Source organism: Phascolarctos cinereus, unplaced genomic scaffold (assembly GCF_003287225.1).
Source record: "Phascolarctos cinereus isolate Bilbo 61053 unplaced genomic scaffold, phaCin_HiC Scaffold_726;HRSCAF=1367, whole genome shotgun sequence".
NCBI classification, from domain to species: Eukaryota; Metazoa; Chordata; class Mammalia; order Diprotodontia; family Phascolarctidae; genus Phascolarctos; species Phascolarctos cinereus.
This window is the reverse complement of record NW_027556098.1, coordinates 364688002-364760090: the sequence shown is the minus strand read 5'-3', so window position 1 is coordinate 364760090 and position 72089 is coordinate 364688002. Positions and strand designations below refer to the sequence as shown.

General features: G+C 41.8%; 1 long non-coding RNA gene across 1 annotated transcript; it reads left to right on the top strand.

Annotated features, from left to right (window-relative positions):
* The first annotated feature begins 22241 nt into the window (after window positions 1-22241).
* On the top strand, window positions 22242-27823 carry LOC144454183 (uncharacterized). Its single transcript, XR_013482485.1, has 2 exons — window positions 22242-22704; window positions 26941-27823. It is a non-coding gene; the product is annotated as an uncharacterized LOC144454183 (long non-coding RNA).
* The last annotated feature ends 44266 nt before the right edge of the window (window positions 27824-72089 follow it).

The following is a 72089-nucleotide window of genomic DNA, read 5'->3' as shown; positions in this document are numbered from 1 at the left end:
TACAATGTTCTCCTGGTTCATGTCACTCTGCATCAATTCATGTCTTTCCAAGTATTTCTGAAACCTGCCTGCTCATCATTTCTTATAGTATTCCATTACATTCATATACCACAACTTGTTCAGCCATTCCCCAATTGATGGACATCCCCTCAATTTCCAATTCTTTGCCACCACAAAAAGAACTGCTATAAATATTTTTGTACATGTGGGTCCTTTTCCCATTTTTATGATCTCTTTGGGATACAGACCTAGAATTAGTATTGCTGGGTCAAAGGGTATGCACAATTTTACAGCCTTTTGGGTATAGTTCCAAATTGCTCTCCAAAATGGTTGGATCATTTCACAACTCCACCAACAATGTATTAGTGGGTCCAATTTTCCCACATCTTCTCCAACATTTATCATTTTCCTGTTTTGTTATGTAAGCCAATCTGATAGGTGTGATGTGGTACCTCAGAGTTGTTTTGATTTGCATTTCTCTAATCAATAAAGATTTAGAACATTTTTTCATATGACTATAGATAGCTTTACTTTCTTCCTTTGAGAACTGCCTGTTCATATCCTTTGACCATTTATCAATTGAGGAATGGCTTGTATTCTTATAAATTTGACTCAGTTCTCTATATATTCTAGAAATGAGGCCTTTATCAGAGACCCCTGGTTGTAAAAATTATTTCCCAGTTTTCTGCTTCCCTCCTAATCTTGGATGCATTGGCTTTATTTGCGTAAAATCTTTTCAATTCAATGTGATCAAAATTGTCCATTTTGCATTTCATAATGTTCGCTATCTCTTATTTGGTCATAAATTCTTCCCTTCTCCATAAGTCTGAAAGGTAAACTATTCTTTGCTCTTCTAGTTTGCTTATAGTATCAGTCTTTATATCTAAATTGTGTATCCGTTTTGACTTTATCTTGGTATAGACTGTAAGATTGGTCTATTCCCAGTTTCTGCCATACATTTTTCCAGTTCTCCCAGCAGTTTTTGCTAAATAGTGATTTCTTATCCCAGAAGCTGGCGTCTTTGGATTTATCAAACAGTAGATTACTATAGTCATTGACTCTTGTGTCTTGCATACCTAACCTATTCCAGTGATCCACCACTCTGTTCTTAGCCAGTATCAAATAGTTTTGATGATTGCTGCTTTATAATACAATTTAAGATCAGGTACAGCTAGGCCAGTTTCTTTTGTTATTTTTTTTTTGTTAATTCCCTTGATATTCTAGACTTTTTGTTCTTCCAGATGAATTTTGTTACTGTTTTGCCTAGCTCTATAAAATAATTTTTTGGTAGTTTGATTGGTATGGCACTGAATAAGTAAATTAATTTAGGTAGAATTGTCATTTTTATTATATTAGCTCAGGCTACCTATGAGCTACTGATATTTTGCCAGTTATTTAGATCTGACTTTATCTGTGTGAAAAGTGTTTTGTAACTGTGTTCATATAGTTCCTGGTTTTGTTTTGGCAGGTAGACTTCCAAATATTTTATGGTGTCTGCAGTAATTTTAAATTAAATTTCTCTTTCTATCTCTTACTGCTGGCCTTTGTTAGTAATATATAGAAATGCCAATGATTTATTTGGGTTTATTTTACATCCTGCAACTTTGCTAACTGTGTTTATTTCAAGTAGTTTTTTACTTGATTCTCTAGGATTCTCTAAATATACCATCATATCATCTGCAAAGAGTGATAGCTTTGTTTCTTCTTTGCCTATTCTAATTCTTTCTATTTCTTTTTCTTCTCTAATTGCTACAGCTAACATTTCTAGCACAATATTGAATAATAATGGTGATAATGGACATCCTTATTTCACCCCTCCATCTTATTGAAAATGCTTCTGGCTTTTCCCCATTGCATATAATGCTTACTGATGGTTTTTGATAGATGCTATCTATCATTTTAAGGAAGACTTTATTTATTCCGATGCTCTCTAGTGTTTTTAATAGGAATGGGTGTTGTATTTTGTCAAATGCTTTTTCTGCTCTGTTGAGATAATCATATGATTTCTGTTAGTTTTACTGTTGATATGGTCAACTCTGCTGATAGTTTTCCTAATATTGAACCAGCCCTGCATTCCTGGTATAAATCTTACCTGGTCATAATGTATTATCCTTAAGATAAGTTGTTGTAATCTCTTTTCTAATATTTTATTTAAAAATTTTGCATCTATATTCATTAGGGAAATTGGTCTGTGATTTTCTTTCTCAGTTTTGGCTCTTCCTGGTTTAGGTGTCAACACCATATTTGTATCATAAAAAGAATTTGGTAGGACTCCTTCTTCCCCTATTTTCCCAAGTAGTTTATATAGTATTGAATTAATTGTTCTTTAAATGTTTTAATGGAATTCACTTATAAATCTATCTGGCCCTGGAGAGTTTTTCTTAGGGAGTTCATTGATGGCTTGTTCAATTTCTTTGTCTGAAATAAGGTTAAGTATTTTATTTCCTCTTCCATTAATCTGGGCAATTTATATTTTTGTAAATATTCATCCATTTCACTAAGATTGTCAAGTTTATTGGCTTACAGTTGGACAAAATAGCTTCTAATTATTGTTTTGATTTCCTCTTCATTGGTGATGAATTCACCCTTTTCATTTTTGATGTTGGTAATTTGGTTTCCTCTTTATTTTTTTTAATCAAATTAACCAAAAGTTTATCTATTTTGTTGTGGTTTTTTTTTTCATAAACCAGCTCTTAGTTTTCTTAATTTCAATTTTACTAATCTCTCCTTTGGTTTTCAGAATTTTTAATTTGGTATTTAATTGGGGATTTTCAATTTCTTCTTTTTCTAGCTTTTTTAGTTGTATGCCCAATTCATGGAGCTCTTCTTTCTCTATTTTATTCATATGAGCATTTAGAGATATAAAGCTTCCCCTAAGGACCACTTTTGCTGCATCCCATAAGTTTTGGTATGTTGTCTCGTTATTGTCATTCTGTTGGATGAAGTTATTAATTGCTTCTATAGTTTGTTGTTTGACCCACTCATTCTATAGGATTAGATTATTTAGTTACCAATTAATTTTTAGTCTATCTTTCCATGGCCCTTTATTACACGTAATTTTCATTGCATCATGATCTAAAAAGGATGCATTTAATATTTCTGCCTTTCTGCATTAGATTGTGAGGTTCTTATGCCCTACTACGTGGTCAATTTTTGTGTAGGTGCCATGTTCCACCAAGAAAAAGGTATATTCCTTTCTGTCCCCATTCAGTTTTCTCCAGAAGTCAACCATATTTAACTTTTTAAAGATTCTATTGCTCTCTTTAACTTCTTTCTTGTTTATTTTGTGGTTAGATTTATCTAGTTCTGAAAAGGGGAGACTGAGGTCTCCCACTAGTATAGTTTTGCTGTCTATTTCTTCCTGTATCTCCTTTAAGTTCTCCTTTAAGAATTTGGCTGCTATACCACTTGGTGCATATATGTTTAGTAATGATATTATTTCATTATCTGTGGTACCTTTTACCTGGATGTAGTTTCCTTCCTTATCTCTTTCAATTAGATCTATTTTTGCTTTTGCTTTGTCTGAGATCAGGATTGCTACCCATGCTTTTTTTACTTCAGCTGAAGCATAATAGATTCTGCTCCAGCCTTTTACCTTTACTCTGTGTGTATCCCTCTGCTTCAAATGTGTTTTTTGTAAACAATATATTGTAGGATTATGGTTCTTAATCCACTCTGCTATCTATTTCCATTTTATAGGAGAGTTCATCCCATTCCCATTCACATTCACAGTTATGATTACTATCTGTGTCTTCCTCTCCATCCTATTTCCCCCTCCCCTGCCCCTGTTTATGCTTTTCTTTAACCTTTCTCCCTTTCCCTCCTCACTAGAGTTTTGTTTTCTACCACGCCTCCCTCAGTCTACCCTCCTTTCTATTAGCCTCCTCCCTTTTCTTACCCTTTACCCTTTCTACTTCCTATAGGGTAAGTTAGATTTCTATACCTAAATGATTATGTTATTCCCTCTTTGAACCAAATCTGATGAGAATAAGGTTCAAACTATGTTCATCCCCCTCCCTTCTTTCCCTCTACTGTATTTGGTTTTTGTATCATTTCATATGATGTAATTTATTCTTGCCTGCCGCCTCCTTTCTTCTTCTCCCAGTACAATCCCTTTTCACCACTTAGATTTTTTACCCATTCTAATTTTTAAGGAGTTGTTTTCTTCTATTAGATTTTGTACCTCCTTTTCCCTTTGCCCATTTTACTTTTTAAGGAGTTCTTTTCTTCAGTGAGTTTTTGGGCCTCTTTTTTCCATTTGGCCAGTTCTACTTTTTAAGGGCCTGTTTTCTATAGTTAATTTTTGTCCTTCCTTCTCCAGGCTACTGACTCTTTTACATACCTGTCATTTCTTTTCCTAATTTTTTTTCTACCTCTCTTTATTGACTTTTAAAATCTTTCTGAGCTCTTCCAAGAAGGTTTTTTTGGGCTTGAGACCAGTTCATATTCCCCTTTGAGGTTTCAGATGTGGATATATTAATAATGTTGTCGTCTTCTGAATTTGTGCCTTGATCTTCCCTTTCCCCAAAATAAGAAGATATGGTCATTTTTTTTGTTCATAGTATTTGCCTGTTTTCTGACTTTTTAAAAAAAATGTTGAGTTCTTCTGCTGGAGTGAAGGGGACACTTACCCCAGCTTCTTTTCCTGCTCACCAGGGCCTTGCACTTGAATATTTGGCTTCTGGTTGTCCAGGCCTTGCACAGGGATGTTTCGATGCTGATAGATTTCTGTCAGCCTGGAGTTTTGCCTTCTGGAGTTGTGCTTCCCAGAGTTGTGTTGAGGCACCAGGTGATTTCACTGCTGGAGAACACTGTCACCTGTGGTGATTTTCCAAGTTGGTGTCTTCCAGTTCCCCTTCCTGTATTAAGGCTTGTGGGGGCGGGGGGGGGGGTGTCTTGGTGTTGGCACTTGCCTGTTCCACCAACCTGGGTCTCAGGATCTCCCTGGTATGCTGAGGTGGGGCTTGCTGCTGGCTTGCTGGGATGCTTCCAGTCCTGTACTGCTTCCCCTCCCCCAGAGTGAGAGGGGCCTTTCCCATTAATCTCCCAAAGCTTCCTGGGGTACAAGACTGCTGTGCCCTGCCTTTTTGCTGGCTCGGAGTTTTTCCTGGGTTGATATTTTCTGGGCTTTCAGAGGTCAGTGAGGGAAGGTGAGAGTGACTTACTTTTTACTCTGCCACCTTGACTCCTGGAAGCAGAAAACCTTTGTTTTTCTTTTCCTGAGCACAGGTAACCTAATAGCAATCCTGAAAGATGGACTTTTCTTGGGAGTTTGGGAGCTCCTGGGTTCCCGGGTTGGTGCCTGACTGGTAACAGGATTAGTTTTCTGCAGTCATATTCTTCTTCAGGGAGAAGATGACCAAGGAGAAGGAACCCAAGCCAGGCACTGGCTTTCCAAAAGGGAAGACTCGTAAGGGACTTGCTTAGAAAGTGGAGAGCTGAAGGGAACGTGAAATGTATATTCAGCAGTCCCACAACATCTTTCATATTCTGTTGTTTTAAGTGTAATTGGGATTGTCTGGGCAAGCCCAGATCACCTAAAATGGAGTTTTGTCTGGATATGCCCAGGTCTCCTAGGATGGAGGCACTCTTCATTCCTTATCATGTAGGTAATAGCAGCCTCCTTTGACTGATTTCTCAGCCACAGGTAGTGTCTTTGGAACTGGTCACACCAAGATGGTCACTCTCTTTCTGGTTCTGGCTCTTTCTTGTGGCATTCAGAGGGTGAAGATCCAAATTCACCCACAGTAAGGGTGTCATGAACTCAGCCAGAGAGAGAGGAAGGACTTCTCCCCTCTGCTCTCTCTCTTTTACCCTGGCCCTGAGGAATAGGCCTGGGAGTGTTTGCTTCTCTTTTGTTTTGTTTGTTCTTCCCAGTTTCTAGGTGACTATGATAGCAATTTTGGAGCCAGGATTCCAGGTGGGATGGTACCTGCATTCAGCCAGCCCAGCAGAGAAGCCCGGGCACCTGGGACTTGACACTGGTTTTGGATTTTGAACTGGGCATGGGTTCTATAGGAACTGAGCAAAACTCACTTCCCCTCCAAAGAGACTGAGGTGGTAGTGGGTGGGTGGTAAATTATGCCTCCCACAGTTTGGGAACATAAGTATGTATAGTTGTTATATGTTTTGAAGCAAATATTCCTTTGTAAAGCCAATCTGTTAGTGGCTAAGTGAAACTGGGGTACAGGGAGCCTTTCCTACAACCAGGGGGATACCATCTGTGGGAGCTAGAGCCATTTACAGAAAGTCTAGATACCCCAAAACTCTCTAAGATTACCAGAGAACTCCAGGGGTGAACAGGGAAATTTGACATGCCTGGCCTTTAGGCAGTGGGGGCCAAGGTAGCAAATATTAATTACATTTGGTGATCTGGGCATACCCAGACAAATCCAGTTACATAAGTATCAATTTCCCAAGGAAAGGAATTATGGGTTACTATTTCATGTGTTAAGTCTTTGTCAATGAACACTTTCATGTCTTTTGTGCTTTAAGCATTTTTTATGTAGTGAAGGAAGCAAATACCTGTCTTATACCTGATCTATCTTATATATTGACTACCTTTCTAGGTCTATTTGGGGAGACACACAGCATGAGCCCAAACTAAGATTTAGATGACTTCCCTGGGGCTCCACAATAGGGGTACAGAAAAAGCCAGATACAGTGATAAAGAGCCTGATGATGCCGGTGCTGAGTCTGATCTAGGGGAGGCCAGAGCTGAGGCCTCTTCCTGGGAGCAAAATCAGTCTATTGTTGTTATACAATTGTATAACATACAATTAATGCGTAATAATGTGCAATTGTTTGTTAGACAGTTCTCTTTAGTATATATATTCTCTTGGTATATTGAAGTGTTTGTGTTTTTTGAGGATTATTAAGTTTGTGTCAGGATGCCAATGTCAAGACCACCCCTGCCTTTCCACTATTAGGGAACACCCTGTTTTCCAGAGCTAAGGTCCAGGAAGCAACCTGTGCCTTGACCTTGGCATAACAACCATCCTTTGCACTCATCCTGTGGATGAACACTGCTGCAACTAAATCGAAGAACTGACGATCCCTGAGGTCAGGCAAGCTCCAACAGTCCCAGACATGAAGCCCTGCTATGAATGGACTTCTTGTCACCGGGCAGCCTTGCCTCACTGTTGCTGTTATGCCGCACCACGGTTGCTACACTACACTGTTTGATTCTTTGTCTAGCCACAAACATATAAATCGAAGTTTAGCCCCACTGCCTCGGGTCTCCTCCTAGAGGAGATCCTGATACACATGTCTAATTTCCCTCCTCCAACAAAATACAAAATACAAAAAGCTTTTTGCTTATGACCTGTGTGAGCTCTTTGGTATTTTTGGAGTTCATAGTGGTTGAAAAACCCCTATGACTCTTTGATCATTTGTTACCAGAGTTGACATTTATAATAAAAAATATCTTTAAGAAAAGACCACTATGGAAACAATTGTGTCTTATGAACTAATATACATTGCAGAAGATGAAGAGGTGGAGAAATTCTAAAAAGAACTAATAAGACCATTCAGATTCAATCAATATACACTTAAGACAAGAGGCAGTGTCACATGGTATATAGATCTGGCCTCAGAATCAAGAAGATCGGAGTTCAAGTCCTGCCTTTTGACACTGATTGTCATGAGTAATCATGGGTGAGTCATTTAAAGTTCTCAGTGCTATCTGCCTTTTTTGGCTTTGGGTTTCAGGTAACCAAACAGTAATACTGAGAGAGAAACTTTTCAATCCTGGTGGCTATCTTGGGAGTTTGGGAATTCCTGGGTCCCTTAGTGCTGACTGGCAGATCTAAACTATAAATCAGAGCAGGGACTGACCTACTTAAATAGAAGGAATTTCCTCAAGGAGGCTGCTGTTCCCTATACCAATGAAATAAAAGGATCTAGTTTAAAAAAAAGGAGGGGGAGGGTTAAAAAAAAACCTTTTACTACTCTTCCCAAAAATGGGAGGAGGTAAGCACAGTGAAAACATTTGAAAAAATATGACCTAGTAATAAAGAAGATAGACTGAAGATTTGTAGTCTACAACAAGACATACTTTTTTCCAAAAGAGATAAGAAGGCACTAGAGATGATGAGGACTGAATAACATCCCAGAAATGGCACTGAATATATTTTAACAGATAAGAAATAATCCATTATTGATGTTGGCCTCATTCCTGAATGAGTAGTCTATGTATAATCAGACCACCAACTTGTTAGAGCAAAGATCAAAATTAATATAAAGCCAGAAGAAAGAATAAAAATGAGGAGAAGAGATGGTAAGCAATAAAAATATATACAACAGTTAACTTCTACCTGATTTAAATGTGATACTGATGCCCAGAAATGGGCTATGGATGGAATAAAGGACAATGATGTTGATTACAATAATATCATACAGAAAAGTTTGCCAATGTCAATCAACTGCTATGATGAAAAGACCAAAAGAAGCTAGAGAGTGCCTTTGTCAGCAAACACTTGACTTGCCAAATAAAGAGATGTGGCAGCTAAGGGCAACTCAGATTTAGGATTGAAGCCTATTTGTAAAATTTTATGGAAAAAGAGAGTGGAAGATTATGAGTAGTACCACTTCATACGACAAAAAGAAGCGGTGGAGGGCAAAACCAGTTGAACAGAACTTATCAATAGGCCCAACTAAACAAAGTCAGCCGAAGGGTACTTAAAGATAAAATTGGAGGCGTTACCAACTGGCAGTACAACAATCAGAGGAAAGATGGAAAATATATTTGTACTGAGGTGAGTGGGGCAGTTTGATGTGGCTCAATTAAGAGAATCCTCGTCCAATTGGATGTGTTTGTCTAATTACCATAATGAAATTACAGCATGTAATACTTGGTTTGGAAAAATCCAAAGAGCACCTCCCCAAAGAGTGTGGACGTGTCCCTTGCTGCTTTCCAATTAGACACAGGGAGTTCAAGGTTGGTGGGCTGATGCCTATGTGGATGAACATCTCTCTGTTTCTGTATCTGTCTTTGTCTATCTGTCTGTCTGTATCTCTCTCGTTTTCACTCTCTTGGACTTTGAGAAGACAGTATTCAACAGAGTACACACATATTCTAGGTTGGAGAGAGGATAACCTATGCTCATGGGTACTTTCTTTCTCCCCAGGGATAGCTGATGGTGATTTGTGACAGAAGTAAATGGCAAAGGTAGAGACATGCTTGCATGTGGCTTGAGAGTTCTTGAGAAAGGACAATTGCATCTCCACAGATTGTAGCAACCAAGCCACTGATAGTTTTTTTTTGCAGAAGTGCCAGGAACGATGAGCTTACTTAGCTCAACAAGGTAAGCTCATGAACATTGGTTATGAACCCCAACTCATGTTAAAGATGGAATCTTTAAATTCCCTAATGGAATTCAAAGGAAGGCAGCATAAAACTGGAATCTACTCTTCTAACCAAAGAAGGGAGATTTACTAGACAAGTGCCTCATGAATAATCTCAAAAAGAGAGTTATCAAGTTTGAGAACTAAGGAATTATTGGACCTTCTAGAATGAGAAGGGGATTGACTGATATACCTTGTCAGAAAAAGTAAACAAACATACACCTAATTCCTTCTTAGTGTCTGTGGATTATGAAGACAGTTCAGGTGTGATGGGAAGGACATTGCTTGTTCAGCAATTCCCCAAACTATTTTTACTCTCTAGGGGGAGCCTAAGCCATAGCATGGTTGTCTAAGTTTAGGGAAATGATGCAGGATTCCTTAGGAAAGCTGGATTTAGCTGAACGTTAGAGGGTTTCTGTGACCACAGCTCCCAGTTCATCTCCCATCTGAATGGACCTAACAGGCTTTTCGAGTCCTTTAGTTGGCTTCTGCAAATATTTTAAGGCTCCTCTAAGTTCTTACCATCCTCTACTTGTTTTTAATGGAGTGAAATAAAGTACTTGCACCCAGTATACATTTGTTATCTTGAGTATTTCTACGGGAACTGGGGACACTCTTTTCCCTTAGGGAAACCTAGGCAGGAACTATATCATGAGCATATTAGTAGATTTCTTTTAACAACTCCAGGTAGGGACAAAAAGTCAAGAAGAAAGGAAGGAAAAGCAAGTATCATCTCATTTGATCCTTACAAGAAAACCCTGGGAAGTAGGTGCTAGTATTGTCCTCGTTTTACAGTTGAAGAACTTGAGGCAAGTGACTTGTTCTTTTCTTTTAAAAAATTTTTTAAAATAACATTTTATTCCCCCCCCAATTACATGTAAAAGCAATTTTAACATTTTTTTTAAAGTTTTGAGTTCCATATTCTATCCTTCCTTCCCTACTCTCCTTCCTCCCTAAGACAGTACACAATCTGATATTAGTTATACATGCGCAATCATATAAAACATATTTCCATATTAGTCATTTTGTGGAAGAAAACTCAAACAAACAAACCAAAAAAAAAGTTAAGTGATTTGTTGAGAGTCCCATAGCTAGTAAGTGTATAAGGCTAGATTTGAGCTCAGGTCTTCCTCACTCCAAGCCCAGGGCTCTATCTACTTTACTTTCTCTCTATCCTTAGAGATAATGACCCTTTTGGAGTCAGACACTCAGTATTGATATGAGCCCAGAGTCTTGCTAGAGCTCTTATTAGAACATCAGTAACTACTGACCCATGTGCCTATTTTCAAATCAATATGATATAATCTATATATGCACTGAGGGCATTCTTGATGCAAGCAGTAAAAGAAAACAGGCAAGGTTTCAGAAAAAACATTCCACAATCCAATACATTTTTACATCAAAAGATTTAGAGAACACAAGATTTCAGCGTGCTTATTGTTTGTTGACTATGAAAACATTTGATTCTGTAGAGTAAAATACTTCCTTAAAGACTCTTCCAACAAACTCGATCCCATGCACACATCAAAGTTATGCAAGGTTCCTTGAGACACATAATAGCAAAGATAACCTTTTTCATAATTCTTACTATCATTAATATGAGACTGTTTCACTATCTACTATTCATTACTACCCCTATGCTCCTTCTTTTCCTGTTTTCCTCCTTATCCCTTTATTGATCAATTTCTAGTCATAGAGGAGAAAATCATCCCTAAACAATACCTTTTGTTCTCTTGTGGTCCTCCTCAACCTTATACCACCAATATCTCAATCTGACTTCTCCCACCCCTTTCACTGTGACCTCTAGAATTTCCATTCCAGAATGAATAAGCTTCCCTTCATCCTTGACCTCTTTTTCTCATACTTCTTTCATCTATTAGCCTCCATTAAGCTCTGGCTCCTCCTTGGAGTAACCCTTACTATCTTCTCCAACACTGGCTGTACTTTCTCACACATGATGAAAAAAAATCAAAGTACCTTTACATGAGCAGAATAAATGCCTCTAGAATTTGAAGAGAAGCAGTTAACTGGAAAAAATTCTGTGTAGCAAATACCATTGATATCAAAGACACACCAGGCAGTGAGCCATAACCTAACAGAGTTACAATATGATTCAGCAATTTTCAAAAGAACTGAAAACTATCAACAATCACATAACATAGCACTTCAAATTACTTTTAATTAAAAAAATTAATGTCTCCATCAAATTGGCAAAGGTGATGAAGGATGAAAATGGTAAATGTTGGAGAGTCTGTGGGAGGACAAGTATACTAATACACTGTTGGTTAAGCTGCAAGTTGGTCAAAGCATTCTGGAAGAAACATTTGGAATCATATTTAAAAATTAACTGTACTGGTTGACCCAGTGATATCACTTCTAGGCATACATTCCTATGCAACATAAGAAATGATGAATATGAGGAACTCAAGGAAACTTGGAAATATTTTTATTAACTGATGCAAAGGGAAGTAAGCATCAGAGACAGGACCAAAAGAACAATTTACATGATGAATGCAATCACATAAAGAAAAACAACATTGAAAGACATCTGAACTCTTGTCAATGCAGTGATCTATTGGAGGACCAGAGGTAAAGTATGCCTACCACCCCTCAGCAGAGTAGTAGTGGATTATTGGTGCAGAGTCAGGCATGTGTTTTAAGACCTGGGCGATATGTTGATTTATTGTGCTTGTGTAATGGGGCCTTGGAGCATAAACAAATCACCTAACATGGCAGCACCTTTCTTCTCTGTATTCCCCTACCACATGGGTGGGAGTAGCCTTATTTGATTGGCTATGCAGCTAGAATAGGCTTTGTCTTTAAAATTCTACAGACTGGGGCTCTCTTTATTTTTTTTTCCCTTTTTAAAAAATAAATTTATTTATTTATTTTTAGTTTTCAACATTCACCTCCACAAGATTTTGAGTTACAAATTTTCTCCCCATATCTCCCCTCCCCCCACCCTAAAATGGCATGTAAATTGATATAGGCTCAACTTATACATTCATATTAAACATGTTTTCACGTTAGTCATGATGTAAAGAAGAATTAGAACCAATGGGAGAAACCACAAGAAAGAACACAAAAAAAAAAGAAAGAAAGAGAATGCAAATAATATGCTTCAATCTGCACTCAGACTCCATGAGTCTTTTGGGGTTGTCTTAGATCCTCTCATTGCTGAGAAGAGCTAAGTCTATCAAAGTCAATCATCACATAATGTGGCAGTTACTGTGTACAATGTTCTCCTGGTTCATGGAAGCCTTTCCAGGTTTTTCTGAAGTCAGCTTGCTCATCGTTTCTTATGGAACAATACGTATTCCTTTACATTCATATACCACAACTTGTTCAGCCATTCCCCAACTGATGGGCATCCCCTCAATTTCCAATTCTTGGCCACCACAAAAAGAGCTACTATAAATATTTTTGTATATGTGGGTCCTTTTCCCATTTTTATGATCTCTTTGGGATACAGCCCTAGAAGTGCTATTGCTGGGTCAAAGAGTATGTGCAGTTTTATAGCCCTTTGGGCATGGTTCCAAATTGCTCTTTACAGTGGTTGGATCAGTTCACAACTCTACCAACAATGCATTAGTGTTCCAATTTTCCCACATCTTCTCCAACATTTATCATTTTCCTGTTTTTTCATGTTAGCCAATCTGATAGGTGTGATGTGGTACCTCAGAGTTGTTTTGATTTGCATTTCTCTAATCAGTAGTGATTTAGAGCATTTTTCATATAACTCTGCTAGCTTTAATTTCTTCATCTGAAAACTGCCTATTCATATCCTTTGACCATTTATCAATTGGGGAATGACTTGTATTCTCATAAATTTGATTCAGTTCTCTACATATTTTAGAAATGAGGCCTTTATCCAAGACACTGGTTGTAAAAATCCTTTCCCAGTCTTCTGCTTCCCTCCTAATCTTGGTTGCATTGGCTTTGTTTGTGCAAAAACTTTTCAATTTAATGTAATCAAAATTATCCATTTTGCATTTCATAATGTTCTCTCTCTCTTGTTTGGTCATAAATTCTTCCATTCTCCATAAATCTGACAGGTAAACTATTCCTTGCTCTCCCAGTTTGCTTATAGTATCAGCCTTTATATCTAAATCATATACCCATTTTGACTTTATTTTGATATATGGTGTGAGATATTGGTCTGTGCCCAGTTTCTGCCATACTATTTTCCAGTTTTCCCAGCAATTTTTGTCAAATAGTGAGTTCTTATCCCAGAAACTGGAGTCTTTGGGTTTATCAGACTCTAGATTACTATAGTCATTGACTACTGTGTCTTGTGTACCTAACCTATTCCAATGATCCACCACTCTGTTTCTTAGCCAGTACCAAGTAATTTTGATTACTTTATAATTACTGCTTTATAATATAATTTAAGATCTGGTACGGCTAGGCCACCTTCCTAGGTCTCTCTTTCTGGTTGAGTCCAGAGGATGAAGATCACAGTTTACTCATAGCATGGTTTCCATAAAATGAATCCATGAGAGAAGAAAGACTTCCTTTCCCTCCTCTCCCTTTTACCACTTGGCTCCAAGAAACAGGTCTGGGGTTTCTGTTATTGTTTTACATCAGTGATCCTTCTCAGGTTCTAAGTGAAGGCAGCAACATCCCACCCCACCCTCTTCCCAGACCCAGTAGCTTAAGCCATAGTAACGTTGGAGTTAGGATTCCAGTGAGGATGTTGCATTATAGAGCCAGCCCTACAGAGACACTCTGAGAAGCTAGGATTCCAGGGCCTTAAGATCAAGAGAACTTAGGACTGTGTTCTACCAAAAACTGAGCTAAACTGTGAAACTAATCTTCTTTCCCTCCCCAAAGACTGAGATGGTATACATGTGTTGGGGAGTAAATTTATATATTTGTGTGTGTGTGTAATATCTTTAATGTAAGTATTTCTTTACAAGAGCTAATCTGACTATAAGTGGCTAAATACAACTGAGATTCTGACGGTCCAACCCCTACACTTGTGGGAACATTGTTGGTGGGAGCTAGGTCCATTAGCAGAGATCCTAGACACCTCTAAATTCCTTAAGAGTACCAGAGGCCCCCAGGAAGGGGTGAAATTTAGCACATGACCTTCAAACAGTGGAGGTCAGGGTAAGCAGTGTTGCAGCTGATTGTTCATTCATTGTTGACCTTGATAATTGAAGAGGATCAAAATGACTTCACTATGTCAGGGTTCAATTGTACAGTGTGCGAAGCTGTGGCTGATCAAACCGATCCAAACTCAGAAGGCTCTACCACAAGTCAGAAACAAATAGTCCATATGAACATTTGGGGAGGAGATGTCTCCAGAATGTGCAAATCTCATGTTTCTTTTGAGCTACTGCAATTTTGCTGTGCTCATAGAGCACAACCCTTTCTTTGACATGTTTTCTTGGTATTAACTGTTAGGCCAATATTAACCTAAGCAGCAGAGACTAGATCCATACTTTTGCTCCATCTCAGCTTCAGAAGCTGCATTTAGTGTATAATCATCTGCAAACAAAAAAACAAGCCATGCAGCAACTCTCCTTCTCCTTGAGTCTCGGCTTGTAGTCTTTTCAAGTTAAATAATTTACCATCAGTGCAGTGGTTGACTTTGATGCCTTTTCTTCCTTGTTGAAGGCGTCCCACAGCATCACTGAAAACATCATGTTAAAGCATGCTAAAGCAAGCACACAGCCCTGCTTCACTCCTTTGGTGTTGGGAAAGTGTGAGAGAAACATTCATTGTCTAGAATCTGGACAAGTGTGCCATCCTGCAACTGCCATAAAATACAGACAACCAAATTTTGCCGTGATCTTCCACAAGCCCTCATGGCTGAAAGTATCAAAGGCCTTGGTGAGATTGACAAACATTGGATATAGGCCTCTGTTCTGCTCCTGGCATTTCTCCTGGAATTGTTGCGCAGCAAACATCATGTGGACTATTCCTTGGCCCTTTCTGAAGCCACACTGTTTTCACGTAGATGACCATCTCCCAGGTGAAGAATCAGTTGATTAAGGAGAACTCTGGCAAGAATCTTGCAAGCACTAAGAGAGAGACTGCTCTGTGACTGTCAAAGACGACCTATTTCCTTTTCCTTTATAGAGATGGACAATGGAGGCATCCTTGATCTCCAGGGGTGGGGGGGGGGGTGTAATTTCCACTTGCCATATAACCTGGAAGATTTCAATTAGCTTTTATATGATCAGTGGGCCCCTGGAATAGAATTAGCACCAGGTGCTTTGCCACATGGAAGGAGCCTAATGGCATTCAAAACCTCTTCTTTAGTTGGAAGTTGGATTAGTTGGAAGAGGGATTGACTTCAACCTGAGATATCTAATCAGTGGCTTCAGCATTAGTTGAGGATGGTCTGTTGAGAACACTATGAAAGTTTTCAGCCCATCTCTCCAGGATCATGCCCTTATCACCGATCAGTGTGGTCTCCATCAGCACTGAGTGGTTGAGATGCACCATGGGTCTTTGGCCCATAAATAGCCTTCAGGGCATCATAAAAATGTTTTGGATTGTTACTTTAAGTGTAAAACTGAATTTCATCTGCCTTCTTACTGAGCCAAGAATCCTGCATCTCTCTAAGTTTTGCTTGCATTTTACTCTTGATGGAGTTAAATGCTGCCATCTTAGAGATGGATAAACTATCCTGCTGATAAACCCTGTGAAGTTCTGGTTTTTCATGTAGTAGCTTCTAAATTTCCCTATCATTTTCATTAAACCAATCCTAATGTTTGCAAGTGTTCTGACCCAGATGAGTAAAGGCAGTGCTGAATTTGAAAACTCTGAAAACTGCCCATTCTTTTTCTGCTCCACTGTTGCCAATCGTGTGTTGGCTCGGCTTTTCCTCCAGGTCAGCAATAGACTGTTCCTGCCAGGAGAAGTGCTCTAATCTGTTGATGTTGAGTTTTCTGATAGTCCTCTTGCCTTGGGGCCACCGTTTGGTTAAATGTGAATGTTTAACTTGGAAAAGAGAAGTCTATAATCCCTCCAGCACTCAGCACCACATATCACCTTCATCACTCTCACATCCTGTCTGTCTCTTCTCCTTACAATAACATAGTCTATTATGCCAATGTTTGCTGCAAGGGTGCATCCATGAAGTTTTATTGCATTTAGGTAAGTGGAAGACAGCATTGGTGATGAGGTCATGAGACACACAAGAGTTCAGTAGTAAGTGATCGTTGCTGTTGCTCTTTCTGACTCTGTTCTTCCCAAGGACTCCCTGCCATGTCTGATAGTCTATGCCTACTCTGGCATTAAAGTCACCTGGAATTACAAGCTCGTCTTCTTCCAGCACATTGATGATGAGGGTCTCCAGGTCTTCTTAAATTTTTCTTTGACCTCCTCAGGGTTTGTTGTGGAGGGAGCATAGGCACTGATGATGGGAGCATGGTGCTTTCCTGCAAGTGGCAACCACATTGTCATAAGCCTGTCATCCACCCCTTTTGGGAGGCATACAAGCTTGTGGACTAGATTGGATTTGATTGCAAAACCTATGTCAGCTTCACGGTGCTCCTCATCATGGTATCCATTCCAGGAAAAAACATGTACATCTAGCTCTAACTTGGCTAAACCAGTCTTCCTTTGCCAACCTTGTTTCACTCAGGGCTGCTATTTAGATGAGATGCAGGCTGAGTTCTCTTGCAAAAAGAGCTGTTTGTTTTTCAGGCCTGCTGGATTCCATGTTATCCACAAGTGTATACATATCCCATGTACCAATGGTGAGTGGAATCATCTTTGCGAAAGTTTTTGTACGTTTTTTGGTGTTACTACTGCAGGATGGGATTCCTGCTGCTGTGATAACTAGGTCAGGGTAATGAGAGGCAGACAATTTTTAGGGCATGTTTTCTAGCTCCTTCCTCATGCCAGGAGGTGAGGAGGGCAGTCCTTGAGAAAGTCTCCTCAGACACCCGGGGGCAGCCAGTTTCACTGCTGCTTCAATCCAGTGAAAAGATGACCTTATACCCTGGGCCACCTATTTGCAGGGTTGTGACTACAGCTCCCAGTGTATCTGCACCTGCTACTTCATCACTAATCCATCACCGCATGACTGTGAGAAAGGCAAAATAGTAACATAGTAAAACAATAAAATAGCAAAATAGTTGAATAGTAAAATGGCATGGGTGATGTCTTCTGACTCATATGTAAATTAGATTTAAGGGAGTCAAGAGTTGCACCTCACTGTCTCTTCCAAAGTCATTGAAACCTAGTGGCAAGACAAAAGTCAAGATGACTGGCAATAGCTTGGGATATAGTAGATGGCCTTAGCATCATCAATGTCTGCCTAAGCTCCAGGTGCTCCGCAGTACCTGCTTTAGCCAACTTCATGGCCATTGCAATACACTGTTTTCATCTTCCTGTTCTGCCGAGGAACATATGCTTGTAGTAGACATCCACTTAACTCACTGACAGATGTGAGGCCTGTCAGTTTCCCTCAGCCTGGTTTAGCTGCACATGCCACAGCTTCTAGGAGTCACACACAGGTAAGGGTTGGGCGGCAGGTGGACACCAAAGGTGCATAAGCAGCTCTCACACCAGAGGCGCTAGTACTCCCTGAGCATCTCATATACCCCATGTAACACTTGATTGGACTTGTTACAAAGGAGGGTTCTGTTGGGGAAAGAGGAATCACTGGGAAATATCAGTGAAGGTTTTTCAAAAGTACATAAATAAAATAATTTTTTGAAAAACAGAGTTCTTTTAACAACTCCAAACTTTCTCCTGAAATAGAGGCTCATCTTTTTAATAGCAGGTTTCTACTTGTGTTGATGTATGGCCAGGAGTCATGGAATACTATAATCTCTGAAGAATTAAAAATCAATTATCACTTAGAGGACAGTGGAGAGGTACATGAGCAGACTGTATCAAATGGTACATAAAGAACTATAAATGAAGAATCAGAGTAAAAGGTGTCATCAAAGAAATGTATGGTAGGAAAAGAAGATGGGCTAGTCATGTGTTGAGTATGATAGTTAACCAATAGCTGTCCATGTGTTCCACTCTTAGCCTTAAGATATCAAGAGAAAGTGGGGCAGCTAGGTGGCATAGCAGATAGAGCACCGGGCCTGAAGTCAGGAGGACCTGAGTTCAAAGCCGGCCTCAGACCAAACACTTGACCCTTACTAGCTGTGTGACCCTGGGCAAGTCACCTAACCCCAATTGCCTAAAAAGAGAAAAAGAAAAAGATATCAAGAGAAAGTGAGGAAGACCCCACCACAATGTGCAAAATTATGGGAAGACATGGACATGGACAAGTTGCCCAAGACAGACAGATGGATGAACTATAATTTCTGGAAGAGACATTCAAATCAATGAGGTCATATATCCTTCCAAATACCCTCAGGTCTAACACAGTGTTTTACACATAAGGTGCCTAATACAGTTTGGGTTGAATTAAATCCTCTTCATCTTCATAGGCAGCTGATATTTCAGTAGATAGCACACTAGGCCTGGAGTTAGGAAGATGTGAGTTCAAATCCAGCTTCCAACATTTACTAGCTTGATGTTTGATCCTAAGCAAGTCATTTTACTTCTGTCTGCCTCATTTTTCTCGATTGGATAATGAGGATACTAATAGCAGTCATGGGGAGGATCAAATTGGATAATATTTGTAAAGTGCTTAGCACAATGCCTAGCACATAGTAGGCACTTATTCTCTTTCCTTCTTCAAATCATTCTCCTTCCTAACTTCCTTATTTCTGCTTGAGAGACAAAATTCTCCCAGTCTCCTAAGCTCAGGGCTTAAGGGAGTGTTTTGAATCTCACTTTAATACCCGGTAAACAAGTCCTATCAAGTCCTAATACTTTCAAACCGTGTTTTGTATCTATCTCTCCCTTATCATTCTGACTGGTGCCACACCATCCTAGGACCTTATCACATAATGCTTGTGTAATAACCTAATCTCTCCATCCTCCACTCCCAAATCATTCAGTATAACATCTTAAGATCAATCTTCCTAAAATACTACTTTTGTTATGTAGCTCCCCTACTTAAAAGTCTTCACCCACTCCTTACTGCCCTCAGGATAAAATAAAAATTCCTCACATTGACTTTCAAGGTACTTCATAGTCTGGCCCCACCTTTCCTATCCAATTTTATCTCTCACTACTCCCAAAGGAGAATCTTCTGCTCCAGCCACACCAGTCTCTTCATTGTCTGGAGAGTCACAGAATCTCAGAGTTGGAACAGACCTCAGAAGACCTTTAAGCCAGCCAGTACCTATAGAATCTTGTCTATAATATAACTCAACAAGTGGTCATCCAGTCTTCAGACTGAAAATCTCATTATGTCCTAGGGTGACCAGATCAGCTGTGGGGTAAATCTAAGTGGTAAGAGCTTTTTTTCCTGACATCAAACCTAAACTTGCCCCTGTGACTTCCTTACCTTGCTCCTAGTTCTTTCCCCTGGGGCCAACAAACCAGATGTCATCCCTTTTCCCCCATGGTAGCCCTTTAAATTCTTGGAAATAAATATCTTGTCCCCTCTAAGTCTTCCCCTCCCTGATCTAAGTATTCCTAGTATATTCAACTGATGCTTTTATGTCATGGTCTTTAGTCCTCTTGTTTGCCCTCATGCTTCATGAGCTCATCTGATGGGGTGATGGGACCTTGAACCCTTAAAAGGAAAAGACCATGTCTTTGAAAACAACCCAGTCCCTGAATTATCCCATACATTTCAGCAGCCCAGATCACTGGGTGCCTCCACCCAAGGCAACTGGCCCGCCCCAGCCCACCTAGATCACCTAATTAACTTACTTGACATCCTTTCACTGTGCTCTTGGCCCACCCTAGACTACTTGCATATACTAACCACTCCTTAATCCCATCTAGATCACCTAATTAGCCTACATGATGTCCTTTCACTGTGGCACCTGGCCCACCCCAGACTACTTACCACTCCTTAATCCCATCCAGATCCTTTCACTGTCCTTTTTTTGTATCTAAGTATCAGTCTCCCTACCCCAGTAAGTGGCAGATTCATTAGGAATCTAGTCTGTTCTATTGGAGTTACAATAAACCTTGTCTCTTGACTGAAAGAAGGCTTGAGTGCTTAAATTCTTTCCAGGCAGACTCCTCTGTACCCTGACACTTCAGGGTTCCAAGCAACCCCAAACCACATCATTTTTGCTCTTTATTACCTGCATGATCTGGGAGCAAATTGCTTCAACTGTCCTGTTCTCTGTTTATCTATAAAGTAAGGAATTGGTCCCTTCAGCTCTGAATCCTCCAAATTCCTATGGCTTCCTGTCACACTCTGCCTTGTTTTTTCTTAACCACTGTCTCTGAAGAGAGAATGTTCTCCATGAAGCTTTCCCCAACTCCCAGTAATCTCTCTTCCAGTCTCTGTCTCTCTCCTCTTTCTCTCTTCCTTTCTGTCTCTCTGTGTTTGCATTCCTAGAGCAATTCATCTTTTATTTTGACCCTTCATCATATATTTGCCTTGTACTGATATTTAGCTGTATATCTCATCCTCTCAACTAGACTGCAAGTTCTTTAAGGGAAGGGAATATATTTTTCTTTCTTGTATCACTAACCCTACCAAACAAAATTCTAGCAATACAGATAATGTTATTTAGTAAATTCAATTCAATTCAATAAACATTTATTAAATGTCTAGTATATATCAGACAATGTGGTAGGTACTTGGGGCGTGTGTATGTTTGTGTGTGTGTGTGTAACACAAAGACAACAACAAAAGTTCTTGTGCTCAAGGAGCTGACATTCTACTGTGAAGATACAACAAGTATCCTCTTTCACTCATTTCTCACATCTAATCAGTTACCAATTCATTCAATTGAATAAACATTTAAGTGTGTACCAGGTTCAAAACAATAAGACTACAAAGACAAAAATGAAGTACTACTTGCCTGCAAGAGGCTTATATTCTAGTGGGGAAATGTCACTTACATAGATAAATAAATACAAAAAAAAAATAAAGTAAATAAGAATAATATTAGGGGAGATTTTGTTACCATCTCCTTGAATAATTCCACTTGCCTCCTAATAAGTTTTCCTCCCTCCATTCTTCTCCCTCCAGGCCATCATACATATCACTGTTCAAATAATCTTTCCTATGCATACATCTTGTTATATCACTTCTTGGCCCCAGCACTTGCATAACTGAGTAATAATATTTCCTAGCTAAAAAAAAAAAAAGAGTGGGAATTATTTTACTAGGTATTGAAATAATTAGCCAGGTCCTTCACCTTGCCCAAGAAAAGAATTTTCTTGGTTTTCCAGTTTGATCATCCTTCCTTGTTGTCTTTGCTGATATCCCTCCCCATCCATAACTGCCCTGAGATTCAGTCCTGGCCTTCTTGTTTTTCTCCCACTTACTCACAGCCTTGTGGGAAACTCATTCACTCACATGATTTCTGCTGTTGTTTGTCCTTTGTTTCAAAAAGGATTAATGATATCACAGGATGATGTATTGATGGGTGCATGAATTGGATTTAAGTGAGGCAGAGTTGCACAAAGTCACTAGCCTCACTCTCTCTTCCAGAGTCATCAAAGCCCCGTGGCAAAACAAAAGCCAGGACTGGCAATGGCCCAGGATGCAGCAGATGATCTTAGCATCATCAATGTCTGAACAAGCTCTAAGTGCTCTGTGGTGCCTATTTCTGCCACCTTCATGGCCCAGTGAGACAAATTGTTCATATTCCCCCATTCTATTAAGGGAAGTCTTCACACGCTTGAGGGTAGACACTCCCCTAACTTACCAATGGGTTTGGGGCCTATTGGTTACCCTCAGTCTGGTTTAGGTGCTGAGATGGTTTTACTGGGGTGTGGTTGCTGTGCATGCTACAGCTTTTTGGAGCCCCAGGTGAGAGTTGGGTGAAAGGTGGACACCAAAGGTAGATGAGCAGTGTAGAGGGCCGGCTTTGGGGAGTTGGAGGGCTTAGGCCAGCCCGGGTCTTACCTGCAGCTTGTACTAAGCCTGACAGCTGTGAAACTCGGGATGTCAGCTCACCACCCCCCTGTTCCGTCTCTTGAGAACAGGATGCAGGAAGGGAGGAAAGGGATGGGGTACAGGACAAGATGCAGGAAAGAATGTAACAGACAAGGTACAAGGAAGTAAGGAAATCACTTAATTAGATTTGTACTTTTCATGAAAAATAATGTTACTATTGCTTGAACCAGTACTATATAAGCCTGAGCCCTCAGATCAATAAACGGAGTTTGTTCTTCACTGCTCTCACCTGGCCCGTGATTCTTTCTCTCTTCACACGCTGCCTGATCATTTGGCGCCTAGACAGGGACCTGAAAGGAAGGCTTCCCCCGGCAGAGTGGCCCTGGACAAGGTGGGCTGTTTGGCCAACAGCCCTAGAAAAGGAGCTCCGGTAGTCAAGAGAAGACGCTAACAAGGTAGGGCGATAATTTTCCTATACAGTTGTTTATTTTCACCAGGTTAAACGGGGATTAAAAAGAAACCAGACTGCCGCTTATCGGGGTCTCAGATTTAAAGTGAAAGCAAACTGCACAGGTGGGAAAGCAAACCGCACAGGAGGACAAACAAGACTATGGCTTTTGAGCGTCTTCAAAAGCGAAAGTAAACTTCAGAACGAGACTGCCGCTTTTCAGCTTCTCTGATTTAAAGGGAAAGTAAGCCGAACCGGCTAAGTAGTGTCCTATAAGATAGTTAGCTAATATGGGGCGGAGCTCGTGGGCAGAACAGAGAGACAGACAATATTATTTGAAAGTGTTCAAATACAGGGGACACAACTAGAATTTTAGCATGCAAATAAGAACATTGTCTTTCTTTAAATTGTCAACTGCATCTTTGTCATTTCTATTGAGAACAAACCGAGTGCCATTCTGCTACTGAAATCTCTGCATAAGATACCTGTACTGTCCAACCATTGCATTGCCAAGACTGCACTAATACCAACTTTGATTACACTAGGAAATGGAAGTGCTCAGTCTTAGTGGTGTTGCAATTTTCACATATTTGGCATTTTATTGATTGTTGTTTAAAATAATAGTACTATATGAGAACTTAATGATTATATCTTGGAATTATTTTGTATAGAAAATATACTTAGAAAAGTGGTTACCATGCTGCTGTCCTGTTCTTGTTAAAAAGACCCATGTCATAAATATTCAGGACATTGGCAGCTGATCACATTTACAAAGTCAGTGTGTAAGTGAAATTATTACTCCCTCCATAATGTCTTATCGACAAGCAGGAGCTGTGATGTGAAGCTACATTGTATTTCCCATTTTATATATGTCTCCCTATTTGATTTTATTCAAGTTATAGTACATTCTGAAAAAGTTGGCCTTAGGTGTGTGTCATTGTGGCATGCAAAGAATTATGGTTACTTTTACATTAAATGTTAGAATTTGTAGTCGTTATGACATTAGAAATTTTTGTGGTTTTCAAGAGTCTCAAAGAAAATTGTATGTTAACATTTTTTTGTCAGCCATCACATTTCCAAACAGTATTTAAAAAAAACAAAGGTAAATGTGATATGGCAGATGAGCAGACTAACCAAAATCAGTGGTTAAGGGGATTGCTGATCACTTCTGGACAGCTGGATGAATTTTTAGACACAATGGAAAAATGCTGTCCTTGGTTTCCCAAAGAAGGGACAGTAGATATGGAAAAATGGGAAATAGTAGGTAAACAATTACGTGAATATTATCAAGAATGCAGACCTGGTGTTTTTCCAGTGTCCACTTTCTCAACTTGGAGCATATTTAAAATATGTCTCCAAAAATCAGAAGAGGTGCCTCTGTCCACAAAAGCAATTAAGGTAGAAGCCTTTTGGGCACAAACAGTTACTGATAGTCGCCCCACATTAAGACTAATTATTGAAGGAAAAATTTTTGAAGGATTAATAGATACTGGAGCTGATAAGTCTGTTATTGCTGGAATACAGTGGCCTTGGACATGGCCTTTAAACCAAACAGAGATGCCTCTTCAGGGGGGTAGGGACTGTAACGATGCCACAACAGAGTGCTCAGTGGCTCTCGTGGCAAATAGAAGGGATGGTAGGAAAATTTCGGCCTTATGTCCTTAAAAATCTGCCAATAAATCTTTGGGGGCGAGATATACTTCAGGAGATGTGGGTATCCATGCAATCTATACGGCAGGGTTTTCACTAGGGGTCACTGTTGAGAAAGACAAGAGACAGAGGACCCCTCGAATAATTTGGAAGGAGGGACCTCCCATATGGGTGGAACAGTGGCCCCTATCTCAAGAAAAGCTAACTGCCCTGACTGAAAGAGTAAAAGAACAGTTAGAGGCCGGCCATATTGAGCCATCTAATAGTCCGTGGAACTCACCTATTTTTGTTATAAAAAAGAAATCAGGAAAATGGAGAATGTTGACCGATCTTAGATGCATAAATGATAGAATGCAAGATATGGGCAGCCTTCAACCAGGCTTGCCCTTTCCCAATATGATACCAAAAGGATGGCCCTTATGGATAATAGATCTGAAGGACTGCTTCTATACTATCCTGCTACAACCAGAGGACAGGCCATACTTTGCATTTTCATTACCTTCAATAAACTTAAGAGCCCCACATAAAAGATATCAATGGAAAGTTCTCCCCCAAGGGATGAAAAATAGTCCCACCATTTGTCAGCAATTTGTAGCAGCAGTCATCCAACCAGTTAGAGACCGCTTTCCACAGGTCTATATTATACATTATATGGATGATATTTTATGATCTCACCCAGATGCTGGAGTATTAGAAACGATTTTGAGGACTATGACTAAGGCATTAGAAGATCAAGGATTAGGGTGTAGCACCAGATAAAATACAACTTTCTCCACCCTTTTCATATTTAGGACAAACAGTAGAGCAGACAGAAATTAAACCACAAAAGGTCATAATAAGAAGGGATCAATTAAAATCCCTGAATGATTTTCAAAAATTACTGGGAGATATTAATTGGCTTCGACCTCATTTGGGAATAGGAACTCATGAGCTAGGGGAACTTTTTAAGATACTCTGAGGAGGTCCTAATCTTAATTCCCCAAGACAATTAACTCCAGAAGCAAATATACAACTTCAAAGGGTGGAATCTGCAATTGAACAATGTAGAACCCGAAGAACAGAAAAGGGTCTTATTGAAATAACCATCCTGCCAACTCCAGAGATTCCTTTTGGAGCCATACATCAGCAAGCAGGGATCTTAGAGTGGGTATTCCTGCCATTCCAAACCAAAAGGTCCATAACCCTTTATGCACAGCTTGTAGCGCAACTTCTATCAAAGGCGCTAAAAAGAGCACTCGCCATCAGTGGACACCTTCCTCAGGTGATCCACCAACCATATACTCAGGAGCAGATTGACATGTTGGTAAGTAATGACCCTTCCTGGCAGGTGGTGTTATCAATATATCAAGGGTGTCTGGAGAACGTTTTTACACAAAAAATCTTTCAATTCATGACACCTTATAAGTGGATATTCCCTCGGATTGTACAAAATCAGCCATTGCCCAAGGCATTAACTGTCTTTACTGATGCCACTAAGAATGGCACCGCGGCTTATTACTGCCCTCCTGACATTAAAAGGATTATTAATACTCCATTCCAGTCTACTCAACAAAATGAGATTTTTGCAATTATTGAAGTTATAAAGCAATACAATTGTCCTCTCAATATTGTCTCTGATAGCAAGTATGCTGTTTATGTAATTAACTCCATAGAAACTGCACAGTTAAAATACTCCACTAACCTCTCTATTTTTCAGCTTTTTCACGAATTACAAAATACAATAAGAGAACGTACCCATCCTCTTTTTTGCATGCATGTTCCTGCTCATACTTCTCTCCCAGGTCCTATAATAGAAGGCAACTCCGTAGCAGATACAATAATTACCTTTTCTTTTTCCCTACTCGAAGCTCAACAATCCCATGAACATTTCCATCAATCTGCTAATATGTTAAAGAGACAATTCCATATCACACGAGAACAAGCGCGGAATGTTGTGAAATCATGTACAAAATGTGTCCCCTATCTTCCCTCTCCACGTATCACCTCCACTAATCCGAGAGGCCTTCGTCCATTAGACATATGGCAGATGGATGTCACTCATTATCCATCTTTTGGGTGTCTTCACTATATACATGTAACTGTAGATACCTTCTCTGGGTTTACTATGGCTACCCCCCATACAGGGGAGGCTGCTACCCATGTAATTGATCATTTATTGTTTTGCTTTAGTATTCTTGGTATTCCAAGATACCTCAAGACTGACAATGCTCCCCTATACTAGCAGGAATTTTGCACAATTTTGTCTCACCTATAATATCACTCATTCTACTGGCATCCTGTACAATCCTACTGGACAAGCCATTGTTGAAAGGCGCAACAAGGATATTAAAATCCTCCTTGATAAACAGAAAAAAGAGGGAATAGAAAATAGGGTAAGAAGGAGATTGGATCAGGTAATATATAACCATAAATTTTTTGACACTAGATGATCAGGGACTTACTCCTGCACAAAAACATTTTGCAGGGCAAAAGAACAGGTTGTTAGATGAACAACCAGATGTCACGGTAATGTGGAAGGATCCAAAGACGGGTAATTGGGATGGTCCAGTAAAATTACTAACCTGGGGTCAAGGTTATGCTTGTGTTTTTCCAGAACATGCAGGAGAACCAGTCTGGGTTCCTGAGAGGAACATCCATACCTGTCAGCATACTGACCAGAGGGATAGAGACCCTGAGCATCAAGGGAAAAACTGATCGGAGAGACAAGCGGAGGAGGAAGGCGAGACCGAGAAGACAAAGAGCCAATAATATGCTGACTGTCCTTTTTGCAATGATGACTGTTGCAGATGGCTCCATGATGGAGTCATGATTACATTGGACTTACCCCACCTTGGGTTAAACCTGTAACTTGACCACTATACTTTTGTTTGTGTAACTCCCTATTTGCTTTCTAATACTACCAATGTAACTCCTGATCAAATATTGAATAAGCTTTAGGGCACTTGGCATTCCAGAAATATGACATGGATGGTATTGATCCTCAAGATACTGTTTATAAGCTATTGTTCTATATCAAGCAACTTAACACTTTCCAGAATATTTCAAGTTTGCTGTTGCATTTTGTACCTTGATAGTATTCTTGTTACTCTTGAGTTTTCTCCTGATGTGCATCCCACGTTCTCAAGCTAGAACAGAAGAAAGGGGGAGATGTAGAGGGCCGGCTATGGGGAGTTGGGGGGCTTAGGCCAGCCTGGGTCTTACCTGCAGCTTGTACTAAGCCTGACAGCTGTGAAACGCGGGATGTCAGCTCACCACCCCCCTCTTCTGTCTCTTGAGAACAGGATGCAGGAAGGGAGGAAACAGATGGGGTACAGGACAGGACGCAGGAAAGAATGTAACAGACAAGGTACAAGGACGTAAGGAAATCACCTAATTAGGTTTGTGCTTTTCATGGAAAATAATGTTACTGTTGCTTGATCCAGTACTATATAAGCCTGAGCCCTCAGATCAATAAACAGAGTTTGTTCTTCACTGCTCTCACCTGGCCCGTGATTCTTTCTCTCTTCACACTCTGCCGGCATCAGAGCACAGCCGGGGACGCAGGCGCTCCTGGCAGAGCAGCTCTTAAAAGGGCTTAGCAAACCCTCACACCAGAGGTGTTAGTTCTCCCTTAACACCCCATGTACATGATTTCAATGACCACCTAAATGAATATACTCTTCAAAGCAAACACAGTTTTGTGAACAAATATTGACTAGATGATATGATAGCTGGGTAGAATCAGAAATTGTTCAATGACCAGATCCAAAGAGTGCTGCTTAATGGATCAACGTCAGCTGAGAGGGCAGTACCTAGGAGATCCAATGATCTGGCCTTGAATCAGTACTCTTTAATGTGTTTATCAGTGATTTGAATGAGGGCAGAGGTAATATGCCTATAAAATATGCACATGACAGAAAACAGGGAGGAACAGCTAAACACAGGGAATGAAAACGTAAAGATTCAGATTGATCTTGAACGATCTTGAAAGTCTGAATCTAATCAACTGAAATTTAATTGAGCAAGTTCCTACTCTTAGATCCAAAATGTCAACTGTACAATAGGTGTATGGGGAGGGTGAGGCAGTCAGGCAATAGTTATTATAAAAAAGATCTGGATACTTTAATGGTCTGCCAGCTCAATGGGAATTAACAATAAAAAAGCTTACTTGAATCTTTGAAAAAAGATGCATAATAGTTTTGGATAAGGGAGGTAATAGCTGCACTATATTCTTTGCCCTACTCATATGACACCCAGAATATTATGTTTAGTTCTGAGTTCACTTTCTCAACCTGAAAAGCAGGCAATCTTTTCTCTCCCCAAATAAAACCAAAACAGGGAATAATCATTCAAAAAAAGCAGCTGGTACTATACCACTACTAGGTCTGCATCCCAAAGAGATAAAAAACAAAAAGGAAAAGGACCTATTTGTATACAAATTTTTTAGTGGCTCTTTTTCTGGTAGCAAAGAATTGGAAATTGAGGGGATGCCCATCAGTTGGGGAATGGCTGAACAAGTTGTGGTGTATGAATGTAATGGAATACTACTGTGCTATAAGAAATGATCAGCAGAATGCTCTCAGAAAAATCTGGAAAGATTTGGATGAACTGATGCAGAGTGAAGTGAGCAGAACCAAGAAAACATTGTGCACAGTAACAACAATATTATATGATGATCAACAATGAATGACCTAGTTATTCTTAGGAACACAATGACCCAAGACAATGCCAAGGGACTTGGGATGAAAAATGCTGTCCATCTCCAGAGTGGGAACTGATGGAGCCTGTTTTGTTTTTGTTTTTGTTGTTGTTTGCTTTTTGGTGAGGCAATCAGGGTTAAGTGACTTGCACAGGGTCACACAGCTTTTTTTGTTCTTGTTTTGCTTTTGAAGTATTAACTAAATGCCTAATATGTGCAAGGTGCTGCTTTTTTTCTTTTCTTTTTTTTTGGGGGGGGAGATGAGACAGTTACTGGCTGTGTGACCTTGAGCAACTCACTTAACCCCAATTGCCTCCATTTCTCTCCCATTTCTTGCACATGCCCAGATCTCCTAACATAGAGACACTCTGCTTCTCTGTTCCCCCTACCCTGAAGAGGTGGTAGAGCCTTCTTTGATTGGCTGTGTAGCTAGAAGAGGCAGAGTCTTTATAAATGGCCAGACAGAGGCAATCTCAATCATTTCTGTGCTCTGTTTCCTGTGCACTCTTTATTACTGTTTCCTGAAAGTGAAGATCACAGTTCACCTACAGGCACCATGAATTGAATGGTGAGAGGGGAAGGACTTCCTTCTGTTCTTCCCTTTCTTCTAGACAGGCTCCAAGAAACGGTTCTGGGGCTGTTTGGTTCTGTTCCATTTCATTTTTCCTTCTCAGTTTTAGGTGCTGGGAAGATTCCTGGGATTATCAGAATCTGGGAATTTGAGTCAGGGTCCCCTCAGAACCAGGATTCCAGGTGGGATGTTACAGCTAACCAGCTTGGAAGGGAAACTCAGAGAAGCCAGAGTGCCTGAGTCTCAAGCCCAAGGAAGGTTTTTGGACTTGAAACTGTGCTCTATAGGAACAGAGCTAAGCTGTGAACCTGATCCCCTTCCCCTCCCAAAGACTGAGATGGTGAAAGGAGGGAAGAAAATTATGCCTCTCACACGTTGAAGAAGTAAATTTGTATATATGCAATTATACCTTTTGAAACAAATATTCCTTTGAAAATGCTTATTTGATGCGTAGTGGCTAAATGGAACCAGGGTGCGGGGGGGACCACCCCTTAACTGGAGCCAATAGCAGAGAGCCTAGATATCCCCAGTCTCCCTTAAAGGTGTCAGAGAATCCTGGGAGAGGGGCAAAATATAACTTGCCTGGCCTTTACGCAGTGGGGGCCAAGGTAGTCAAGTGTTATTTCTGTAGGATCTCACAGTTTAGGTATCTCAAAAAATTAAGTCTCAAGCACAGAATTGCTCCAGGGATTCCCACAAATGTGAAGAGCTCAGCTTTGTCCCAGACAAGGCTCTAATGTAACACTGACTGCTAAGGAATCCCCCACTGCCTGAAGGCCAGGAGTATTAAAACATTACCTTCCTCCCAGGGTTGTCTAGGACCCTGAAGGGCTTTGGGGGGTGTTTAGGCTCCCAAATAATGGCTCCACCCTCATACCAATGGCATTCCTCAAGCGTTGGAGGTAGTTCCCCTCACCCTACTACTATTTAGTCACTAACAATCAGATTATCTTTTACAAAGAAATATTTACTTCAAAGGTATAATCACAGATATACAAAATAGGCTGCAACGTGTGGAGCTTAACCTTTCCCCCCTTTTATGACCCTTTAATTTCTGGGGAGTAGAAGGGCATGTTATTATTGAGTCATTTCATGAGCCCATTTAGGATTTTCTTGGCAAAGATACTGGAGTAGTTTGCCATTTCCTTCTGCAGCTCATTTTACAGATGAGGAAACTGAGGCAAAGAGGGTGAAGCGACTCGCCCAGGGTCACACAGCTAGTGTCTGAGACTGAAATTGAACTCAGAGCCACTGCACCACCTAGCTGCCTTTATAGGTTTATAGGTTAATTCAATTCCTGGAGAATACTGTGCCAGTTCCAAGCGTAATACCCCACTCCCCACCACCCCAGGCTCAAGTCCCAGGCAACTGGCTTCCCAGGGCTTCTGGCCTGGGTGAGCTGACTGCAACATCTTCCCTGGAATCCTGGCTCAAACTCCTAGGTGTGATGGGTCCAGTGGGGTCATGGCCTGCACCTGAAGCTGAGGACAAATGAAACAGAGATAAACAAACCTCTTCAGGTCCAATTCTCAGAGTTGGGATTGAAAAAATAAAAGGAAGTCCTTTCCCTCTTGCTACTTTAGTTCATGTAGCCCTTGCTGAGGGTAAACTGGGATCTTGACCTTCTGGATACAGCAGGAAAGAAGGGACAAGAAAGAGCAAGAGAGCTACAGTGTCAGGCTGGGTGGTTTTAAAGATCTTTCTGGCTGTGCCAACAGTAATAGGAAGCTACTGCCACCCACGTTGCAGGGAAATCCCTCGCAGAACAAAGAACCTCCCTGAGGAGAGGTGCTTGAGCTCCTTGTACATGGCATCTTTACTCCTTCAGACGTGCTAGAGAGACCCTGGTGTCCTGGAGGATGGCAGGAGGGCCTTATCTTTTAGAAGAACTTTAGAATAGTCCTCAGGCTAGCAGTGAGCAGTCGAGACTGCTCAATAAATAGCCTCCTTCTCAATGACCTGTGCCCTTCAGGCATTGAATGGTGGGAGTCTATACATGTTGCTCCACATGCAGCATTAGGGACAAATTCAAGAACTGTAGTGTAATGGGCTTCTGGGGCATGTATGACCATCTGGGTGACTCTTCACGTGGGGAACCTGGGAAGTAGGTTTCCTGCAGATTGATGATGACATGTTTTCTTCTGGTTGTATATTTTGATCTTCTTTGTTACCACATAAAGATTCTATGGTCTGACTTTTTTGCACAGTTTGCTCATGATCCCAGCCAGTTACTTGGTTTTAAACTCTTTGTTAAGTGTGAAGAATATACTGTCCCAAGCTTCAGGGTTTTGTACAGCTGTTTTCAGAGAAACTTCTAGAGACCTGTAAGTTTTCAGTTCTTCCAAGGTGGTATGGTCAAGTGCGAGGTATTTACTCCTTTCCTGGCCTGTGCTCTGGTCTGTGAGTGACCACAAGCACTCTTTTCTGCCTTGGAACTGTGAGGAGGATTACCTCTGTACTGCTATTACCAGATCCACCACACCAGCACTCCTCTTTGCCCCAGGATCGCCACCCAGGACTGTGACCCAGATCCAAGCACGGGCAAAGCAAGAGAATCCTGCATCAGCACCATCAAAGAGATTGCTGCAATCCCCCTCTGATCAGCCACTGGATTCCCCCTCTATCTGTGGGCTGAACTCTGGAAGCAGCCACCACCTCAGAGCTGCACCAGGACTGGGGCTGGAATCAAACTTCTCTCTCACCATGGTCAGAGACTTTTTCTACTGACCTTCTAAGTTGTCTTTGGCGTTTGTGTGTTGAGAAGTCTGAAAACTGCCACAACTGGCTGTGATTCAGTCCTCTGAGGCCTGCTCCAAGTTTGCTGAAGCCTGTTTGCCTGCGCACCCACGCTGACTCTCCCAGCCCAGTGCGATAGACCTTTCTAATCAACCATCCAGGTTATCTTGGGCTGGAAATTTGTTTCATTCTGTCTTTTTGTGGGTTCTGCTGTTCTAGAATTTGTTTAGAGACATTTTTTACAGATATTTGGAGGGGTTTGGGGGAGAGCTCAAGCAAGTCACTGCTTTCACTCTGCCATCTTGGCTTTGCCCCCCTTGATGATGAAATGTTAAGGGAATGCAATAGACTGTGGTGCAGGCACAGACATTAGAATAACTGGTTCCAGTCAGCTGACTGTGCTGAAGAGGAGGCACTTTGGCTGCAGAGGAATTCAGTTCCAGCCACTGTCTCTTTGCCTCATTTGAATGTAGCTGCCTCCTAGCTTTCCAGTTTGCTTATACCTTACTCTTCTCCTTACCCTCCATCGGTCTTTGCTGCTCCTCAAACAAGAATTTACATCTCCTAACTGTGCCTTTTCTTAGTGGCTGTTCCCCATGCCTGGAACTCTCTCCCTCAAGCCCCAGCTAAGATCCCACTTTGTACAAGAAGCCTTTCCCTGTCCCCCTTAACACTAGTGCCTTCCTTTGGGTCATTATCTCCAATTTATCCCATACATATCTTGTTAATATATAGTTGTTTGCATGCTGTCTCCCTGACTCCTTCTCCCAATTGGATTGTGAGCTGCTGTAGAGCCTGGACTATTTTTTTGTTTTGTTTGTTTGTTTGTTTGTTTTTGCTTTCCTTGTAGCCTCAGTACTTAGCATAGTGCCTGGCACTTAATAGAGGCTTAATAAATGCTTAGGGCTTGACTGATGACTGCTTGGTGACTCCTTCACTTATGATGTCCAGTGAAGGGAGTAGAGTCTCTGGCCTTGGGAGTTCTAATGGTCAGAAGAGTGAACACAGGAATCTGGGACTCAGAGTCCAGGCTGAGTTTGCCTGAGAAACCAATAAGGGACCAAGGAGTGATCTTCGGGACCAAGAAGTGATCTCCAGCACCAACCTTCAGGATTCCATTTGAGTAGAAGGAATTATCTGGTAGTTGTGCTGTATCTAGACATTAACTTGGTGGGGTCAATGCTATATAGGAACTGAGCTAAGTTTTGGAGCCTACTTCCCCAAAGACTGGTGTGTACAGAAGAGTGTGCCCCAGAGAGGCTGGGGAAAATATAAGTTTATTCTTGCTAGATATGTGAAGTTAATATCCCTTTGTAAAAAACAGTTGATGTTAAGTAGTTAAATAGAACTGGGGTACTAGTCATGAACCCCCTAAAATGAGGTAACAGCTGGTGGGAGCTTCAAGCTAAAAGAGAAAAAGAAAGGCACCTTCCAACCCCTCAGAGTAGCTGAGAACCCTTTGGAAGAGATATAGCAGGCCTGGCCCTGAGAGAGTGGGGTCAGCCAATGAACTCTACAGCAGTATCATAGGATTTAGAAATGGAAGGGGCCTTAAAGATCAAAGGATTACAGATCTACAAATGCCTTCATTTTACAGATGAGGAAACTGAGCTGAGCTCAGAGAGGTGTGTACAATGACTTACTCAGAGTCACATGGGTAATAAGTAGTCAAGCTAGGATTTGAACCCAGGTCCTCTGACTCCCAAATCACTATTTATTGAGTGCCTACTGTGTGCCAGGTACTATACTTATCCAGGGGATGCGAATGCAGAGGATGAACTAATCCTTATTCTCAAACAGTTTTACTCTTCCTACCAAACTCAACTGGGGTTCCTTCTTGGACTCCATACTTTCTCATGTCAGACAAGAGAGAAAAGCAACCAGATTTGCATTTTTCACAGTTCTGAAAAGATTGGGCTGACTTTAGTCTGACTCACCATCTTTGTGAGCTCAGCCTCCCACCCCGTGGGATAATCTTGACCACCACATACCTGACAGCTGGTCCTACAGCCTCTCCTGGGAGGGTCCCTAATAATGAATTGTAATAAGAAATAATTACATGCCCCATATTGTGGAATTAGCTCTTGACTGTTTTGACCTGCCTAGCCTGTTCCAAATCACTACCACATTGGTGGGGGTTTATGTCAGTCCATCTAACCCTGCCTAATGAATGCCAAGAAAAGCAGACGTTCTTTATGCCTCTCTGGTTTTAGAATGGAAGGAGTGCAAAGAGCTCCCAAGATGTTCTTGTCTTTGTTTTACCTGTGGGATAACAATGGCAAAAAATCTGTTCTGTTCATACAGGGCGAAGTAGAAAGAGTACTAAATCTGCGGTCAGAGGATCTGAATTCAAATCCTGACAATGTTCCTTACTTCCTATATGACCTTGGGCAAGTCAACCCCTCTGGGCCTCAGTTTTCTCATCTGTAAAATGAGGTGGTTGGACCGAAAAACCTCTAAGGTAGATCCTGGGTTTAAATCTATGATCTTATGGTTTTTTGATGTATACTGGGCACCTAATGAGTGCCTGGCACATTATTATCCATTGAGGGAGCAAGTTATCCAGACTGGGGCAGTGATAAGAATAGTAGACTTAGGAGTTAGAAGAACTGAGTTTGAATACTGGATCTTCCACTTCCTGGCTATGTGAGTGACTCTGGGCAAGTCCTTTCTCTTTTTTGAGCCTCCATTTCCTCATCTGTAAAATGGGAATATTTGACTGGGACCATGGACACATTTAGACACAGAAGGGACCTTAGAGGCCATCTAGTCCAATCCCTTCATTTTACAGATGGGAAAACTGAGGTCCAGGGAAGTGAAGCAGCTGCCTAAGTGAATCAAAGTCCTACGACTCCAAAGCCCGCTGTTTCCATCACACCATGCTACTTCTCCAACACAGAGATGCAGATGACATCCAAGCTCCCTTGCAGCTCTGACATGCTGTGAATCTCTGATTCTACAACATCTTTATCTAGTGAGTCAACAGTGGAGTCGGGAATATAACTCTGACTGCCTTTTTTTCAGGCTCCAGCTTCATACTGAGACTAGGCACCAGACAGCTGTATCTAAGATACATCTAAGAGATAATTTTCAGGCTCCTAGAGCCGGGAATCAAATCCCCTTCATTAGTGCCATATTCACTTAAAAGACTCCTCTTAAAAGTGGAATGTGTACACAGAGGGCAAAAAGCCCATTTGACTCAGAGGATATTAAACCATGCCCTCAGCTCTCAATGCTGTGCCTCACATAATTAGCACATAGGTCTCACTTGGACATAGTAGTAGTTTAAATTTAATCAGCCCCTAAAAATACCCCTTTGTTTATTTGATATTTAGCTTCTCTAGTTCTATAGGATGAGAGACACTCATCTGGCATGGGCTTTAAACTTTATCTGAGGGATCTGCTGAGAGTGTCCATGATGACATGGAGGATGCTGAGGTAGGAAAGTATGCAGGATCTGGAGCCAGGAAACTGGATTCCTGCCTCCTCTCCCACACTGGGACCACAGGGGAGCCACTTCACACCGTTCTGTGCCTCAGTTTCCTCACTGGTGAATGGGTGCCCATGTCACATGGTTGTTGTGAAGAAAGTGCTTTGCAGCTTTGAAGTGCTGTAGAAATGGGAAATATCATCATTTTGGCAGAAATTCAGACCTCTTAAAGCTGCAGCTTGAAATCTGTGGGAAAGATTGAAGCCTTGAGAATACCAGTTCCCCAGTGTTCCTGAGGAACATGAACATAGTACAGGGGGATAGGGGCTGGGGCAGGCGGGGGGCGGGGGGAGGAACTGCAAGTAGTCAGTTTCTCATTTGGTATAATTTAGGTGGCATAAAATGAGTAAATTTTTCTTAAAAAAAAACACCACCAAACATTTAGGATCTTAGATCACCAATTTAGACCAATTTAGAAGAGATGCCAGAGGCTATCTTGTCCAATACCTTCACTTCACGGAAGAGGAAACTGAGGTACAAGTAGTTTCAGTGACTTGGCTAAGGTTGCAGATAGTGAGCATGAGAGGCCTTATTTGAACTGAGAGCTTAGGACTCTGGAGTCAGTGTCCTTTTCACTGGAAGGAATCTCCAAAAGCCCTTCAGACAAAGTGCCAACCAAGAATCGCTCCTACACTGTTCCCAACAAGAGGTCACCTAGACTCCTCATGGTCTTGGGGAGGGTCCTGCTTCTTAAGGCAGCCTATCCCACTTTTCAACAGCTTTAGTTGTTAGTAAGTCTTTCCTGATATCAAGTCCAAATCTGACTCTGTTATTTCTGCTTTTGCTTCTGGTGCGGCCCCCTGGGAGCTGGGCTAAGGAAGCCAAATCCTGTTCCACATGCTTAGTCATGTCTGACTCTTCGTGACCCTGTGGACCATACTGTCCATCAAGTTTTCTTTGCAAAGCAGTTTGCCTGAGTGTTTTGCCATTTCCTTCTTAGGCAAATAGAAGTTAAATGACTTTCTCAGAGTCACACAGCTAGTTAAGTGTCTGAGGCTGAATTTGAACTCAGGTCTTCCTGACTCTGGTGCTCTATGCACTGAGCCACCCAGCTGCCTCAAATACTTGAAGCCCTGCATCATGATTCCCTTGGTTTTCTCCAGGATAAATAGCTTAATCTCCCTTCCCAGTCTTATCCCATGCTGTTTTCCTTCCTTTACTCTGTTCTGGGCTCCCAGCTGGTTCCCAACCATATTCTGTCCCTTTGTTTCATTAAGTGTGGCCAGCTACATGAGTATGGGGATTCCTGCCTCAGGAATCACATGGTAGTCAGAAGAAGTAATACAAGGACACTCTCAAGGTCTCTCTTAAGAACTTCGGAATTGATTGTGTGACAAGGGAGACACCAGCACAGGACCACCTAGCATCGGTGTGCCCTCATCAGAGTAGGTGCTGTGCTGTGTGTGCAAAGCAGAATTGAAGTAGCTCAAAAGAAATGCGAGATGTGCAAATTTAGAGAATCCACCTCAAATGTCCACATGGACTATTTGTGCCCGACCTGTGGTAGAGCGTCCTGAGCTCATACTGGTCTGATCAGCCACAGTCAGACACACTGTAACTTGACTCTAGCATGGTGATGCCATGTTGGTCCTCTTCTGAGAATGAAGGACAACTAAAGCAGTCAGCTACATAAGTGCGGGGATTCTTGCCTCAGGTAAACTCACCAGAAGCCTCCCAGCTCAGAGACTCTGTGATTCTGTGATGGATGAAAAGATTAAGCTGGAAGGTAGTCAGGGGGTGGGGAAATTGGAGTAGGAGAGCCCTCCCCTCAGGGAGCTTGGCTTCTATTGGGGGTAACAATATGGGTGCATAGGAGTGGATGTGGGATATAGAACAGGTTTTAAAAAAGAGCTTTTTGCTTTCCCAGGCCAAGCCTTGGCCCCTGGAGGAAAGGGGGAAGGCATAGTAGGAGACTGCAACTTTCTGTCAGACAAGGCTGATTTGTTTTGATTACCTCTTCTTCATTAGGAGAGGAAGCTCTCTTCAGTCTACAAGCATTTAATAAGTCATCCAGTCAGTTAATGAACATTTATTAAGTGCCTACTAAGTGACCTTAGGTGACCCAGCTAGGTTACCCTGTGGATAGAGTGCCAGGACTACAGTGAGGAAGATTCAAATCTGACCTCAGACACTCACTAGCTTGTGTGACCCTGGAAAAGTCACTTTACCTGTTTGCCTTAGTTTCCTCATCTGTAAAATGAATTGGAGAAGGAAATGACAAACCACTCCAGTATCTCTGCCAAGAAAACCCCAAAGCGGTCATGAAGAGTCGCATACAACTGAGAAGACTGAACAACAATGAGTGGCCTACTTGAGGCAGCTAGGTTGCTCAGTGGATAGAGAGCTGGGCCTGGAGTCAGGAAGACCTGAGTTCAAATCCAGCCTCAAACACTTACTAGGTGTGTGTGATCCTGGGCAAGTCACTTAACCTCTGTTTGCCTTAATCCATTGGAGAAAGAAATAGCAAACCACTCTAGTATCTTTGCCACAAAAACCCTGTGGACAGCATCAATGAACTATAGTCCGTGGGTCATGAAGAGTGGGATGCGACTGAACAACAATAATAACAAGGGGCAGGCACGGTGCCAAGCCCTAGAGACAAAAAAAAAAGGGGGCTCTGCCCTCAAGGGGCTTACATCTAATGAGGGAGACCAACCAGCAGGCTATTGAAATAGCTTAGGCATGTAGGCATGAGGGGCTGATGACAGCGCTGGAGGAGAGAAGGGAACATATAAGAGAGAAGTTACAAGGCATTTATTTATAGACAGCTAAGTGGCACAGGAGATAGACTGTGTAAGACTTGGAGACAAGATCTAAGACAAAATCCCATTTCAGATACTTACTAGTTATGTGACTCATGGCAATTACTTAACCACTTTGTGCCTCAGTTTCCTCATCTGTAAAATGGGGCTAATAATAGCATCTACCTCCCAGGGTTGTCGTGAGGATCGAGGATCAAATGAGTTAACACATATAAAGTACTTTGCAAACTTTAAAATGCCATATAAATATTATTATTATGCTGTTAGACATATAATAGCATACTAGAGGGTTCTATTGGGGAGAGGTATTAGGAAATGACATCAAGGTGTTAAAAAGCAGCAATAAATACTGAAAAAAGTAAAGCAACTGTAATGGAAGTGAGAGATGAAGAAGATTTAATTTCTTTCCAAGCCTGAATTTTATTAGTTGTATGGCGGGATCTCCTTTTAGTGTTTAGTCATTTTTCAGTCTTATCTGACTCTCTGTGATCCCATTTGGGATTTTCTTGGCAAAGATCCTGGAGTGGTTTGCCATTTCCTTCCCCAGCTCATTTTACAGATGAGGAAACTGAGGCAAACCAGGTTAAGTGATTTGGTCACACAGCTAATAAATGTCTGAGATCAAATTTGAACTCAGGAAGTTACGGTTTCCTTTCTCCAGGCCAAGCACTCTGTGCGCTATGGCGCCACCTAGCAGCCCCACATAGATAAGCAGGGTCTCTATTTTTTTAATATTATTAATTTATTTTAATTTATCAACAATCACTTCTATAAGCTTTTTTTCTATAAGCTTTTCAGTTTTACATTTTTCTCCGCCTCCCTCCCCAAGATGCCATGCAATCTGATATAGGCTATACATATACATTCCTATTAAACATATTTTCACATTAGCGATGTTGTAAGGAAGAATTAGAACCAATAGAAGGAACCACAAGAAAGAGAAAACACAACAAAACAGAAGGAAAAAAAAATAGCAAATAGTATGCTTTGATCTGAATTCAAACTCCATAGTTCTTTCTTGAATGTGGATAGCATTTTCCACTATAGGACCTTTGGAGATGTCTTAGATTCTTGTATAAGCAAGGTCTCTATTAAAAATGTGAGCACCAATGTTCCATATTACTCAGTTGAATTAAGACCTCCTAGCCTATGTTCTTCTACACCATTGTCTATTCAACTGCCTGGTGATTTATTACATTGAATATTGAGATGGTTGGTAATTGACAAGAAAAGACTCATGCACAGAAACGATCACAGCAGAACTCCTTGTAATATCAAGAGATGGAATGAATGGCATCCTGGTTGATTGGGGAGTAACTGAAACTGAACAATAAACACAATGAACCCAAAGAAATGTGGAAGACTCATATGAAGAGATGCTGAGTGACTGGGCAGAACCAAAAGCTTAGCATACATCATTGCTTTCTTGATGAAAATGGAGACTACTATAAATAGTAACAGGACCCAGATCAGAAACATTGGCCAGCTTTGGTACTAGCATATAAGGCCTACTCCAGCCCTTCATAAGAAACAGAAAACTGTTGTTTTACTCAATTCTTTGTACATTATGGGGGACAGTCAGGAGACTTAATTGGTATTACATGAAGAACTTTTATAGTATGTCAGAACAAAATTTACAATTATTTATCAAATAAAATAAAACAAGGAAATTGGATTAAACTATTTAATGTTCCAAAACCATAAAAACTATACAGTGTGTCAAAAGAGGCAGCTGGCAGCTCAGTAGATGGAACATTTGACCTAGAGTTAGAAAGACCTGAGTTCAGATCCTACATCAGGTACTTCCTAGATATGTAACCTGGGACAAGTCACTTAAGCTCTCTCATGCTGTTGCTTCATCTATAAAATGAGGACAGTAGTAGTGGTTACCTCACAGGGATGTTGTGAGCCTCAGATGAGTTAAAATATGTAACATGTTTGCAAACCTTACAATCTGATATAGGCTCTACATATACATTCCTATTAAACATATTTGCACATTAGCGATGTTGTAAGGAAGAACTAGAACCAATAGAAGGAACCACAGTCAGTAAACAGGATAATCAAACTTGGCTCTAAAGAAAAGATATGAGAATGTACCTCTCTCCCTTCTTTGCAGTAGGGGGAACTATGGGTGTGGAACACTTCACATTAGTGTCAGACTTAGTCTGTGTTTTGGCTAGTGTTGCTGAATTGGTTTTTTTTTCTTTTTCTCTTTCTTTTCTTCCTTCTCTCTCTTTCTTTATCTTCTCTTATCAATAATGACTTTGGGAGGGGCAAAAGGGAGGGATATATAAGAAATGAAGATGGTGTAAAAGCAAAATATAGCAATCAAGGATTTAGAAAAATATTCAGAGTTCTTTCAGCTCTAAATTCTGGGAGACACACCCATGATCATATCTAGAAGCCCTGAGCTTTCGTAGACACACCAGCTCTAGCCTATGTATGATTTCTGGCAAACCTTAGAGTATCATCTGTAAACTGCAAACGCAGTGTGCCCTTGTTAGCAGGCATGGGCTGATGAAGACCTGAGGCGGCATATAGGCCTACGCAGCTGGTGAGATAAAGGACTCTCCCTGGGCAAACCAAATCAGAAGTGTCCCATCATAGCTGGCACCCCATCAGGCCTGCTCATTTTACCTGTGAGATCTGGGTGTTGCTTCAGGAGGCAGGGTCTCACTGCCAGGTTGCCTCACTTATAGGAGAGCCACCCCTGGAGCAATGCAAACTTGGCTCCTGCCATGAAAAATGTAGACATCACCTGTTAACTGGCACCGTGCTTCAGAGGTTAAGCCCATAATCTTGAGTATTTCACGTTCCACGAGCTCATATTCCCTCTGTAAGAGTTTTCTCTGCTAAAAAGCTTCATAAAGCTGTGATGGAGAACCCAACATAAATATGCTGTTGTGACTTAAGGCCTAAAAAAGACTCTGATCCTCTTTCAGGCTGACCAGATAAGGTCTCTGGCTATTTTCATATAGTGTGAGTCATTAGCATTATTTTAATACATTATGGAATTTCAGTTTGTTACCATATATCATAGAATCTTTGGCAGAATGCAGAAGACCCCAGAAAATATAATATAGGTCAGGGGTTCTTAACCAAGTGTCCACAGATTCCCAAAATGTAGAGAACTTTCTGGAGTTCATGAATCTGGATGGGACAGAGAGCAGGGACCGGAAGCAGCTTCCCGAGGTCTACTCCCTTGGGACCTCAGTTCTGAGGCCTGCCGTCTTCCTGGTACAAGGTGGGAGAACAGGAATGTCCCAAGCAAGCTAATACTCTTTATACTTAGCCATTGCTTTCAACTCTTCATAGGAAGGCCCCCATTATACCTGCTTTTATGTCAAGTTAATGCACCAAGTAAGATGCTTTGCAAACTTTAAAGTGCTATTGAAAAGCGATATTACTATTAAAACTAGAAGAACCCCTACAAGTTCAAGTTCAATAAACATTTAAGGGCCTGCTCAATGTCAAGCACTATACTAGGTACAAGAGGAATTGTAATCAAACCCTAGATCCATGGGGTCAGAGTGGGAAGGGACCTTAGACACCATTTAGCCTATCAGGGAAATTGAGGCTCAGAGAAGAAAAGTGTCTGGCCCAAAGTCACGCAGGTAGTCATTGGCAACCCTGGCATATTCAGAACTGGGCCTGGTGACCCCAATCCAGGGCTCCTATTCTTACCCTGACCAGGTCTCCCAAAATAATCCAAGGGTAGCAAGTGTTTTGGAAGCTTGCACAATCTAATCCAGAAGCAGGGCTTTTCTGTTAGCAAAAATGCAGAACAGATGGAGCCCAAAGGAGCAGTCCATGGTCTTTTATTTTTCTTCATTTTAAATGCAAATGGATCTTTTCTTCCAAATTTATTTTTAAATGAACCAATCACTGTGCCCTTAATCACTGTCAATCTGTAGGGTCTTCCTGGAGAGGGAAATCCTTGAATCTGGAGTCGCCTCCAGGGTCAGACTGAAGGAAGGAAGTTTGGGGTCCTCTGCTGTCTGGTAGCTAAGACAAATGTGCCTGAGTACTGGGCAGGGCAGGGTAGGAGCCCAACAGAAAGGTACTTTTTGTTCTCTGCCTTTGTAGCAAGTCAATGGGTGATTCATCATGTGTCGGATCTGGCAAGAGCCTTAAAGGTCAACGGAGGATGAGAGGAGACAGGTGATTTGGTCAAGGTCACCAAGAGAGTCAGGGCAGAGCTGGCACTAGAACTCAGGTCTTCTGACTCTTGGTCTCTTGCCATTTTCCACAGCATCTTCCACTCTTCCTATTCTATTTTCCAAGTAAATCTTTTACTTTTTATTTGGTGCAGTTCCTGCTTTACAAATTAGCCAGTCCCCTGTGATTCTGCTTAACAAGAATTAAGAGGCATCATGATGTAGGGGAAAGGGGCCTGGCAGTCAGTCAAGTCATAGAGTTTGGGATTTGCCTTCTAGTTCCAAACTTTTACAAAAATCACAGAACCTTTGAATTGGAAGGGACCTCACAGGCTGCTCAGTTCAACCAGTAGTTGACTAAAAATGCTCTTGGCTTAACTAGTTGTGTGATCTTACTGCTCTGGGCCTCAGTTTCCCCAAATGTAACAAGAAGACACTAATATTCACAAAATCTGCCCCATGATGTTGTTGGGGAAAGCTTTTATAAACCTGAAATCACACCCTACTGATTTGACTTGTAATCCAAACTGGTGACCAGCAGAACTAAGAGATTATACCTTGGAATAGAGCAGTGTACGAGGTCATCTACTAAGGAATGGAGAAATTGGAATCCACATCTTTAGAGGGAAAGTGGCCTTTTTTTATCCAGATTTCCTCCCTCTGAAGTAATAGTCCCCAGTGTTTCACTGGGTTGACCACCCCCTCCCATCATTTTGAGGATCAGATTAGATAATGTCAGTAAAGCAGTGTTTAGCACAGTGCCTGGCATTCAGTAGATGCTTAATAAATGCTTGTTCCCTTACCCCTCACCCCCACAATCTCTTCTGTTCTCTCCCGGTTCTCCTCCTGTTCTTCTGTGAAGTCATTCTCAGGCTCCTTTTCTTCTTTCTCTACACACTCTCAGTAATCTCACCAGGTCCCAAAGTTTCATTTATCGTGTATAAGCAAGAGAATATTTGTAAAGCACTCAGCACAGTACTTAGCACCTAAGTAGGTGCTATATAAATGCTTATTCCTTTCCCTATGTATGCAGATGATTCCCTAATTTAGTCCTCACTGCTTTCCTGAACTTGATTATGTTGCATGTCATCAAGTGCTTGCAGAACCTCCCCATTTAGATGTCCCCATTTAAAGCTCAATGTGTCCAAATGTATCTTCCCTTAAACCTATTCCTCCTCCAAAATTTCCATTTTGGTTGGGGGCATCACCATCTTTCCAGCCATCCAGGTTTGCAACTGAATTTCCATTCTTCCCTCTCCTTCACTCCCCACATTCAGTCAGTTCCAAGTCTTGTAGATTTTTCACCTCCATGACATCTTTGTTATCTTTCATCTTTTTCTCCAAGCACACAGCCCAGGGAGCATAGGATCTCATCATCTCTTTCCTGAGCTATTGTGACAACCTGATGGTTGGGCTTCCAGCTTCCAGTCTATCCCTCCACACAGCTGCCAAAATAATCTTTCTCAGGTACAAGCTTGCCTATGTGCTTCAGCACTTTTGGTGACTTTTTACTGCTTCTAGAATCAAATAGACACTCCTCAACTTAGCATTTAAATCTATCACTGGGGTCAGTGAAGTGGGATAGTGGATTGAATGATGGATTTAGAGTCAGAAAGGCTTGAGTCTGAATGCTATCACAGATACTTACTTGGTTAGTCGTTGGGCAAGTCACTTAAACTCCTTAGTTTCCTTTACCTCCCAGGGTTGATGTGAGGATACAATGGAGTAATATTTGTAAAGCACTTTGCAAACCTTAAAGCACTGTAGAAATGCTCCCTATTTCACAGTTGGACTCCCACCTCTGCTTCCAGATTTATCACATATTACTCACTTTTGCATGTTGTACTATATGGTCCAGTCAAGCTTACCTGTGTATTTTCCAAACCCTGTGTGCTTTATCTCTTACTTCAGCCTTTGCCCACGCCATCTCCCTTTCCTGAAATGCATTCCTTCCTCATTTCACCACTAAACATCCCTGGATTTTTCTCCTTAATTTTTTAAATAAGAATTTAACAAATACCAAATAAAATGGGCATCTCCATATATTTTGTTGTTGTTGTTCAGTCCTTTCGGTAGTGTCCAACACCCATTTGGAACGTTCTTAGCAGAGATACTGGAGTGGTTTGTCTTTTCCTTCTTCAGTTCATTTTACAGATGAGGAAACTGAGGTAAAAAGGGTTAAGTGACTTGCCCAGGGTCACACAGCTAGTAAGTCTCTGAGGCTATATAGCACCTACTTGAACTCAGGTCTTCCTGACTCCAGGCCCAGTGTTCTATCCACTGAAACGCCTATCGCCTCTTAGCCCATAATGGGCCCTTAATGAATGCTTACTGGATTGGATTTATTGGAGTATCTGTCTGAACCAAATCAGTGATCCTTGGAGTAAAACTTAATCACCCACATTGGTATTAATAAATCCACCTACAGTTATAGAAAGTGCTGTAATGCTTTTTTCTAGAGAGGTAAGCAATCCAATGGCCCTCTTGTCGAAAGAATGCAGTCTTGGTTGTCAGGAGGCTTGGTTCTACCATCACGATAATGATAGAAGCTCATAATAGCTGGTGTTTCTATAGCACTTTAATGTTTGCAAATCACTTGCTAAACATCATCTCAACAATCCCACTAAAACCCAGGGAGTGATCATTTTACAATTGAGGATTTGAACTCCAAGGTCCCTGATTTCATGTTCTATCCACTACACTGCCTGGCTTCCTCTAACTCCCCATGGCAGCTTTGCCAAGTCTACTTGACTATTCTGGGAGTCTGTCAAAGGAAGAGATTGCACAGGACTTGATAGGAGAATAATTAGCTTTGGAAGGGACCTTAGAGATTATCTTACCTAGGGGTTCTTCATGTAAGGTCCATGAATTTCTTTTTTTTTTTTTAAGAAATATTTTGATGACTTTCATTACAATCAGTTTCTTTTCTCATTGTATGTATTTTGTTTTATGCTTTTAAAAATATGATTGTGAGAAGGGGTCCACAGGTTTCTTCCAAACTGCCAAACGGGTCCACAACACAGATAAAGTGAAGAACCCTTGATTTAGCCCTCTCATTTTACAGTCACAGAAGCAAATCTCACGGAATCCTCTCTAACTCTGAGATTATGAAATTGTCAGAATATTGGATTCTTTTCCGTGATTCTCTCAACCTTCCTATGAAAAGAGATACTATCTCATCTTGTATAGTGGAGACTCTTGCACTGTACCCAGTGAGGCTTTGGTCAAAGGAGGACTGAGATAAATGTGGAAAGAGGTTGGGAGTTGGAGACGAGGCGGGCATTTAATTCCTGACTCTGCTATTTATAGGTTCATTGGATCTAAAGTATGACTTTAGCCAAGTCCTTTCACCTGCTTGGTTCTGGCAGGCCTACAATGTCCCAGGAGGAGCCAGCTCAGGGGTTCAGTATTTCAAATAATCATATAACAAGAGCTTGAGGGGACCTTAGAATCCATCTGGTTCAAATTTCAGATGAGGAAACTGAGGCTCAGGGAGTCATCCTTACCATGTGTTTGATTATCCCCTTTCAGGATAGCCAGGAATCCATTCTGGAGGGAGATCTTCACCTCCCAATCTCTTTTTAGATCACATGCTGTATTTTAAATATTGAGCTCTGGTTGTTACAAAACAATACAACTTTAATACCTCCATCCTTCCCCCCAGTTTATACTCTTAACTTTGGACTTCCTTCCCTACCACATCATAGAGGACTTAGCTAACTTAAGTGGCTTGCCCAAGGTCACAAACATCAGAGAGAGGTCTCCAACCTAGGTTCTTTGACTCCAAAGTTGGTGTTCTTTCCACTCTACCCGTGATGTGGGTATTCCTAGTAGCAATGCAGATCAAAGCCCTTCTGTGTCGTCTTCACGAGTTGTTATTGTTGTTCAGTCATTTTTACAATTGTGTCTGACTCCTCATGACCCCATTTGGAGTTTTCTTGGCAAAGATACTAGAATGGTTTGCCATTTTCTTCTGTAGCTCATTTTATAGATGAGGAAACTGAGACAACCAGGGTTAAATAACTTGCCCAGGGTCACACAGCTATTACGTGTCTGAGGCAAGATTTGAACTCACAAAGATAAGTCTTGCTGCTTCAGGCACAGCACTCTATTCACTGCATCACTTAGCTGCCCCTTTCATGAGTTACTATAACGGAAAATAGCTATTCATTGGTGGCCCATTTTTTGCTGAGCCTCAAACCATTCCTAGACTAGTCCTTAAATGAAGGATAGAGAGAGACAGACATTCCCCAAATTGCACTCAAAGCCTTTCCAGTTTGGCAGGACATGGCAGAGCTTATTCTTCTCCCAAAGAGTATTTGAGAACCCAGGATTGACTCCATGCCTGGAGGAGGCAAAAAAGCTAAGCGTGGAGGTCACCCTCCTGCTGCTCACACCTCTTCTTGACCTGAATAATTCCTAAATGGTCTTCCCTTCTAAGACTGCACTTCCCTGGCTTCCTCTCAGTCTTAGCTAAAATCCCACCTGCTTCAAGAAGCTCTTCCCAATCCCCCTTAATTCTGCCTCCTTCTCTCCACTTGTTATCTCCTAGCCATAGCTTGTTTGTCCACAGCTGCTCGCATGTTGTCTCTCCCACTGAGCTGAGAGCTCTTCGAAAGCAGAACTCTTTTTGGCTTTTCTTTGTATTCCCATCACTCAGCACAGTGATTGGCACAGAGTAGGAGCTTAATAAATGCTTGTTGATTGGATTTAATGTTCTCTAAGAAAATCCAGGCAGCTAGGTGGTGCAGTGGATAAAGTGCTGGGCTTGGAGTCAGGAAGACTCATCTTTGTGAGTTCAAATTTGGCCCCAGACCTATAATAGCTATGTGATCCTGGGCAAGTCACTTAACTCTGTTGGCCTAATTTCTGCGTGTGTAAAATGAGCTGGAGAAGGAAATAGCAAAACACTCCAGTATCTTTGGCAAGAACACCCTACATGGGGTCACAAAGAGCTGGACACGACTGAGCAGCCAATCAAGAAAGTCAAGTGATGGTTCTTTCTCTGACTAAAAAGACCGGGCCTGAACTGTCTTTCTGTCCAGCTTAGCTACTAACAATAGAAAGAATAATGACAACTCATATTTATAAGTGTTTCAAGGCTTGCAAGGCACTTTACATTATAGGAATTCATTTGATCTTTACAGCACTCCATTGAGGTAAGTGCTTGCTGTGAGAGGTGTCTTGGTATAATGGATAAAGGGTTGGCCTGGGGATCAGAACGAGCTAAGTTCAAATCCTGTCTCTACAACTTAGTAGTGGAGTGATCCTGCTCAAGTCAGCTCTCTGAGCCTCAGTTTTCTCACTTGTAAAACGGGTGTAATAATCATGCCTCCCTCCTCAAGTGAGATGCTATAAAGCATTCTGCACACCTTTAAAGTGCTTTAGAAATTTTGGCTTTTTATTATTATTTTCCAGATGAGGAAATTGAGGCTGAGCACGATCAAGTGACCCTCTTGGAGGTCATGCCTTATTGCACCCATTCCCTCCCCTCCCCAACCCTGGTAGGATGAGCTCCTTGCTGTCAGAGAATGGCATCTCTGGGTATATTGCTGCACCCAACCCAGGACCCCATGGTCTGGAGCTCAGTAAACATTTGTTGAATTAAAGAAAAAAGTCCTTACCCTGTGTTGGGTTATCCCCATCCTCAGGGAGCCCATCTGGAGGGAGATCCTCACCTCCCAATCTCCTATCCCATCACATGCTGTATATATTGAGCTCTGATTGTTATTGAACAATGAAACTGGATGAACTCCACCCTTCTCCCAGTTTACATCCTCAGTCTTGGGCTTCCCTCCTCTAGCACATCCTAGAGGGACTTCGTATGCCTGGAAGCTTGAGTTCTGTTTCCATGGTGACCAGTTTCTCAGGACCCCAAGCTGCACCTGTCAGAGGCACCATCCTCCCTCAGAGGGCAAGGATGATAAGACGACAGATCTTGGCTGAAACAGACCTCAGAGACCATCTAGGCTCACCCTTCATATGACAGATGGGAAAAGGGAGCATCAGAGAGGTTGGGACTTGCTCCAGGTCACACAGGAAATAAATGGTAGAGCTGAGACTCAAAGCCAGGTCTCCAGCTCCATAGCCAATGTTCTTTCCTTTTGACCATGTGAGGGATGGGTGTTGCAGGCTCCAGATCATTGTTACAGATGTCAGAAATCTGGCAGTACTCATCAGGGTCAGGCAGGTAGGCTCCACATCAGATGTCTCTTCAGGGCTCAGAGAACTATGGCTCTAGTCTCTTGGTAGCTGCTTAGGTTACCAGGCCTAGCCAGGACAGAATCCCAGAAGCCTGAGATCTTAGAATTTAGAGCTGTCAGGGACTCTGAGCTCAGCCAATCCAGACCCTTTGCTTTCCAGAAGGAAGCACCATGGCTTAATGGATGGATTGTTGGAGAGATATGGGAAAATCGAGGCTTCAATCCTGCCTCTGACACTCAGCAGCTGTGTGACCAAAGGATAGTAACAACCTCTCTGAGCCTCAGTTTCCTCAGCTGTAAAACAGGGATAATAATACCCTTAGTACTCCCCTCCCAAGGTTGTTTTGAGATTTAGACGGGATCTGATTCAAAACATGTTGCAAAACATAAAACACTGAAGTAAATAGCAGTTCTTCTCAGGACATAGAGACCCATGACATTAAATGACATGTTTGAAGTCATAAAAGTAAAAATCAGCAGAGCGAGCCAGAATAGGAAGCCAGGTTTCTGCCTCCAAGTCCAGGGCTTTTCCCATACAAATAGTTTCTGGAGCTGGACCAGGAAAGGGGACTTCATGCAAGACAGCTCAGGTGATTAGTTAGTATGTCAGGCAGAAAAAGAGGAAGGAACTCAAGGTTATTCAGGAATGAATTAGATAAAGACCTAAGGCCAAAGGTGCAGATAGGGGTGGGGTGGGGAGGAGGGAGCTCTCAGCTGTCAGGCCCAGAGACTGCTGAAGAACCTTCTCATCCCACCTCACTATCCACCCAGGGCTGGCCCACTTTCATTAACTCTTTTATCTATCTGTCTGCTCATATGTAGCAGAGGTACTGAGTACAGTGGAAAGAGGGACAGATTTAGAATCAGCAAAGGGTATATTTAAATTGTGGCTCTACTACTTATGAGGCAGCTAGGTGGCACAGTGGATAGAGTGCTGGGCCTGGACTCAGAAGACCTGAGTTCAAATTTGACCTCACTTACAAGCTGCGTGACCCTGGGCAAGTCACTTAATCTCTGTCTCCCTCAATTTGCCCATCTGTAAAATGGGGATAATGCCATACTTAGCACCTATTTCCCAGGGTTGTTGTTGTGAGGATAAAATAATATTTGTAAAGTGCTTTGCAAACTTTAAAGCACATTTAAATAAATGCCAATTATTAGTAGTAAGTGACTGAGTAAGTACCTTCATCTCATTGGCAAAAAAACTTCTTGGGTCATATGATTTAAAGCCGATAGGATCTTTAGGTGTTTTTTTAATGCAATCTTGACATTTCACAGATGAGGAAATTGAGGCCCCAGAGAGGAAATAATTTGGAAAAAGTCACACACTCTGTAACTTTCAAGCCTATGATCCCTATCAGTAACAAAGCCAGGATTCAACTGCATGTCTTCTGCTCCCCAATGCAGTGTTTTTCCTGCTCTATCCCCCCACCTCCTTCCACAGGATTTTGTGGAGAAAGCCCCTTGTGAACCTTAAATACGCAAGTTATTGTCATTGCTATTCTTATACTGGGCTGTGTTTACAAAACTCCATGAGCTGAGTAGGGCGAATATTATGACTTGCATTTTATAGATGAAGAAATTGGGGCTTAGAGAGGTGGTGACCTGTAAGATTTAGACAATCTGACATGTTCAGGGCATTCCTTTCTGGAGGAATTACAAAGATATCTTCTTGAACCTTTGTGCTAGATAAAATTTTGCAGTGGGTCTTCTGGCTTCTCTTTCTGCAGTCTTTTCAGGAGTTCCAGGCCAATGGTCAGAGTCAAAAGAGTCTTTGCCTGAGACTGAAGGCCAAGGCAGACCGGTTGGGTAAGGGAAGCAGAGAAGGGAAGTCTGGTTTGATTCTGGGACCTTAGGAAATAATGTTCTGTTGTTGTTCAGTCACGTGCAATTCTTTGTGACCCCATTTGGAATTTTCTTGGCAAAGGATATTGAAGTAGTTTGCCATTTCCTTCTCCAGCTCATTTTAAAAATGAGGAAACTAAGGCAAACAGGATGAAGTGACTTGCCCAGGGTCACACAGATTTGAACTGAGGAAGATGAGTCTTCTTGACTCCAGGCCTACCACCTAGCTGCTCTGGAAATGATGTGACCTGTGGTTTAACAGCTAAAAAGCATGTTAGTACATGGTGATACAGTGGATAGAGTGGTGGACCTGGAGTCAGGAAGATCTGAGTTCAAATCTAGCCTCACACACTATCTCTATGGCCCTGGGCAAGTTGCTTAATTTCTGTGTGCCTCAGTCCGTTCAAAAAAGAAGATAATTAAAGCACTCACCTCCCAGGGAAGTTGTGAGAATCAAAGGAGTAAATATTTCTAAACATGCTTAGCACATATTTATTCTTTTTCCCCTTGCTCTTCAGGAAGACTGTCACTAAGTATTTTTTTACTATATATTTATATGTATTTTAATATATATTTATATTGTGTATATATAAGAATATATAGTTATACTATATTTTACTGTATATTTATACTGTATATATAAGAATATATAGTCATACTATATTTTATTATATATATACTGTATATATAAGAATATATAGTTATACTGTATTTTACTGTATTATACTATATATTTATACTGTATATATAAGAATATAAATATAAAACATACAGTAGAAATATAGAATAAATGAATACAAATATGTACAAGGTATTCAATGCAAGGCAGCTGGGGAAGGAGGGCACTGGCGGTTGGAGAAATAGGAAAGGCTTTGTGCTGTAGATGGTGCCTGAACCACACTGTAAAGGAAGAGTGGAACCCAATGAGTTGGAGGTTTCCCTGTGGGAGTGAATTCCATGCATGGAGAATGGTCAATGCAGAAGCTCAGAGATGGGTATGGAGTGTTGTGTGCAGAGAACAGGGAGGAGGCCGATCCAGTGGGATCAGAGGATGTGGGAGGGGGAGTAATCTCCAATGAGGCTGGAAAGATAGATGGTACCAGGTTTGGTAGGACTTTAAAAAGCTATATTGTTTCTATTTTATAGAGGTAATAGGAAGCCAGTGGAATTGGAGGAGTAGGGAAATCACAAGGTCAGACCTGTGCTTAAGGAATATCACTTTGGTGTAGAATGGTCTGAGCCTGGCAGAGAGTAAATGCTTAATAAATGGTGTTGACTGACTGATGTGGGGAAAGACTTGGGCAGGGAGACCAGCTGGGAGGCTGTTGCAGTGATGTAGATAAGCGGTGATGAGGACCTGACCTAAGGTGGGAGCAGAGTATGTCAGTAGCATCTGTAGACCCCCACCTCTATACCAAAAGGATGGAGTATGGTTCATTTTCCCTGCTATAAATCTAAGAGGTTACTCTATACAATGTCAGTTCAAATGCCTTTTAGTATTGTCCTTGTTTTTCGTTCTCGGTGTTGTAGCTGGGGGTGGGGAGGAGTCTCTTGTTCTCTTGGTTGTCAGGTCATCCACACCTTCCCATGTTTCTCTGAACTCTTACACACTCTTACACAGGCTGGGTAGCTTTGGGGTGGCCATGATGGCCTCGCTAGCTTGCATTATGTACTTTGTATCCATGCACTTCATAGTTTTACTGCATATTTTTATTTATATTCATTGTCTTCCCCATTTGAATGTTAGCTCCTTCTAAGTAGGATTTGTTTCACTCCTTACACTTGTATCCCCGAAGCTTATGTACTTTGTATTCATGCACTTTATAGTTTTACTGTATTTTCTTTTTTTGGTATACTCATCCTCATCTCCCCCATTTGAATGTTAGCTCCTGTAAGCTAACATTCTTTGTACTCGCATCCCCAGGCCAGCATTGGGCTTACAGTAGGGTTTGAACACAAGTGACTCACAGGGGGCTCAGCCCAGGGGTCTCCTTGAAGCAGCTGGAGCCTAGAGTCAAGAGAACATGGGCAGAGGGGCTGACCGACGGTGTCCTAGTCATGATTGTAGCAGTCTAGGGGATCTGGCTTCTGAACAAGAGGAACACCTTGTGGCGGGTAGTGTATGACATGTTAGGTAGAGGGCTAGACTTGAAGTCAGGAAGACATTCTTTGGTTGTGTCTGACTCTTTGTAACCCCATTCTTGGCAGAGATACTGGAGTAGTTTGCCATTTCCTTCTCCAGCTCATTTTACAGGTGAGGAAACTGAGGAAAACAGGGTGACGTGACTTGCTGAGGATCATACAGCCAGTTAAGTGTCTGAGGCCAGATTTGAGCTCATGTACATGAGTCTTCCTGACTCCAAGCCCAGCTCTCTAACCATGGTGCCACCTAGCCAAGTTCAGATATTTAGTGGTGACCTGTGGGCAAGCCATTGGTAAAATGAAGGACTTCATGGCTTCCAAGTTTGCCTCTTGCCTTTAATCTATGATCCCATCACAGCCTTTGAAAATTCTAGCTTCTGTCTCGTCTTGTAAAGGCTCAAGTAGAGAAGAAGCTGGCAGTTTTCTGTCCTAGCAGAACCTCAAAGATGAAAAAAAGGGCAAAGAAAATAGAGTATCCAGGAAGGATGATACATAGGAAGAACTGAAGAGAGGTCTAAACACTCCCCACTTTTCCTTGGAGAGGTGGGGAACTATGGTTGGCAATAATTATGCTGTAGAAACAAAAGGTAGCAATGGAAGGAAGAAAACAAGCATTTGCTAAATGCCTACTATGTGCCAGGCACAGTGCTAAGTGCTTTATGAATATTACCTCATTTGATACTCACAGCAACTCTGGGGGGTAGGTTATGACTCCCATTTTGCAGTTGAGAAAACTGAGGCAGACAACAGTGAAGTGACTTACCCAGGGTTACACAATTAGTAAGTGTCTAAGGTAGGACTTGAATTCAACTCTTCCTGACTCTAGGCCCAGGGTTCTATCCAATGTATCACCTAGCTACCACCTAATTGAAAAAAAAATTAACATGTATGTAACCCAACTTTTAGCTCCAACTAAGCCAGAAGAAGACTTAAGAGGAAGGGACCTACCTGCTGGATAGGAGGGTTTGCCAGCATTCCTTAAGTCCCTGAAATCTTGCCTCTGACTTTTAGTTTGAACAGCCTATTGCAAAGACTGCCAGAAAAGTTGGGGAATGATGGATAAACCCTTCTAGTCAGCAACTAAGTCCTTTTCCCCCAGTCTTCCAAATAACCCCCACCAGTGGGCAGCAACAAAAAGCTAGTTGCATTAAATTTTTTTTTTTAAATTAAGAGTAAAGGGACAGCTGAGTGGCACAGTGGATAGAGCACTGGCCTTGAAGTTAGGAGGACCTGAGTTCAAATCTGGCCCCAGACCAAACACTTGACACTTACTAGCTGTGTGACCCTGGGCAAGTCACTTAACCCCAACTGCCTAGAAATTAATTAATTAAGAGCAGAAAGAAACATGGTACAAGTCTTTAGTTGCTTCCTTGACTAACATCTGGAAGGGAGGTAGGTCAACCAACAATCAGTTGTTAATAATATATTGGCAATCACATTACATATCAATGGATAGAGGTAGAATGTCTATAACCTTGCAGATAGGAGCCAATCCCTGCCACTCCCTGGGTATGAGGTGAAAGGCCAAGTCACAGATGCCTCCTAGGAAGAGAACACTGATCCTTAAAAGTGGGAGGTCTCATCACAATAAAGGGAGCAGAGCAGTTGTGCTTTGAGAGCAAAGAAGTAGCAGCTGCTGCCAGTAACTCCAACAAGGTTGCCAGCGTTGATGCCAATCTGAGGCTACAGGGGGAAGCAGCCTATAAAGGCAGGGAGAGCCCGTGACTGTAGGCTGGCTTTCTGGAAACTGACTCTTGGACCCTGACTATAGAGATGAGATGGGCAGCTAGATGGTGCAATGGATAGAGTGCCAGGCCTGGAGTGAGGAAGACTTCCGGAGATTTATCTGGCCTCAGACACTTACTAGCTTTGTGACCTTGGGTGAGTCACTTAACTCTGTTTTCCTCATTTGAAAAATGACTTGGAGAAGGAAATGGCAAAGCACTCCATTATTTTTACCAGGAAAACCCCAAATGGGATCACAGAGAGTCAGATATGATTGAAACAACTGAACCACAACATGGAGATGAGTACATTAACAGGAGGACAATTAAGGAAGTAAGGTGAGACACCTTTGTGGAAAAGCAGTTTGTTCTGGGGAGCCCCAGTAGCCAGGAGACTTTTCTAGTGTATTTATATTTGCATCTATCTCTATTCAAGTTTGGCTCTTTGACTGAATCCTAACTTCATAGAACAAATCCCCTTAATAAAAGTATTCATTTTGTAAAACTTGGATTTAGTCAAAAGACTGCACCTAAGGACTTAGAAGGCCACCAGTTCCCCACCCCTGGTCGAGCATCAGGCTATGCTGAGAGCCAGACTGTACCAAGGGCAAGGAAAACTCTATGTCCCAAAGGCAGTGACAGCTCGGCCTCTCTTGGGACTCATTGTGTCAGAGGACATGGGACTCTAGAAGCCAGAGGCTATGGACAGCAAGGGAATAACACAAGATTTATAAATAATATATGTAAAGCAAAGGGCTTCACAGATACCAAGTCCACCCAAATGTAAGCGCCAATCATTAATTCACTGTCAGGCTGCCAGGTTAGTTCTGAGCTTTTTCCCCTAGAGGGCAATGTGACCTAAGAAATGATTTGACTCGGTTCCACAGCCCCTCCTCCTCGGCTTACTCGCCCTAAAACCCAGAATGAGATAATGTTAGAGCTGGAAGGGACCTAGGACATTATTTAGTCCAATGCTTCCTTTTGAAAGGCAAGGAACCTGAGGCCCATTGAGAGTGACACGTCCAAGGCCTCCAGGATTCCCATTCATTTTGGGGAAAAGGGGAACTTTGGCCAGAGCCACCCAAGCCAAATAAACTCCAGGAGTGCTAGCTCCCAGGCCAGCCAGATGAAAGGATGCCATAAGGAGGACTTGGAATCCTCCTGCAGCTTTTCCTCTCCAAGCCACGTCTCATGGTCTCACCTCCTGCCCAACATGACTTCATACAATGTGTGGAGTGGGGAGAGGAAGTGATACTAGCTATTCTGCCCCCACCCCCACCATCATTCCTTTCTCCTCAACAATTCAATGAACATTTATTATTATAACATGTGTACATCACATATGGAGAAAGAGAGAGGAGATGGAGAGGGAGAGAGAAAGAGGAGGAAGAGGGAGAGGGAAAGGGGAGAGTGAGAGAGAAGGAGGAGAGACAAAGAGAAGGAAAAGATAGAGAAAAGAGAGAGGGAGTCCTTCCTTTGGGTCCCAGTTTCATGCCACTTCTTCCCGGAAGTCTTCCTTGACCCCCTCCAGGTGAAAGTGATCACCCCATTCACCCAATTTCTCCCAGCACTTTACCTAGACTACTTGTCTCTTATATTTTTCTCTATCTTCCTTTTTTCATAGTTATTTGTGGACCTTTCCTCTCCCCCCCCACCATTACATTGTAAGCTCCTCAAAGGTAAGGTCTGTGCTTCTTCCATCCTCAGATCTCCAGTATCAAGTGCTGTGCTTTGTAATAGTTGCTTAGCAAGCATTAGAATGGAATAAGGAGGGAACTGACAAGTAGACAATCGTGAATGGAATTTGAAGACTGGAACGAGGTCATCTAGTACTGGTTGAAGAAATCTGGGATGCTTATCTTGGAAGAGAGACCATTTTGGGGTGGGACCATAGTAGTTATCTTTGAGTATTTAAGGGCCTGCCTTGGTGTAAAGGCATTAGACTAGTCCTGTTTGGCCCCAGAGGGCTGAGTTAGGAGGAATGGGTGAAGAGGAGAAGGAGGGGGAGGGAAGGAGAAGGGGAAAAAGGGAGGAAGTTGCCAAGAAGTCCAATGTAAGGAAACACTTAAAAAAGCAAGTCAGTACTCAACACAAAGCAAATACTTAATCTCTATTTGTTAAATTAACCTGAATTTCACCAAATTAAATTCTTTCTGTCCTTTACCTGCTCTAAACAGGAAAAGCTGAGCAGCCCCTTTGGAGTTAGTAGATATGCTCCATTGGTTATCATAATTGAGTTCATTCATTCTTGTGATAGAGTTAAAAGAGTGCTGAATATGTAGTCAGGGGGCTCACACCCCACATACGATGCTATCTGCATAGCATATGTAATGCTACCTTTTTGAGCCTCAGTTTCTTCATCTGTAAAATAAGGGTAGAACTCCTAGGGAGGGAGTACTCTCTTCCAAATGCAGATCAATGGTTGTGCAACTTACAGTGTCAGAGAGTTGCCTAGACCACTGTGAGTATTAGTTATTTGCTCGGGGGGAACACAGCCAGTCTGGTCAGGGGCATAACTCAGACCCGGATCTTTCTGATTCTAACACCCAATCTCTATTCAGTATACCTTGATGCCTCAGGAAAAGAATGAAAGAATAGCTGTGTAAAACTATTTTTATACAAAAATAAAATGGGAATGCAGTATGATGCCTTCATGAGCTGGTCAATTTCCTGCTCTTAACCTGCAAACTTTTTTTAAAAAAATTAAATAACTTTCTACATAACTGGTTTCCTTTGTATCCTAAGTTTTTTATGCATTTAAAAACACTGTTAAAAGGCATCCATAGGCTTCGTCAGCCTGACAAAGGGACCCACCCCCCTACCCCCACCCTCACTCCCGGAGGGGGGGGAGAGAGAGAGGAGAGTGATTCAAAAAAATCTACAAGCAAAGCCCCAAAGGAAAATATATCTTGGATGCAAGTCCAACATTAATTCCTAGAAGAGTTAAAGCAAGAGTTTAAGAAGGAGCTAAACATTATTTAAAAGACCAAATGAAAGAAGTAGAGAAAAGAATGGGAAAAGAGAGAAGAGGTTGGAAAGAAGGATATAAGAAGAGAATTAACATCTTGGAAAAAGGTGTGTATATTACCAAAGATAACTCCATGAAAATTAGAATCAGCTATGTGAAAATTAATGGTGAGAGGGAAAAAATAGCTGTCAATCTTAAACAAAATTTTAACCAATAATTTCAACCTTTTCCTCAATAATGATCTTTATAAGAGCCTATACAAAACAGTGCAATTGGCCCATTGAAATTTTATCCTGTGTCTAATCCAGCCTGACCTTTGTGGCAGTTGTAATTACCAGTAAGATAGCTCATAGCAGAGATCAGTAAAATAGCTGAGGAGAAATAAATCACATGAATAATCCTCTTTTAAGTGGTTGAGAAATGACTATCGCAACTTAATAGTGGTCCTTAACTAACTGAAATGAAACATTCTATCCACTTCCTAATAGAGAACTTGAGAAACTCGAGATGCAGAATGAGACATATATTTTTGGAAATGGCCAATGTGAACATTTGCTATTTTTTTTTTTTGGTGAGGCGATTAGGGTTAAGTGACTTGCCCAGAGTCACACAGCTAATGAGTGTTATGTGTCCAAGGCTGAATTTGAACTCAGGTCCTCCTGACTCCTGGGCTGGTGCTCTATCCACTGTGCCACCTAGCTGCCCCAGACATTTGCTTTCTCTTATGTTGGTTTTCTTTACCTTTTTCTTTCTGTTAAATTGTGAGAGAAGGAAGAGAGGAGAGGGAGAAAAACTAAATACTTTTTAATTGAAAAAATAAAACTACATCTTAAAACTAAAAAAAAGAAAATTAATGGCTCCATGAGACAGAAAGAAATAATGAAATAAAGTCAAAAGACTGGAAAAATATGTGAAATATCTTATAGAAAAAAACTTACATGAAAAACAGATCAAAGAGAGATAACATAAGAAGAATTATTGGATTACCTGAAAACCATAAGCAAAAAATGTCTAGACATCATATTTCAAGAAATCCTAAAAGAAAATTGTCTAGATATCTAGATAGATAGAACCAGAGGACAAAAGAGAAACTGAAAGAATCCACCAGTCACATCCTGACAGAATTTCCCAAATGAAAACCAAAAGGAATATTATAGCCAAAATTGAGAGTTCCTAAGGTCAAGGAAAAGATACTACAAGCTTCCAGAAAGAATTCAAGTGCTGAGAAGCCAAAGTTAAGATCACACAAGATTTGGCAGCCACAACTAAAGAAGAAGGAAGCTCATAATATGGTATTCCAGAGGGCAAATGATCTAGGCTTACAACCAAGAGCAACCTATCCAGCAAAACTGAGTATAATCCTATAGGGGGAGAAATGGATTTTTAATAAAATAGAAGACTTTCAAGCATTCTGATAAAAAGACCAGGACTGAGTAGAAAATTTGTCATACAAACATAGGAGTAAAGAGAAGCATAAAAAGATAAACATGAGTGAGAAATCATAAGGGACTAAACAAAGTTAACCTTTTTACATTCTTATATGGGGAGATGATACATGTAACCCCTCTGAACTTCATTCCCACCAAGGCTCATAGAAGACTTGGGTGTAATTCTGTTATTTTAGGATGATTTCAAAAGAAGAATGAAATGGGTGGGGAAGAGAAAATCCTCCCCAAGCTCATGACCTATTAAGATCTAGATAATTATTCTTTATAATATTTGATCACTTATGCATTCTCCTTGGTACTTAAACATGTGGGAATGCAAAGGGGAAACAATTGCTACTTACTGAAGCAAGAGCTGCTTCAGATGATAATTACACATTACCTGGACAACTAGCTGGTACAATGGATAGACCATCACACCTGGAGTCAGGAAAACTTGAATTCAAATCTGACCTCAGCTACTTACTAGCTGTGTGACCCTAGGCAAGTCACTTAACCCTGTTTGTCTCAGTTTCCTCATCTGTAAATGATCTGGAGAAGGAAATAGCAAACCACTCCAGTATCTTTGCCAAGAAAACCCCAAATGGGGTCACAAAGAGTTGGACGTGACTGAAACGACAACAACAAAATACATTTCCTCTCTCCATGCTTTCATGTAAGTCCTTCCCCACAACACTCCATTTCCTGTATCTTTGCACTGACTGTCCCCCATGCCTGGAATGCTCTTCTTCCTCACATTTGCTTTTTAGAATACTCATTTCCCTCCAGGATTAGCTCAGACACCACCTTCCACAGGAGGCCTTTCCTGGTCCCCCCAGAGACCAGTGCCTTCTCTTCTAAGGTTGCCTTGTATCTACTTGGTATCTTGCATATGCTTATATATGTATATGCTGCCTCCCCCATTAGACTGCAGGCTTCTGGAGGGCAGAGACTATTCAACTTTTGTCTTATATCTCTAGGCACAGTGCCTGCAGCTTAATAAATGTGCTTGTACAATGTTGACTGATGGTCTGAAAAATGATTCGATTCTTAGTTCTTTTTGTTTCTTTTCCCACTTTGTTGCTGTTCAGTCATTTTCAGCTGTGTTTGACTCTTCATGACCCCATTTGGGGATTTCTTGGCAAAATTACAGAAGTGGTTTGTTATTTCCTTCTCCACCTCATTCTATAGATAAGGAAACTGAGGCAAACAGGGTTAAGTGACTTGCCAAGGGTTACACTAGTAAGCTAGTAAGTGTCTAAGGCCAGATTTGAGCTCAGGAAGATGTCTTTTTTTAAAAAAAAGAATAGTGTTTTCCCCTAATTATATGTAAAGACATTTTTTAACATTCATTTTTACAAAATTTTGAGGTCCACATTTTTCTCCCTCCCTCTCCCCCCTTTCCTAAAATGGTAAGCAATTTAATATAGGTTATGTGTGTGCAATCGTGTAAAACATATTTCTGTATTAGTCTTAGTTGTGAAAGAAAAAACAGACCAAAAGGGAAAAAAATGAAAAAAGTAAAGTGAAAATAGTATGCTTTGATTTGCATTCAGAGTCTACCATTTCTTTCTCTGGATGTGGACAGCATTTTCCATCATGAGTCCTTTGTAATTATCTTGGATCATTGCATTGCTGAGAAAAGCTTCATAGTTGATCATCACAAAATGTTGCTGTTATTGTATACAATTCTCTCCTGGTTCTACACATTTCACTTTGCATGAATCCGGGAGGTGCATCTTCCTGACTCCAGGCCTGGCACTCTATCCACTGTGCCACCTTGCTGCCCTAAATTTTTAGGAAACAATTATTGTTGTTCAGCCATTACAGTCATGTCTGACTCTTTGTGACCCCATTTGGGGTTCTCTTGAAAAAGATACAGGAGTGGTTTGCCATTTCCTTCTTCAGTTCGTTTTATAGATGAGGAAACTGAGGCAAACAGGGTTAAGTGACTTACCCAAGGTCACAATGCTAGTAAGTGTCTGAGGCCAGATTTGAACTCAGGAAGATGAGTCTTCCTGACCTCAGGCCTCTACTCTACCCACTGTGCCACTTAACTGCCCCCTTTTCCCATTACTTTGCTATAACTATTGGGTAACCAGAAGTGGAAGCACATGGCCACCCAACATCTTGTATGTTTATCTGTTTCATTGGTTGTGCTAGCTCTCAGTCCCTTGACTGGACCCTCTGGGGAAGATGATTATTTTTATTTTTTAAAATCAATTTTTATTGATATCTTTTGTTCTTAAATCACCTAGATTTCCCCTGTATCTCTCCCATATCAGAGAGCCATGTTGTATAACAAAGAATTTTTTTTAAAAGAAAGAAAAAAGAGGAAGAATAAAAGAAAAATTCAGCCAAACTAAACAATATATTGAAAATAACTGACATGCCTCACACAATGTTCCACACCCAGGGACCCCTTTTGTGGAAGATTTATGGGAAGACATGGCTGGGTTGAGATCTGCAGTATTGGAGGGAGTGAGCACGTCTATGACAACGTAGATCCCTCAAAGTATTGACATCTCTGTTTCATAGGTTGTTACAGTCCAGAATTTATTACCCAGTACCCAGACCTCTATTGATCAGTCCCTTCTTTCCTAGCTATGAAGAAGAGGCAGCTAGGTGGTGCAGTGTATACAAAGCTAATCTTGGAGTTTGGAGCACCTGAATTCAAATCTGACTTCAGACACTTAGTAGCACTGTGGTCCTGGCAATTCGCTTTATTCCCTCTCAGTCTCACTTTCCTCATCTGTAAAATGGGATCAAAAATAGCACTTACTTCCTAGGGTTGTTGTGAGGATCAAACAAACGAGCTAACATATATAAAGTGCTTTGCAAACCTTAAAACATAGAAATGCTAGCTGCTAGTATCATCATGGGCTGGTCGTTGGACAGCAGTCCAAGTCTGAATAATGCTCCAACAATGCTTGAAACCTTTCCAGCTTGGTGGGATGTGCCAAACTTTGCACTCAGCTGGCAGAGTCTTTAAGAGCCCATTGTGACTTAGGGCAAAGCATCTTTGTGGGACTTTCTGGAAACATAATTATAGTTCATATCTCTATATTGCTATTACAGCCATATTAACAATTCACGTCTGCATAATTTGTTAAGGATTACAAAAGTCCTATCCTCACCAAAGCCCTATTAGATCTTATGGTGGTGGGAGTAATGGGGGAGGGGCTGTATTTTCCCTTCCTTAACTTGAGTCAAGACATTTTAGCATTAGCCCTCATTTCATCATAAATGAGAGGCCCCATCTAACCTCTAAGTTTTGCTTCCCTTTAATACAGTTCTTGCACACAGACAACTAAAAGACAGATAAGGTGTCTGGTCTCAGATCCCCGAGGTTCAAACAGAGTAGATTAAAAAGGCTCTGTCCCTTCCCCTAAAACACAACAAAACTGCCACACAAGTGGCTTGTCAGTGGCTGACCAGTTATGAGTCCAGAAAGCACGTCTCGGAAATGGCAGGACCCGACCTCTGCCCCTCCCAACTCCGCACCCACCCCCACCATCACCACTTTGCTTTATAAAGATTCCCCTTCCCTATGAGCCAACTGATGCTTCTCCTTACCTTGGCTTACAGCTATGGACAAAATAAAGCCTTTTTACTTACATGTATTCTACATAGAAAATAGTGGATTTTCTTTATTATTGCTCATATTTATAGAGGAAACTGAACCTCAGAGAAGTTAAATGACTTGCTTAGAGTAACACAGCTAGTGGGAATAGTGTTGGGTTAGGTGGACTTTCATCCTTTCCGCCTCTGGAACTAGACCCTTGGAAAAGCTGAAAAGCTCTTTGGGTAAATACATCAAAGAAAGGTTTGGGATAATAATAATAAAGCCCACCCACCTTTAGCTAAACAGATGAAAGGGGTTGAGGTAGCATTCTGCCTTTCATTGTCAACGAAACTTAGCTAAAATTGAAACAATTTCCTGTTCCCAAAGTATGTGGCATTTTATAGACTGCTTTCAATATCCTTTCAAGCAGTTTTGTAGCATAATGGAAGGAGAATAGGGCCGGAAGTCAGGAAGTCCTGGGTTCAAGTCTTGTTTCTGACACATGGAGCTGTGTGACCCTGGACAAGTCACTTAACCTTTTGGTATTCTAGGAAATTCTGCACATCAGTAAGTTACCGAAGTTTCTGCTTTACATAGTGTAAGGAGTTTCCACATCGTGGGATTCTTTGTTTTTTGTTTTAACGGGTCCTGCAATTTCATCAGTGTAGAGATACAACCTCTGACATTTATAGCCTCAGAGTTGCCTGAGGCATTGAAAAGGTGAGTAACCTGCCTAGGGTCATACAGCCAATAGATGTTCAGAGGCAGGATTTGAACTCAGGTCTTCTTGACTTTGAGACCAAGTCATGTTGATTTATCTCTATAAAGTCACCGATCCAATCGAAAAAAAGAATTATCACCATCATAGAGATTTTGCTAGAAATAATAATAATTCCCATTTCTATAATGTTTTAATGTTTACATGCACTTTCCAAACAGCAGCATTATGAGGTAAGTGGGACAAGTATTATTGTGCCCATCTTACAGATGAGGTAACTGAGGCTGAGAAAGGTTGAAGAGACTTGCTCAGGGTCACCCAGATGGTGAGTGCAGAAATGGGAATTCAAACCCACAGTTCCTTCCTCCAAGTGCAGGGCACTTTGCCAGATTGCCTCAATTAAAATAAGGATGATAAAATGAGGACATTCAGATTTCCCCCCCTCTCTAGCTTAATTAAGGAGGCATTGTTTTCTTTACATAAGGATTCTCCTGAGGTTTCTCTCATTTTCTTCATAGGTCAGAGCCCATCTCTAACAAATAAATCTTTTTATTCTTTGTTGTTGTTCAGATGTTTTTCTGTCATATAAGACTCTCCATTACCCCATTTCAGGTTTTCTTGGCAAAGATACTGTAGTGGTTTGCCATTTCCTTCTCCAGCTCGTTTGACAGATGAGGAAACAGAGACAAACAGCGTTAAGAGACTTGCCCAGGGTCACACAGCTAATAAGGGTCTGAGGCCATATTTGGACTCAAACCTTCCTGACTCCAAATTCACTGTGCCACCACCTAGCTTCCCTGGATTCAAGCCCTTATCCCTTGAACCAACCAAATCCTGAAGATAGCTTCCTTACCCCTTTAAAGGTAAACCAGAGAGCCTACATATTACAAAGGCTGCCCCTATTGAATCCCTGGACCTAATATAGGATGAACCCTTGAGGTGAATGTGGGACCAGACAGTATCATGGAGAAATCATATTCCAGAGACCCAACATCTATTCTAAATTGATCTCTTCCCCACATGTATACTAGATTAAAATGAACAGAACTCAAAAAGTCTTGGGGATTTTTAGTGTCCTAGAAGCTCCATATGAATCAATAGTACATCACAGAATGCAAAAAGCTGACATTCTTAGGTGACATTAACAGAAACGCACTGTTCCCAGCAGGGGTTGTAAGAGCTCTGCTGTCCTCTGTCTAAGCTGTCAGTTACCTTTGGAGCATTGTATTTTGATCTGAGTGCCACATTATAGAAAGGCCAATGACAGATTGTAGAATGCCCAAAGGGTGGTATCAGAATGGTGAGAGCCTGGGACCGGATCTGTGCTTTCAGTGACACCGGCCTGGTGAAGAAACTCCCTGAGCAAAGCAGATTGGCACCTTTTCTGAAACTTGTAGTCTTAGAGACTTGTCTACAGCAGTGACAGGTTAAGTATCTTACCCAGGGTTACACAGTCTGTGTGCGAACCCAGTTCTTCTGGGATTCGCAGCCTGCTCTTTATCTACTTTGTCATGCTGCACCTCTCTCTGTTTCTCTCCTCTTTCCTCTCCTTTCCTCCCCTCCCTTCTCCTCCCTTCCCCCCCCTTCTGTCTCTGTTTGTCTCTTTCTTCCTCTTCAGAGACCATGTCATCTGAGAATCAGTAAAAGGAAGACTTGGCTTGGAAGACATCTGAAGACCCATCACAGAGAAGGATTAGACAGGGTTCTGATCTTTCCTCAGAGAGTGGAAATGGGAGCTCTGAGTAGAAGTAGCAGAAAAGCACATTTGAGCTGGATGTAGGAGAATCCCAAAGTAGAATGCATTGTCCCAGAAAGGGGCTTCCTGGGAGGTAGTGGGGCAGAGGGCACCAGCTTTGGGGCCAGAAGCCTTAGATTCAAATCCCATGTCTATGACCCAGTGCTTTGTATAACCTTGGGCAAATTCCTCCCCCAATCCCCACCTTTGAGCCTCTATTTCCTCATCTTAAAAATTCGGGGTTCCAACCTAATGGTCTCTGAGGTCCCTTCAAGCTCTATATTCTATGATCCTATAACTGCCTTGGAAGGCACTGAATTCCTCATCCCTAAGGGTCAGTAAGTGGAGGTTGGATACCCACTTGTCAAGGCAGCTGGAGAGTGAATCCCTGTCCAGGCCCAGGTTGTACTAGATGATAATTGCCAGCATTTATAGAGCATTTTAAGGTTTTCAAAGTGCTTTACATCTGTGACCTCATGTTATCCTCATAATAACCCTGGGAGATAGGTGTTGTTATTATTAGCTCCATTTTACAGATGAGGAAACAGGTAGACAGAGTAGCAACTTGCCCAGGGACACAGCTAATACATGTCTGAGGTGAGATTAGAACTCAAGTCTTTATGAGTCCAGGTCCAAGTCCAGCACTGGACACCACTTAGCTCCCCATCAACAGGTTTTATCAATAGCTATCATTTCTTGCTTGGGATTTTCATCTAATAATAATAATAATAGTAGCAGCTAGCATTTGTATGGCACCTTAAGGTTTACAAAACACTTTACAAACACCATCTCATTTGATTCTCACAATATCCTTTTGAGGTGGGTGTTATTATTTACAGATGAGGAAACTGAGGCAGACAGCGGTTAAGTGACTTTCCCAGGGTCACATAGCTAGTAAGTATCTAAGGCTAGATCTGAATTCAGGTCTTCCAGACTCTAGGGCTCCATCCATTGCACCACCAAGCTACCTGCTGAAATCTTCATCATCAGTAAGTCCTAACTCCTTCAGAAACCCTTCCCTGACCATTCTAGCCTCCAGGGATTTCTGTTCTCCGAGGTGCCGTTGCAGCTTTTTACTATTTTAACTCTGGCTATTTACTCAATGTTTAATGAACATTTATTGAATTTAATCCACAGGGTCCCTCCACTCACATCGTTTGCAGCCTATTAAGGGAGCGAGACACAGACATAGCTAACAGTGATGTCCAATAATTGACAAGAAGTAGATCAGTGTCTGTTGCGTGGGTGGCCACCCACATCTGCTAAAACCTAGTTCGTTTGTGACCAAGGCTAAAAATACCCTCTGCCTCTCATGCTAATCTTCACAATAGGCACTGGTGATTTAAAAAGCTCCAAACGGCTCTTGTTTCCACTAAACATCTTCCTGTCTTGGTGCCCAAAATGCACCATTAGAAAGTCATTCCTTTGGAATGAGACCCTGCTCTCTTTAGATTCCACTTTTAAAATGTAAATTCCCCTAATCTAAGGGTTCTTAACCTTCCTGTCCTGTACTATTTTTTTTTTTTTGGCAGTCTGGTGAAACCTAAGGACTACTTCTTAGGATATACACAAAATGAAATATGTAAGATTACAAAGGAAAACAATTCTATTGAAATGGTTATCAGAATATTTTTGAAAACAAATTCAAGGACCTTTGGTTAAGAATCCCTGCTACGGGACATTTATACCTCAGTGTGAGTTAGTCCATGAGCCTTCCTCCCTCCACTCTGCTCGTTGATAGCAGGGCACTGGGGACATGAGACTTTCAATTAAGAAAAGGGAGAGGAGGGATCATTTTGGCAAATGGACCAATGCCCAGAAAAGGCAACACTGGGCACAGAAGTGGGGGGAAATACCAGAAGGAAGGAATGGGGGGGTGTGAGTAGGAAGGGAAGGAAGGGTGGGCATTAAGGGAAATTTTCCTCAGCTTCCCAATTTGGCTGAGGGCCAGCCATGAGCATGGGTCAAAGAAGGAGCTGAAGAGAAAGAAGAGTGAGGGAGGGGAAGAGACCCAGGACGCAGGGAGAAAGAGAGGCGCTGAACCAGAAGGAGGTACCCCCTAACCCTTTGGTGAGCTAAAGGACTGAGAATAGAGAGCTTTTTGGTGGGAGTTTTTTTTTCTTAATAAATGAATGAATTTTTTTCTTGCCAGTGGACTTGGATAACTCGGGAACAGAGAATGAGGCTAACAACTTTGTGCAACTCTGCCTCACTTAAATCCCATTCCACCGAAGTCAAGACATTGCCTGTGATGACATTGGTCCTGTTTGAAGTGAAGGATGAACCAACCGTGCGCTAAGATTTGGGGTGCAAACGGAAAAGGAAGACCGCCCGTCCTCTAAAGGAGCTTGGGTTTGGAAAGCTCCTCCCCCTGTCTTGAGCAGCTGTGGCTGCCCAGCTGGTTAGAGCTGTAGCACTTAGCCAGGTAGCTGTTGGGTCACATGTGCACAGGGTTATTTCCCTGGCATCTGGAAGCAGAGCGCTGCCGTTCTTGTGACTCCTGGGTCTCTTCCCTATGGAGCCCATCGATTGGCAGTTGTAGGTGGTAGCAGCAATGTCCTAAACAGGGACAGGTTAAGAATGGGAGGCTGTCAAGGGTGAACGATGCCAGAACCACCATGTTATATAAGGTCAGCCCTGCTTAATCTCTCTACTGGGTTTGAAACTGGCAGAACACATTGGCAGGGCAAAAGGGAGGACCCCACCTTCATCAGAGAGTGTGTGGTGTAGTGGAAAGAAGGACGACTGGATTTGGAGTTAGAGGACATGAATTCAAAGCCCACCTGTATGACCTTAGGCAAGTCACTGAACTACTTGATATGTGAGTTTCAATCAAAAAACTTTTCCTAAGCTCATACTGTGCATCAGGCACTGTGCTGAGGTCTGAGGATACAAAGAAGGTAAAAACATTTCCTGCCCCAAAGGAGTTCATATTTTCAAGGGGGTACATAAGTTATACACAGATTAGGGAGAGAGCAATTTCACAGAGAAAGCATTAGTAGCTGGAGGAATTGGGAAAGGCCTCTTATGGAAAATGGCATTTGATCTAAAGCATGAAGGAAGCCAGGGAAACTGAGAAGCAGAGGAAAGGGGGCAGGGCATTCTGGGTATGAGGGAGAGCCAGTACAAAGGCATAGAGGAGGGTAATGGAGAGTCATGTTTGAGCAGCGCAAAGTAGGGCAGAGTATGTTACACAGAAAAAGGATAAAGGGAAGGAGACTGGAAAGGAGGAAGGGGTCAGGTTGGGAAGAGTTTTAAATGCCAATTGGAAGAGTTTATATTTGAGTGGAGGTAATTACCTGGGGGTCATAGGAATCCTTGGAGTTTATTGAATGGAAAGGTGATGTAGTCAGACTTGTGCTTTAAGAAAACCATTTTGGCAACTGAGTGGAGGTTGGATTGGAGTAAAAAGAGGCTTGATCTAGGGAGACTAGTTAGGAGGCTGCTACGTCTGTGTGAGGAAGGGTCAGTGAAGGGGTGCCATAGTACATAGAGCGCTGGGCCTGGAATCAGGAAGACTCATCTTCCTGAGTTCAAATCTGTTCTCAGATACTTACTAGCTGTGTGACCCTGGGCAAGTCATCTCACCCTGTGTGCCTCAGTTTCCTCCTCTGTAAAATGGGCTGGAGAAGGAAATGATAAACCACTCTACTATCTTTGCCAAAAAAAAAACCCAAATGGGGTCACGGAGAGTAGGACAAGACCAAAAACAACTGAACAACAATAACCACATGTAAGAAAGGTAATGAGGACCTAAACTAGAGTAGAGGCTGTATAAAGGGAGAGAAGGGAGATGGATGGGAGAGATATTGAGGAAATAAAAATGATAAAATTTGGCAACTGCTTAGACATTGGGGGTGAGTGAAAGTAAGGAGTCAAGGATGACATCTTTTTATGGATGCAGGATCGGTTATTCTCTGACGTGCAATCCAGACCTAAATTTATTATCCTATGTTGTTGTTCAATCATGTCCCACTCTTTGTGACCCCATTTAGAGTTTTCTTGGCAGAGATCCTGGAGTGGTTTGCCATTTCCTTCTCCAGCTCATTTACAGATGAAGAAACTAAGTCAAACAGGGTTAAATGACTTGCCCAGGGTCACAGAGCTAGTAAGTGTCTGAGACTGGATTTGAACTCAGGAGGATGAATCTTCCTGACTCCGGGCCAGGCGTTCTGTCCGCTGTGACACTTAGCTACCCTATTATCCTATGACCTAGATTTAAATGCCAGCTCTACCACGTGCTGTTATTGTGACCTTAGGAATATAGCTTTACTGTCTTGGGCTGCCTCAGTAAGCAATGAGTTCCTCATCACTGGAGGTCAGAGCCTGGATGATCACTCGTCTGTGATGTAAGTGATGGAAGAGGATTCTTGTTCTGGTACAGATCAGACCAGGTGGTCACTGAATCTCTTTGGGCTCTGAGATCCTGTAACTGAAGAATTCCCATCACTGTCACCATCACAAAGACTATTGTCCACGTTCACATTGAAGTCTTGTTCTAGAGGCTGAGCTGTCACCACCCTAGGGCAAGTCGGAGTAATAACCCTAACCTCACACTTCAGGCACCCCCTGCATTGCTGGTGGATGAGCTGTCACTCGGGGAGCCAACAGGCAGAAGGTAGCTTTGCCTCCAGGTACTAAAATATACCTAAGGTGCTTAAGTAGACTATCAGCTTATAACATTGCCCCATCACCAACACCAAGGTGAAGTGTATGGCTGAGCCTCTTTACTGGTATATTGCCGAATGGCCCTCTGATGACATAATCTTCTCTTCAGGCTGGCCCTGAGTATACATTGATGTCACCACTACAGGGAATATTGGAGAATGTGGAAGAGGGGAAGGAATAAGGAGAAACAGTGTGATATGTCCTGGCCCCAGAGCCTCTGGGGCCCATTCTGCCCCCACCTCAGCCTTTCCAGGCCTCTCAAGGCCAAAGGTAACAGGGACTAGTTCCCAGAAGGAAGCTGTGAAGCAAGCCCATTTTCTGCAGCTCCTAAAATAGCCGAGCAGGAGGGCTCCAAGAATAGAATTTCCGAGTTACAAGGTGACCCATTTAGCAGGTTCCTGTTGTCACAGGCTGGTGGGAGCAACACCATTAACCAGTGGCTGCCCAGGTCTGCATGGGGAACTTAGTGACAGGTGAAGGAGAACCCACTCAGATAATGATCCTCAGCCCTCAGCCCCAGCCCCTGATCCCTTCTCTCTGAGAATGGGGGCACAGAGGGGAATTATCCAAGGGGCTTCCCAGACAGCTAAATGCAAGTTAAACAAAACACAGACTTAGCCTTATCCCTCAACCAGGAAAAGCTGGGAACCAGATTTTTGAGCCCTTAGAAGGCAGAACGTTAAAGCTGAGAGAGATCTTGGAGCATTCATTGAATGTCAGAACAATAAAATTAAGGGGATGCTACATAATTTGAATGAATAAATGTCAGAACAATAAAGTATAGCTGACCACCCACTAATTGTCAAGACCAGTCTTGGCCCTGGAGAGGAAGGGAGGAAACCTACTTCTCTCTTGCTCTCTGTGGAAAAAGTACAGGACTCCAGGTATAGATGGGCAGACACACTGTCAGAGTCAGTCCGTGTGCAGGCTGGTTTTGATTTTTCTTTCTGGTTGAGGTGGAGGGTATTGCTATATCTGGAAATGGCTGTACCAAACCAAAAAGTATCAATTAAAATATTTTTAAATATAGAGAAAATGTGTGAGCTGGAAAAAGATCTGAGAATAGGAAATGTTAGAGCTAAGGGGGAGCTTAGAGATCTATGGGGGAAACCTGTTTGTTTTACAAATGAGGAAACTGACACCCAGAGATGCTAAATGCTTACCCATGGTCACACAGGGAGTAATGAGCAGAATAGGGCTTCAAAGCCAGAGCTGTCATGGGTCAAAGAATGCAAGCTCTTTAGGTGCGGGGACTGTCTCATTTTTGACATTGTATGCTCAGCTCAAAGGAAGTGCCTACTGAATGTAAGAATTAACAGTTGAGAAAAAAAAATAGTCATGCTCATAGAAAGACAGTAGGTCAGCTAGGTGGCACAGCAGAATCAGGAAGACCTGACCTCTGACCTTTTCTAGCTGTGTGACCCTAGGCAAGTCACTTCACCCTGTTTGCTTCAGTTTCCTCATCTGTAAAATGAGCTGGAGAAGGAAATGGCAAACCACTCCAACATCTTTTCCAAGAAAACCCCAAGTGGGGTCATGAAGAGTAGGACACAACTGAAATGACTGATTGTCAACAAGCTAGCAGAGGCAGGATTTGAACTCACGCCCTCATTTCCAGAAACAAGATTCTTTCTAATATTTTATGCTGCTTTCTATGCACATTCAGGAATGAGCTAGAGGACTGAGATCACTTCATTTGGGAACATTACTCCTGCAGGATTTGAAGTTTTATTGCTTCTGCAAAGGCACTGTGATGCAGGAGAATGAGCCCTGAACTCATGGTCAGGAGACATGGGTTCGAGCACTGCCTCAGCAACTTATTAGCCAGAGTCCCATGGCCAAAGCCTTCCTTTCTCTCTCTCTCTCTCTTTCTCTCTCTCTCTCTCTCTCTCTCTCTCTCTCTCTCTCTCTCTCTCTCTCTCTCTCTCTCTCTCTCTCTCTCTCTCTCTCTCTCTTTCTGTCTCTTCCTCCCTCCCTCCCTCTTTTCTCTCTCTGTCCCTGTCTCTCTTTCCCTCCCTCCCTCAGCTTCCTAAATCATACAACAGGAGGTCTGAGCAGCTTCAAGCAGTGTGCAGCTTGGAAGAGGCTTATCACAGATCTAGAGCTGGGAGAAACCTCAGAGGCCTGCTGACTCACCCAGCCTACTCTATTTCACAGATGAGGAAACAGGCCTAGAGAGACAGAGTCATTTCCCCAAGGTCAAGCAGGTAGGAAGTGCTAGAGCCCAGGTTTGAATTAGGTTCCCATGATTCCAAGTTCAACGTTCTTTCTGCTCCACTGCTGAGGCTGAAAGGCATGTTGTTTTTGTTTCTAACTATTTTCTTTCTGATAGTCAACAAGCATTTATCTAGTG